Raw genomic sequence first — 71,851 nt, 5'->3', positions numbered from 1 at the left:
AGCTGAGCCTCTAGCGTTTATTGTAATAACTCTATGGATCCTCCAGTCCGTAAACGACCGCAGCGCCGCCGCATACATCCGGGACATTTCCGTGTTAACTCCTGATCCCACACACTAAGCATTGTAACACCCATAATCGTGTAAAAAGGGTGTAAGAAGGGTGTACGTTAGGAAAAAACTCCCTTTTTACACGCTTTTTACACGATTTCTGAATATCGTTGGGTGTAAAAAGGGTGTGTTGACGTTTTACACCCTTTACACGCCCTCTTTACGCCCCACTTGCAACGATGGTGGCCGGAATCGTGTAAAAAGGGTGTATGGGCGAGTTTTACGCCCTTCATCCACACGGTGTGAAAGGGGCGTAACGGTGATGCTGTCAAATACAGCCATGATTTCATAGCTGTTCATATTGAATTGATTTGAATTGGTTTTTATTTAGACACCAGGTCAAGGGTAACAGGACAAAAGGCAGATTATCTCTGCCTGACGTGGTCCTATCACCCGTTTACAATACAAAGCAATATTTATTGCCTTGGTGAAACTGTTGTTGATGTACGGCGGTACAAACATCGAGTATAATTAATCGCCACACGGAGTCGCGTATGATTAGGAAGTGCTAGAGAATAGTTTTTGCAACTCCTATTGAACTCTTCGTTCGACACGAGCCTAAAATTACGTTTCGCGCGTGCATCAGTTTTATCGGTTCAACCTAAAAAAATCATCTCCGTCGCCAAAAAAAAAAAGAAAAAAGAATGAAGACGTGTAAATATACAACCTAGGCAGCACACACTATTGCGCTGTTACGGAATTATGTCGGAAAGATTGTGTCGATATTATTTCGGTCTAGCCAATATCAGAAAAATGGGATGGGTCGCGCCGACGCTGTCCTGACATACTGTACTTGGCGCCGTTTTTGGTTGACTGTCAAGAGTGTCCTGCGTGAATCGGCTATGCCGGCGAGGTATTTCTATTCCTTGACTGTCTAAAATCCGACGTGAAAAAAACAATACAAAGCAAGATTAACCGAAATAGAATCTGCTTACTTTTAACCTGAGAAAGACCTTTTCAGCTGAAGACTTGAACAAACTGTGGCGCCCTCATTTCGGATATTACAAATTCACCTGACTGGGCTTCGCACTCCTTATAGCACCTTCACTGATACTTTATTTTGGAGTGTAGCTCTGAAGAAACAATGTCGCAAGACAATCGAAAGTGCCGGATTAATGACACCCCCAGGGACGCGACTTTTATCTCTGCGTAATTACACCAAAATATCTAGCTTTCCGACGCTTTTTTTTCCGGTTTTTCATTGGTACACGTGAAACCGCGTCTTCGGCGGCGTTAAAAATGTTTTTTTGTATTTATCTTGTGATCTCGCGGTCCGCACCAGATCATGCGCGTCTACAGCAGTGGCAGTTTGAGACGCTCAAGGTTGTGCTACGCAAAGCAAGCCCTGGCGAGTCCGAATTCGCGACCTTCCCTGGGCAGGGCAGGTGGCAATACAAAGCAGCAGAGGGAGATTAGCGGCTTTGTCCAACCCCCTTTGACCTCGTCTTCTGATAAGCCTCGAAACCTTCTTTTATGTCTTCGTGTTGCTGTGAGCGAGTGCGAAGGCCACTTCTAGCAAATCAGAGGGGTGGCGCAAAACGCGTGACCGCTCTCCGTAGGACAAGGACGCTTGGACGAAAATTTGTCACGTGATTCGCTCTGAAGCGCTGATGGGCTACTGGGGCCGTAGTCTTTGCAGTATGCCAAGTTATGGCGAGTTGTAGGGGCCACGTAGGTCCGGTTTACAAAAAGGGGGGCGCCCGTCAGTGTATTCCTGTTTTTCGTGCGTTTGAGTCGCGGCCGTGATTTTTCGTCGTGAACGGCCGGAATACATCCATGCAAAGTTTTCGGAAATGGTCGTTTATTTCGTCGGAGTCCATGGAATTATTGTGCTGCATTTGTTGGACGCGTTTCGACAAAGAGCTGCTCATCGGTGGCCGCGAGACTTCCGTTGAATGTGACCGACCGCCTTCAACCTCGGCACTGTGTTTGCGTTGTTTTGTGCTGCCCGAATCGGATTACGCATCTATCACGACAGAGAGGTGCTCATCGGCGACCGCGAAACTTCCGCTGAATGTGAGCGACCGCCTTCATCTTCGACACTGTGTTTGTGGATTGTTCTGTGCTGCCCGAATCGGATTATGCTTCTATCACGGATTACATGAGATCGCTGTTTTATTTGTAAGTACTCTGCAAGCATGCTTCTGATTGTATTCCAAGGGGGCTATGTTCGACAAATGTTTCATTTCTCCCAAAAAGAAACGGAAGTGACGGAAGTGACGATATCGCGTTTGATTTTTGGAAGGTCAAAGGGCGAAAATAGGTAACTTTCATCATTTGAACCTCTAACCAATTAAACGCGATATCGCCACTTCCGCCACTTCCGTTTATTTTTAGGAGTAAGGAAGCATTTGTGGAACATAGGCTCCCTGCTTCCGTTTCAATAGACCATTTTATGGTTTACAAACATGAACTGCCGCTTACGTCTATAGCAACTCCCGGTCGTACCGTCTTTGCAAGCCTGTCAGTTTTGTCCACGTCACCAGTGCAAGGAAGCATAAACGTCACAAGATAAGTACAGTTGGAGATTTAACTAGGGCCTTCGGTTGTAGAATTTGAAGGTGGTTATAGAACAATATCCGGTTGAAATATTTATGACCTTACACGCACGGACCGCCACTGGTTTAGAAGCGTCTCGGTCGTGGTGGAATTGCAAGGATAAAAGAGAACTATTTCTTTCAGTCTTGCCTTCGCCAAGTTTGATGACGTGCGCGTGAACGTAACTTTGACCTTTGGCACGCTTGTAATTGCACGCACTTGCCCGCATAAGCAGAGACATGGCTGCGGCCAGATGACCTGCTTGCAATCGTCTATAGAGAATTTTGTAGAACCTGTTAGAACCTTGATTAAAAAATAAAAAGTGAACCAGGCATTTGCAGTCATTTTCTCGTGCACTCTTTTAGGTTATTACGCGCAACTTTATGGGTGTTGGTAATCGCGCCTTTTTTATTTTCCTTTCTGGCAGTGATACACACAATTTAGAGGGCGTACTGCGCAGACATAGCGCCCTAATAAAAAGGTGTACAGTGGAAGCACACCCTAATTGAAAGGTGTTCAGAATAACGCCGTCCTTTAAGGGTGTTAGGGATAAACACCCTATTTCAGGGGCGTTAGGAATAACGCCCTTCGTTTAGGGCGTTTTGCTACACCCAAATGGGTGTTAGTTATAGGACAAGCCATTTACACCGACAAGGGTGTTACGATGTTTAGTGTGCACTACTCTTTTCTAGTATGCGCCGCCTTTTCCACCGCTTGGTGGCGGATATGTCGACGGGTCATTTCTTGTTTCCGTACTTTATAAACTGCATTTGTTTCTTTTCTGATCTAAAATACTGAACAAAAACTACTTTTATAAATAATTGAAACGGTTCGCGCCACTTATATTTTGTATTTCGACTAAAAAGAAGATTTGAGTGGCCCTGACCAGTAGTAAGCCAAGGACCAAAAACGTCACGATCTCGTCACATATCGTGCGCTTTCGGTACCGCGGGTCGCCCCCGTCGGTGGAGGAGGTTTCCGCGTCGTCCGGTTAAAATATGGTGCACTGATATTTAGTTACTCTCTCGGTGCCCGCTGGCTTGCCCGAACCCCAAGAGACGTGTAAACCGCAAAAAAGGTAGACGCTTAAATATGATTGCAGGGCCCCTTTAATTAAGATACAGCAATGCAACTTTCTGAAGACACTTTTGTTATATTTTTGTTTTTATTTCAAACAAATGTAATTTATTATGTTAAGGATTATTTTTAAATGTCAGACTGTCTCTCTTTCGCGATACTTGACAGGGTTAGCAGGCTTAAATGTTTTTAATACATTTGATATCATCAGAAGTTTCTTTCAAGTTATTTTGATCGATATAAATTGAATATTGGGCGTTCATTAAATCTTGGGTTTTATGTATTAGTAAAACAAATATTTAAAAAAATCTAGCAAGCTTTGACTCATTTTTTTTTTGCGAAAACCCGCATTTTTTTATAGTTGTGTTATAGCGGAATATTCGGAAATATTAACGAAAACATAATATATTTTTGTATGGGTCTCATTGAAGCTGATATTTTGTCCTTTTGCTGTCTTTTATGGCAATATAATAGGCCACTTGCAAAAATACAAACTTTAAAGTTTGTACCTTTCAATTAATATTCAATACAAATTTTAACTGATTTCTCATAATCAGAAAATAATATTAACCACCAGATAACCTTGTAAGGGTATTCACTTGGGTTAGTTGGTGTCACATTCTGACGATTAAAAGCGCTATAAACACGAGGACAAATAAAAGAAAGCACACACGCACCGAGAGCGCACTTGCAACTGAAGTTTAAACTGAATTGATCAAACAAGGAAAAACATTTATGACTTACCAAAAAAAAAACCCATGTCATGTACACATAGCCCTACTAATCTACGTTTATTGTTACTAGCTTGGCCAATCAAAGGACTGTAAATACGCCACTTCTAAATCATAGAGGGCAATCTACGGGGTACTAACGCAGATATCATGACCGCACTTCATAAAAATATGTTTCTGTAATTTCCCTTGTCACTCTGTTTCAGTTGTCCCAAAGTTTCAGGAAACATTTATCTTGAGCCGGACGATATGCGTTCATGACATTGGTGTTTTGTTGATAAGGCATACATGTTTTTTTATCGCTTGATCAATTCAGATTAAACTCCAGTTGCAAGTGCGTTCGTTGTGTGCGCGTGTATTCGTTTACTGGTCCTCGTCTTTTTAGGGCTTTTAATCGCCACAAACCAAATAACCAGCCGATGAGGCTGTGCTTTTTCAATTATTGTTCCAATATTCAATTTAACTGATTTCTCATAACCAGGGCCTAATACTAACCCCCAAATAACCCGCTAGATGAGGCCTGTGCGTTTTAATTATTATTCAAATTTACTCATTTAACTTATTTTTCATAACCAGGACATTCACCATACTTTCAATATTCTCGCCAAGTTATGCCTTCGCGGCTTTGCTGTTTTAGTTTTACTTTGTTTTGGAGGCCCTCCGAGGGTCCGCCACTACGGTCGGCCGCCGCTCGCCGCCGCGAGTCGGATGAAGTCTCTCCCTCGAAGCGGTTCACGAAAACCCCCGCTCGGGGTGTAAGAAGACACGGTCCGTGTTAACCGAAACGTTCAGGGAATTTCGGAGTGGTTTCCACGTGTTGAGTGGGGTTGGTTTTGGTGCTATTTTGTTCATTATGTACTTGCGTACTTCCTTTTGGTTACTGACTTGTCTTGTACGTGCCTGGACCTGTGTTCATAGCTTCGCATCTGCTTTGTATTGTCTTTAGCCATTCTTCTGAACTTGGTTCCAACTGTGCTTGAGTAAGTCCACATTTCGACTGCTCAAACGCTTCCCCCCACCCGCAAAGAAGTCGGCACCCGGATACCACGGCCTGGCCATCACCCTGCCTCAGGAAACCAACTTGCACGTCTGAGCCCCTTCTGCTGTGGAGCCTTCCGCCCGCTAGCTCGCAAACTTGGGACCCCTTATGGCTGCGGAGGAGCTCGACTGGCTTCCCTTTCTGTGGCCTTTGTTCGCCGAGTTCGGCTGGGGTCGATGCACCCGCCGGGGAGTGTGACGGAGTGTATTCACGACTCATTCGGTGCTGTGCGTGCGGGCACGTGTATGTGTGTGTGTGTATGTGCGTGTGTCCCACCGTGGCGTTCGCGCCAGATTACGTCGAATCCTCGTCTAGCGGCTAGGGGAAAAAAAGAGGAAAAGGAAGAGGGACAGCAAAAAAGGGCGGTTAACCATCGCAAGCGCCTTCGGACGGAGAAAGTCTTAGCAATTGTCTGTGTCGCGAACTCAAGCCGAGTTTAGATAAAATTATATGTGCCGGAACTAATGCTGGGTACTGTCTCTCCTCGACGTCGGGCCCCGACGACGGTATATGTGCAGCTAACCCTGTTGGAAAATTTCGATGATGGAGAGATGATGGAAAAGGCTCATCCAAGCTTAACCGTAATATGGGACATCCTATACAAGCGAAAAGGTGGCTCCAGTAAAGTGGATTAAGGCGGAACGATACAGGTTGTCGGAACCATACAAGCGTGTCGTAATATGGGACATGACACCCTATACCAGCGTAGTGGATTATGGCGGAACCATGTAGGCAGACGGAACCATACATGCTGTAACAACTCCGGGGTCGTCCCTGCTGTCGGGCTCCGCTGGAGCCAGGCGCCGACCAGGACATCAGGCAGAAGGAGCTCGGAAGCAGGGCCGCTTTTGACAACGGGTTTACTTTACATTTGTACAGGGTCGAAAAGCAGCAACAGAAGACAAAAGTCCCGAAGAAGTCCGCCTCTTTTAACGGGACGCTCTTCCCTACATTCCCCACGTAGGGATTTCGGCTAGCTATGTCAGCCCCTCCCTCATACACAGCGACACACCCCCGTCTCCGCCCACACACCCCACCAACACCTTGCAGATTAGCTGTCCCAAAGCCGTGTCTGCTTGTCCCCCGAGGGGTCGGCGGGGTCGGCGCGGCGCGCATCCATGATTGCAGCGGCTTCCTCTTCCGAAGGGGAGGTAATTGGGTGCGGGGCGCCCGACTGGAGGGGTCCACCTGGGAAGTTCGGGAAAGGGTGTATTGACCTCGTGGGCCACTGTGGGATTCCTGGAAGGCCGAGTGGCTGGTCTTCTTCCCACGTCGGCGGGCCTCTTGAAAGGACGCTGTCCAGCACTCTCGTCTCGCCGCCGCCGCTTGTCCTTGGGCTTTCGGGAGCCCAATGGGTTCTTGGAACGTAGAAATGCCTGGACGTTTTCCCACGTCTGCTGGCTTCTTGGAAGGTCGCTTGGACGCCTGTCGGTCTCCCAGACGGCGTTCAATACAGCTCCTCCACGGACGGGAAGATCTCTGAAGGGGAGGAGTTTCCGCTGCTCTCCCGAAGAGATCAGCTTTGAGGTCGTCGAGAGTGGCCAACACCCCAAAGAAACACAGACCGCAACACACAAATCCAGCAAGCGACGCCACCCTCTCTCCAATCACCAGGCCCGAAATCACAAAAAAATAACTTGTCGAAGTACAGTCTATCACCGCCAAGAAATGCCAGACACGGCGCAATCGTTACCGTAAACAAAGCTGTCGTCATGTGTGAACACTATAACTAAACAAAATAACTCGAAAATATCATAAAATGTGCATAATTGCTAAGGCACAATCCAGCAAAAGAATCCTAAAACGACCTACTAAGTCCATCTACGTTAGAGTTTTCCGCTCCCTTCTTGTATTTCACGGTGAAGGTTAGCTGTTGTAGAGCCAAGCTCCACCGCAAAAGTCGAGCGTTCTTTGCCGACATCTGGGTCAACCATGTCAGGGGGCAATGGTCGGTGACGAAGACAAATGGACTCCCGTAGAGGTAGCAGGAGAGTTTTTGGGTGGCCCAAATTAGGCACGCACACTCTTTTTCGGAGGCACTGTAGGCCTCCTCTCGGGTGCTGAGCTTCCTGCTCGCGTACAGCACGGGGTGCTCCTGTCCCTGATCATCCTCCTGACACAAAACAACTCCTAAACCGCGATTACTAGCGTCGCACTGGACAATAAAAGTACGACTATAGTCAGGGGCCCGGAGCACGGGGGAGCTACACAGGGCATCTTTCAACTCCCGAAATGCCTGCTCTTTCGTTTCATCCCAAAGAACCTTGTCGGGTTCTGTTTTTCGGAGCGCGTCTGTAAGGGGACTGGCCTTTTCAGAGTACTGCGGGATATAGCGCTGGTAGTACCCTGTCAGTCCTAAGAAGGCCCGTATCCCAGTTTTTCGTTCGGGTTGGGGAAACTCCTTAACGGCCTCGACTTTGAGTTCGTCGGGCCGTCGCAACCCCTGCCCTACGATATGGCCGAGATACCTGACCTCTCCTCTGGCCAATTGACATTTACTGGGCTTCACCGTCAGCCCCGCTCTCCTCAACCTATCGAAGACGTCACTAAGGTGACTGATGTGATCCGTCCAGGACGACGAAAAAATGGCGATGTCATCCAGATAAGGTAAAGCGTAGTTCTCGGCGCCTCTCAAAATACTGTCCATCATTCTTGAGAAACAGAAGGGAGCGTTTTTTAGGCCAAAACTCAAGACCAACGGGCGGAACGTACCCGCGGGGGTTACAAATGCCGCGTAATGGCTGGCTTTCTCTGTCATCGGCACCAGCCAGTAGCCCCGGACCAGATCTATTGAAGAAACGAATTTCGCCCCATTAACAGTTTCGATCCTTTCTTCGATGTTGGGGATAGGATAAGCCTGGTCCCGGGTAATTGCATTCAGTTTTCGATAGTCTATACATGGTCGGGGGTCCTTCCCAGCTGCCTCAACAATAATCATCGGAGAGGAGTAATCGCTTTCACAGGGAACGATTACTCCCAAGCTCAGCATACGCTCAACCTCCTCTTTCAAGATGGCCTGCTGCCTGGGCGACATGCGGTAGGGACGAGAACGCACCGCGACATCTGACGTGAGTTCAATATCATGCGTGGCCAGGGAGGTTCGGCCTGGGGACACAGAGAACAAAGTCTCGTGTTTTTGCAGGAGCTGTTTTAAATCGGCAAGCTGTGATGCAGAGAGGTCCTCAGAATGAACTGCTTGAGCCATCACTTCCTCCACCCCGACCGGCGTTCCGGCCTCCCATAAGCGCGGAATATCGGTCTGCATTTCCTCCGGTGCGTTTAATGTGAGGTTTACCACCTCGGTTTGGCTCACGTTGCGCTTCATCAAATTGCAGTGGTAGATCTGAATATCCTTTCTCTTGCCTTTTTTCTCGATCGCGTAGTTTGTTTCTGACAGTTTCTGAGCGACCCTGAAGGGCCCTTCCCACTGTACCTGCAACTTGTTTAGGCGCGAGGGGCGAAGCACCAAAACTTGGTCACCCTCGTTGTACTCTCGGAGGCGGGCGTTTCTATCGTAATAACGCTTGGATCTAGTCTGCGCCTCACGCATGTTAAGCTCTGCGATTTCCCTCGAACTCCGGAATCTCTCCAGCAGATTAAGGATATACTCCACCACGCCCGGATCTGAGCCTTGGGTTTCCCACGTCTCGCGGAGCAGCCGCAACGGCGACCGTAGACAACGCCCGTACACTAGTTCGGCAGGACTGAAACCTGTTGCGTCATGCGTAACCGAGCGAAGCGCGAATAACATCGCCGGAAGGCAGGCGTCCCACTCGCTTTTACTCTCATAAGTCAATGCTCTCAAGACCCGCTTCATGACTGAGTGACACCTTTCCACGCTATTGGACTGGGGGTGATAGACCGAACTGTGTATCAGCTTGATCCCGCACTTTTCCAAGAAACCGGTAGTTAAGGCGCTGGTAAAAACGCTCCCTTGGTCACACTGAATTTATTGGGGAAATCCCACCCGGGCGAAAATTGACAGAAGCGCGTTCACCACCTCCACCGAACTCTGTTCCTTCATTGGAACCGCCTCCGGGAACTTGGTAGCGGCGCACATGGCCGTTAATGCATAACGGTAACCGCACTTGGTCACTGGAGGAGGACCCACTACGTCTATGACTATCCGTTTGAAGGGTTCCGATATCAAGGGCACTAGTCTCAAGGGCGCTTTACCTTTTTCGTTGGGCTTTCCCACCCTCTGGCACACGTCACATGCCCGAACCTGAGCCTCTGCCTCTCGAAAACATCCTGGCCAATAAAACTCGGAAAGGAGCCTATCCTTTGTTTTTTTGTTTCCCAAGTGGCCGGCCCAACCCGCTCCGTGACACAGACGCAGCACGTCTGGTCGATACTTCTCTGGAACCACGAGCTGGTCAAACGTTCGACCCGACCTGTCCTTGTAGTGCCGGTACAGCACGCCCTCACGGACAGGAAAGGTGACGTTTTTTCGCGCTACGCCATCCTTGCAAGTTTCCCAAAGCTTGGTCAGACTAGGATCGGCCCTCTGCTCTTCGATGAGCACTTCTTTTGTTACGGAGACGAGTTGTTCGAAGCTTTTTGAGGTAGGTGCTAATAGCAGCCCATCTGTCTGCGTCAGCTGCTCGTCGGGGGATTCCCTGTCTAACGCGGGGGTTTTCTCGCTTTCTATCCCGTTCCTCGTTTCTTTAGGGATACTCTGCTCTAAAGCCCTTACTGGAGAGTCCTTTAAATCTCCCGGGCTAGCATCGTCATAAGCAAGCCGCGTGGACAGCTCGCGAGCTTTAGCTCTTGTAAGTGCTTGAACGAGACCCTCCCCGAGGCTTTTGCCCTGCTCTCTTAGAATCTTTTCCGTTCGGTTAGAAAACAGGTAGGGGTACTGCGGCGGCAGTTTATCCGAAACCGCCGCCTCAGTGTGAACCTCTCCGAACGGGCCAGAAACGAGGACATCCGCCACGGGAAGGCACACGCTCCCCTCGTCTAACACCGACTTGATCCAACTACACTTTCCATTGTAGTGGGCTTCGGTGACATAAGTAGGGTGAACAAGGTCAATGGTGGCTCCACTGTCGCGCAACACGCGGCATGCCTTCCCGTTTACCGTCATGTCGAACAGGTACGGGCTCAGGAGTTCATCATTCTCCACGCACTGACTAGCATAGGCGAAAACCACCCTCGGTTTAGTGCATCTCGCGGCAATGTGCCCCGTCTCATGGCAGTTGAAGCACGTTATAGGCTTCCTTGCCTCGAATGCTTTCTTCTTTTGCCTACCGTCCGCCTCACTGCCCTGGGATGCTTTTGCTTCCTTATCCCCCTGATTTTCCTCAGTGTTACTTCCCGCAGGCTCTCGCCCTTTCCATCCCTTTCCGCGTCGCTCGTCCCATGTTTTTTCGAAGGTTTTCCCCGTTCCTACTTTGTTGTTTCTGCGCGAGCTATACTCGTCCGCGAAATCCGCGGCCTTGTAGACGGAGTCTACATCTGTTTTGTCTTGGATCCAAGTCCCGCATGGACTCAGTGTTTTATAAAACTGTTCCAGTGCGACCACCTCCAGAATCCTTTCTTTGTCGTCATACGACTTGGCTACCTTCATCCATTCGATAAGATACGACCTCAGTTCGTACGCGAACTCCGCGTAGCTAGCCTCTGGCTTTTTGCTCACGCTTCGGAACTTCTGTCGGAACGCTTCCGCCGACAGGCGGTACTTTTTGAGCAAACAGCCCTTCACACACTCGTAATCGTCCGCCTCTTCCGCAGTTAGCCTGGCGATTACCCCGGCTGCCTCGCAGGGCAGTACACCCAGCAACCTTCTCGGCCAAGAGTCCCGGTTAAAACGGGCCCTTTCACATGCCCTCTCGAAGTTTACAAGGTAGAGACCCATGTCCTGTCCTACCTTAAAAGGTTGTATCAGCTTCGACATGTCATAGAGATTTCGGCTGCCTGCTACCTCCATCTCTGGTCCTCCGTTCGTCTTCCTCAGTTCCACCTCTAGACGAAGTTTTTCAAGTTCCAATTCTTTAAATTTTGCCTCGTCTTCGTTTCGGTTTTTGATTCGTTTCCACATTACCTCAATTTCATCGTTGTCAAGACCCTCTTCCTGGATAGCCTTAACGAGCTCCATTTTTTTCATTGATGTGCCCGCCTCAACCCCAAGCTCTTCACACAAGTCGAGCAACTCCGATTTCAGCAAGCGCTGCAGCTCCATGTCCGCGACCTATCTGGGCGGCAAACTCTGCTCCACCACCAAAAGTACCAACTTCAAAACTTCCAAACTTTAAGGTAGTCCCCACGCCCCTGCAAAATCTCAACTCTATTTTACAGGCCTGGCGAAAGGGAAAGGATGCCGTCACTCACCAGACTTGGATCACGGTCCATGAAATCTTTCGGCGCCGCCGCTCACTGGTCGTGGAACTCGATCCCACCGGCTGCCATCCAGTTGTAACAACTCCGGGGTCGTCCTTGCTGTCGGGCTCCGCTGGAGCCAGGCGCCGACCAGGACATCAGGCAGAAGGAGCTCGGAAGCAGGGCCGCTTTTGACAACGGGTTTACTTTACATTTGTACAGGGTCGAAAAGCAGCAACAGAAGACAAAAGTCCCGAAGAAGTCCGCCTCTTTTAACGGGACGCTCTTCCCTACATTCCCCACGTAGGGATTTCGGCTAGCTATGTCAGCCCCTCCCTCATACACAGCGACACACCCCCGTCTCCGCCCACACACCCCACCAACACCTTGCAGATTAGCTGTCCCAAAGCCGTGTCTGCTTGTCCCCCGAGGGGTCGGCGGGGTCGGCGCGGCGCGCATCCATGATTGCAGCGGCTTCCTCTTCCGAAGGGGAGGTAATTGGGTGCGGGGCGCCCGACTGGAGGGGTCCACCTGGGAAGTTCGGGAAAGGGTGTATTGACCTTGTGGGCCACTGTGGGATTCCTGGAAGGCCGAGTGGCTGGTCTTCTTCCCACGTCGGCGGGCCTCTTGAAAGGACGCTGTCCAGCACTCTCGTCTCGCCGCCGCCGCTTGTCCTTGGGCTTTCGGGAGCCCAATGGGTTCTTGGAACGTAGAAATGCCTGGACGTTTTCCCACGTCTGCTGGCTTCTTGGAAGGTCGCTTGGACGCCTGTCGGTCTCCCAGACGGCGTTCGTTACAATGCATAACGTAATATGGGACATCCTACACCAGCGAAAAAGCGATACCAGCATGGTGGATCCATATGGCTCCAACATGCAGGTTTCGCCTTTTCACTGTTGTACAGGGCGATTTAGTTTTAAGCTTTACATATATGTTTAGAAAGGTTGTGAAAGCTAAATGAATGCGGTATGTGCAGGCGAGTTATACGGCTAAGCGTATGTAGTATAAGGACCTAGTCGTAACGATCAGTCAGATTATTAAATACAATTTGTTAATTAACGTTTTAATTAGTAAAAATGAAAATATGGTTTCAATTAGAAACTTGCTGAGTCATTGAAAACCACAAAATTAACTCTTTTTAAAAGGATATAATGCAGGGGTAGCATTTTGCGCGTTCTGTAAAAACGCTTTATTTGGACGAGTTTCTAGGTTTCAGTTTCTTATCAGAGCTCATCTCTGCGCCCACGGTCCTGTTCCCCAGGGGCTTAGACGCGCAACACACGGGCGCCTTGCTTCCCTCCATCCTACGAGGGAGGCGAGGGGCGGCTTCGCACTGCGGCCACCGGGCAGCAGGACCAAAGGTGCAAAGATGCGCTCTGGTAAGAAACCGAAGTCTGGAAACGTGTCCGAATTGACCATCTTTTTAGAACGCCATAAAATGCTGCTCTTGTCTTATATCTTCACAAAGAAAGTTGATTTAGTGTGTTTTGATGATGCTTAGCAAGTTTCTAATTGGAACCATGGGTTCACTGATTAAAAATTTCAGGAACATACTATACTTAGAGGCTGAAGCGGTTTTGTATTTGAGAAAACACTTTTAAATCTTCTTCATTTGACCTCCAGAATCTCAAATATCAAAATTATTTGGTAATTTGATGAATTGAGGCTGCATAAAGTCAATTTTAATGCGTTGTGAAAGCACTTCCCTGGAGAGCGACGTCACAAAAGCACCTTTCGAAATCTTTGTTCACGCATCTTCAGCGCCTATCGAAGCTATGCACGCACATGCTATTTTTTATAAGGGCAGAAAAATGTCACGACTGGTGCCAATGCAGGACAATTAACCTAGAGAACTTGCGATTGCACGCGCGGCCCTTAAGCGACACACGCTTGGCGGCCGAAAGGTCTTTTTACGATGTCACTATTGGTAGGATGTTTTTTTTTGTGTTTTCTCACGTTTAGTTATATCTTTGTGGAAAACGAACAGGATATTCAGATTCGCGGGATAAAACTACGCTAGAATGAACCTCCATCTAGTTTTCTGAAATAAGACTGGCATATCTCTGCAATAAGCCGACTGATCATTACAAATTAGCCTTTTATACTATGCCGCCCTGGCCATATTGTCACGGGTGGTGACCAATAAACAATAAATAAACAGAACGAAATAAACGTTTAATGTGGCGAACTTGTGCCAAAAATAAAAGGGTACAAAAGATAATAACGGAGCGTCGCGGGCGTCGAAGTCGGCGTAGCAGCAGAGTCGAACGCTGGGCGAAAAACTGACTGCAGATCAGCACGCGGAGTCCCTTATGTACACGCTTTGGGTTCTGGAACAATCGGCCTAGATTGTTCGGCAACTGGAACATTCAGAACTCGATCTGACGAGAATGTTCTCGAACTCACGAGAACGCAATGAAAGAACAAATAAAAGAGCATTCCACTGACTGGAATCGAACCCAGACTTTCTGCACGACAGTCAAGCACGGTAACCACTCGGCCACGCGCGCGGTCGCTCGCTGACGAGCGTGGCATTACTCCCCCCTTTAAAAAGGCATCGTCTCGATGCCACGTAAAAGGCAACAAAACAGAGCGAAACAAACAAAAAAAAAATGGGAACATACGGAGGCTCGCGAAACACAATCCTATCAAGCGGTGCACAAGATCACAGTTCGCAGTCTCATCGCGCGTAGTACGGCTTGAGGCGCACGACGTGGACGACTTCCGGTCGTGGAGCGCGGCGTGATGAAGTCCGTGTTCCGTCGGGCATCACCTCGTAGTTCAGATCCCCGAGTCGACGAAGTACTTTATAGGGTCCGAAGTAGCGCTTTAGGAGTTTCTCACTGAGACCACGGCGGCGGATCGGTGTCCACACCCACACCCTGTCTCCGGGCTGGAAGTGGACGTCCCGACGACGAAGGTTGTAGCGGCCAGTGTCGACTAGGGAGCCTTCATGTGCGCTTTGCTAGGGTGATGCCACCCTTTGTAATACCAGTCGCCGACAAACCAGCAGCCATTTTGTTCCTCGGCGATAACCCGTGGGGCTTATAACCCTCCCGGAAACAAGCACCTTATCTCAGAAGTTCGGAGCAGCGTTGTGGAACCCACGGAGGGAGGATTAGCATTTTCCCCCTCGGATGGGATTACCGATGGGCACAAAGGCCACTTTCCGGCGCACGGGGAAACAATGAGAGAAACAAAATGGCGGTGGAAGAGGGTGTGGGAAAGGGAAACAGGCAGTTGGCATCACTCTATGCGAAGCGCACATGAAGGCACTCTAGTGTCGACACGTTGTTGGGCTTGAATACGGTGTCTGGCGAGCTGGCGTACTTCTTCTGCCCGTTGGGCAACCACCTGGGCGTCGTCGCTTCCGTCGAGAGCCGGTTCGTAGGGTAACATCGCGTCCAGCATTGTCGTTACTTTACGACCATGAACCAGTTGGAAGGGTGTCACCCCGGTGGTCTCTTGCACGGCCGTGTTGTAGGCAAATGTGACGTACGGCAACACCTCGTCCCATGTCTTGTGCTCCACGTCGACGTACATGGAGATCATGTCGGCGATGGTCTTGTTGAGTCTCTCCGTCAGCCCGTTGGTCTGGGGGTGGTACGCCGTTGTGCGCCGATGGCTGGTGTGGCTGAGACGAAGATTTCTTGCGTCAGCTGGGCCATGAACGATGATCCACGGTCTGAGATCAAAACTTCGGGAGCGCCGTGCCGGAGGACGATGGATTCGATAAAGAACTTGGCGACTTCCACAGCAGTCCCTACAGGAAGGGCTTTCGTTTCGGCGTACCGTGTGAGATAATCTGTGGCGACAATAATCCATCTGTTTCCTTGCGTCGATGGTGGGAAAGGACCAAGTAGATCCATTCCGATCTGCTGGAACGGTACGGTCGGGGGAGCGATCGGATGCAGGAGACCTGCCGGCTTCGTCGGCGGTTTCTTGCGTCGCTGGCACTCGTGGCAGGACCGTGTGTAGAAGTGAACGGTCTTCGGCAGCTTGGGCCAGTAATACCTTTCACGAATTCGGGCCAGCGTACGGCTGTAACCAAGGTGTCCGGACGTCGGGTCGTCGTGACAGGCTTGGAAGATCTCCGCTCTAAGGTCGGTGGGGATTACCAGCAGCCATGGTGTGCTGTTGTCTCCGAAGTTCTCCTTGTAAAGTACACCTTGTCGGAGGACGAAAGTCGGCAGGGCTCTCGAGAAGACACGGGGGACAGTACCCCCTCGTCCTTCGAGGTGCTCGATTAGCGCGCGCAACTCAGGATCGTCTCTTTGACGTCGTGACCTGTCGTCGGTGTTCACTGCACCTAAGAAGCACTCGTCGTCTTCGTCGTTGCTGCTGCCGGAAGGTGTTTCGACGGGGGCTCTGGACAGGCAGTCGGCGTCGCTGTGCTTGCGGCCTGACTTGTAGACCACAGTCATGTTGAACTCTTGTAGTCGCAGACTCCATCGAGCGAGGCGTCCTGACGGGTCCTTGAGGTTCGCAAGCCAGCAGTGCGAGTGGTGGTCCGTGACTACACGGAATGGGCTCCCGTACAAATTCGGACGAAATTTCGTGATTGCCCAGACGACAGCAAAGCATTCTTTCTCAGTCGTGGAGTAATTTTTCTCCGCCTTGGACAGTGTCCGACTTGCGTAGGCGATAACTCGCTCGGTGCCGTCTTGCACTTGAACCAGTACCGCGCCAAGTCCAGCGTTACTTGCGTCCGTGTGAATTTCGGTTTCCGCATCTTGATCGAAATGTCCTAGAACAGGAGGAGTCTGCAGTCGTCGCTTCAGCTCGTCGAATGCCTGCTGCTGCTTCTCGGCCCATTCGAACTTCTCGGCGTCCTTTGTGAGGTTTGTGAGTGGTGCGGAAATCCTCGCAAAATCCCGAATGAAGCGCCGATAGTAGGCACATAGTCCAAGAAACCTTCGCACGGCCTTCTTGTCTGTCGGTACTGGAAATGCTGCGACGGCGCGAGTCTTCTCTGGGTCGGGGCGAACGCCTTCGTTACTAACCACGTGACCTAGAAACTTCAGTTTGTCATAGGCGAACCGACACTTTGACGGCTTCAGGGTGAGTCCGGCGGTCCGTATGGCTTGGAGAACTGCTCGGAGTCGTCGTAAGTGCTCGTCGAAGTCGCTGGAAAACACTACGACATCATCGAGGTAGACGAAACAGCTCTGCCACTTCAGTCCTGCCAGTACGGTGTCCATGACACGCTGGAAAGTTGCTGGAGCCGTGCACAGTCCGAAGGGCATCACCTTGAACTCGTACAGCCCATCTGGCGTGACGAAAGCTGTCTTCTCTCGGTCCCGTTCGTCGACTTCGATCTGCCAGTAGCCGCTCTTCAGGTCCATGGATGAAAAGTATCGGGAGTGGCGCAGCCGGTCTAACGTGTCGTCGATGCGGGGGAGTGGATAGACGTCTTTCTTCGTCACTGCGTTCAGCTGCCGGTAGTCCACGCAGAACCTAAGCGTTCCGTCCTTCTTCTTAACCAGTACAACTGGAGAGGCCCACGGACTGCTTGAGGGTTGGATTATGTCGTCATTCAGCATCTCTTGCACTTGCTCCTAGATCACCTCCTTTTCTTTAACGGAGACTCTGTACGGTGATCGATGCACAGGGCGCGCGTCGTCCTCGGTAATGATGCGGTGCTTCGCAACGGCTGTTTGGCGTACCTTCGACGACGTCGCAAAGCAGTCACGGTATTCGGCGAGGAGGTTAATCAGCTACCGTCGTTTCTGGTCCGGAAGCTTAGGGTCGATGTCGAGTTGCGCTGGCGACGTACCGTCTTGCTGAGGTGGCGAGGATTCATCAGTAATGTCGGCGATTTCGGCGGAGTTTCGGAGATCCTCGACGTGGCCAACGGCTGCACCTTTTGTGAGGTGTTGCGTTTCATTCCGGAAGTTCGTCACGAGGACCACAGTGCGGCCATCCTGAAGTTCAGCTACTCCTCGTGCGACGCCTATTCCTCTTTCTAGGAGTAATTCAAGGTTGCCTTCAAGAACAACTTCGCCGCAGGTAGCTACATCGGCCACTACGGGTACGACAACACTTGATCGCAGCGGCAGGTTCACATGGTCGGCAGCGACTCGGATAGCGGCTGACGCTGTTTGAGGTTTCTCTGAAGACGGAACGGGCTTGCGCAGCGTCAATCTGTTCTCACCAAGGTCGATGACGGCGCCGTATTCACACAGAAAGTTCATGCCGAGAATAACGTCTCTGGAACAGTCTTGTAGAACGATGAACTTCACAGGGCACGTTTCACCGCGGATCTCGACGCGAGCAGTGCATCTGCCGAGGGGTGTGATGAGGTGCCCTCCGGCGGTTCGTATTTGAGGTCCATCCCACGGCGTCGTGACTTTTTGAAGGCGGCGGGAGAGCCTCCCACTCAAGACTGAGTAGTCTGCTCCGGTGTCCACGAGTGCAGATGCGTCGTGGCCGTCGATGACGACGTTTAGGTTATTGGACACCACTGCAGCGGCGTCGTTTTGGTCCCTGGTAGCGTTCGAGTGGGGGCCCCCCGACGTTCGCGGAGGATCTTGGCGTCGGTCGTCTTCGGCAACTCCACCTCCAGGGGTTGCCGCGCCTAGTTTCCCCGGCGAGGAGCGAGGGGGGACAGGCTTTCACGTCGTGGTCGGTGCATCGGCGAAGCTGGACGTCGCGGTGACGGCGACCGGAACTCTCGGCGGGACGCAGGCTCGGGGGACTGAGGTCGTCGCAGGTACTCGTCGATCTCGATAGGGCGTTCGCCATGACGGGGGCGCGGGTCGTTCGGGTGGAACCCGCGTAGCCCGAGTCGTCGGTATGGGCATCGGCGGTAGGTGTGGTCCGCTTCCCCGCAATGGAAACACAGAGGGCGTCGGTCGGGCGTTCGCCACACGTCGGTCTTGCGGGGTGCGCGAGGCTCCGGGCAGGCGTACTGGAACTGGTCGTCGTGGCGTCGGTCGTGCTGCGGCGCAGGAGACTGACGTCGGGGCGGCGTGACATAGGTGCGACGAGGAGGCGGCGGCCGTCGGGCCACTGCGGCGTAACTCAACGTCGGTGGTTCCGGAGTGGTGCTGACGAGAACCTCGGGCTGCAGCGCTTGCTGGACTTCTTCCCTGACAATCTCGGCGATTGAGGGCGAAGCTGGGCTTGCGGCGGCAGGTAGAAGTTTCTTGATCTCTTCCCGGACGACGTCTCGGATCATCTCGCGGATGTCCGTGGTGTTGCAGCCGGAAGGCGAAATGGAACCGACGCCGGGAACTCGGTGATAGTGGGTGGCTCGTGCTTGAAGGGCACGTTCGATGTTGGTGGCCTCCGTCATGAAGCCTTCGACGGTGGTAGGCGGGCTCCGCACAAGACCACCGAAAATGTTTTCCTTGACGCCACGCATCAAGACTCTGAGCTTCTTTGCTTCGGATGCTTCGGGATCGGCGCGGTTGCTCAGTCGCAGGACATCTTCCACGAAGCTAACGACGCTCTCGTTAGGGCCTTGAATCCTCGCTTGAAGAAGCTCTTCCGCGCGTTCTCTTCGTTGTTGGTTCGTGAACGTTCTTCGCAACTCAGCCTTGAGTTGCTCCCAGGAAGTGATCGAAGCTTCGTGGTTCTCGAACCAGTTCCGGGCGGTGGCTTCCAAGGCGAAATAAGCGTTTTGCAGACACTGTTCCGGTGTCCACCCGTTATGACGGGCCACTCGTTCGTACTGTTGGACCCAGTCGTCAATGTCTTCGTGGCTCTCGCCGTGGAAGGGAGCCGGTGTCGGAGGAGCGACGGGTAGGTAGACGACGGCAGGAGCGCCGGGGGCCTGCGACTGGTTGTCCATCGTCGTCTTCTTCGGCTTGGGTTTGTCCAGGAGCAAACCGTACTCCGGATCCTCTCCCTTGGTGCGGCGGCTGGTGCGAGTTTCAGGTTCCGCGCTGAGTGGTCTTCTCAGCGAGCTTGGTGTCGGGCTTGCACTGCGGGTCCTGGGAGGGGAACGCTGCACGGGCATGCGGTACCCGCACCTCCACCAAAATGTCAGGGGTGATGACCAATAAACAATAAATAAACAGAAAGAAATAAACGTTTATTGTGGCGAACTTGTGCCAAAAATAAAAGGGTACAAAAGATAATAACGGAGCGTCGCGGGCGTCGAAGTCGGCGTAGCAGCAGAGTCGAACGCTGGGCGAAAAACTGACTGCAGATCAGCACGCGGAGTCCCTTATGTACACGCTTTGGGTTCTGGAACAATCGGCCTAGATTGTTCGGCAACTGGAACATTCAGAACTCGATCTGACGAGAATGTTCTCGAACTCACGAGAACGCAATGAAAGAACAAATAAAAAAGCATTCCACTGACTGGAATCGAACCCAGACTTTCTGCACGACAGTCAAGCACGGTAACCACTCGGCCACGCGCGCGGTCGCTCGCTGACGAGCGTGGAAATATAACTCACGTGCACAGACCGCGTAAATGTAGCTTTTACGGCTTTTTTAAAAAAATCTGTAAAACATACAAAAAAAAAAACAATCTGCAGAATGTCCCCGAATACGATACGATTGTATGGTTCCTTTCCCGCTTGCATTGTTCAAGAAAGACTTGTGGAGATCCAGCGTTTCATTGGAATGCTGGATGTCAGCGAGTCTACATCAGTGAGTGGTTTCAAACAAGCATGATGTTTGCACGCCAGTAACCTCTTATCCGAGGCTCACCAGGAGCACTAAGAGCAGAGGCAAAATGTCGTGACCTGGTAAATTTTGTTGCAGGCATTTATTATTAGAATAACTGCATGCAGCAAAGCTTAACTTTGCTCAAAAGAAGATAATTAAAAATTCAATACTGAACAATGGTGTCTTTTGAGCTGTCAGACCAAACTCCCACTCTTGCCACACAGGAGTTCCTAACTTGTGCGTAGAGATCAGCACAACCCAGATTTGTGCTGCAAGCGCACCTGCAATATAAAAGTTGAATAAATATGAGATGAAATATGAGACGTTTACAATTCTCTGTAATGTGAAATTAGAGCACAGATCTTGAAGAGGAGGACGGGAGGGTATGCCCCTCCTCCCTCTCCCCTCCTCCTCTTCTGCTCCCTCCCATTTAGCGGGAAATTTCCCTGAATTTAGCGGGAAAATTTCCCCACTAAATTTAGCGGGTTAAGTTTCCCACTAAATTTAGCGCGGAAATTGATGTCACATGACCTCAACAGAAATGCAGTTTTCCCGCTAAAAGTAGCGGGGAAAATGGCGTCACATGACCGTGTCACGTTATCCATAAAAAAATTCAGTTTCTCAGCTAGACTTAGCGGAAATATTAACGTCACATGACCGCAACATTAATTCAATTTCCTGCCAAGTTCAGTTGGGTGGTTACGCCGACAGCGACGCCGCGAAACGCGGAAACGGGTGCTAAGAGCTGCGCTAAAAACTAAATGCACCAGGTGAAATAAAGTGAACATTAGAGATACTGTAAGAAAAAAAGAATCTAAGATACCATTCTCAGATCCTTCCTTTTGTCCGTTGTCAAATGTTTTGATTTCAAGAAATGTTTATCTCTTTATTCATACCCAGAGAACCCCTCCCAGTTTCAGCATGAATGCAATAAATCAATGCAGACTAGACCTTGTAAACTATAATGCACATGAAAATGAATGTTTGCCACATAGTCATGTATGAGTCAGTGGCTCGGATCTCTAAATACATTTGTATTGAGGAACATTCTGAAATAAAACTTCTGGGCTTCGAATTCGACAGTTTGTATTTCCATAAAAACACTGTATGGCACTGATTTTTTTTTTGTGACACATCAGAAACAGCACAGCACTGTCATCCTTGCATACCTAACAAGAATTTGTATTTTTTTCTTTTTTAGCATGGCATGTGCTATTCTAATGCCCATACAGCCTCCTTTAACAAAATTTCTTTTGTAGAGCTGTTTATTGGTTCTTATTTAACTCGCACGACAGATTCGGTACCTTGAATTCTCACTCGGCATCAACAGTTTTATATATTAATGTAATAGCGAAAGACAAGATGTATGGACTTGAGTACGGCTCAAGAAGCACAGATGTTGAGAAAAGTACTGAAGAAAACTGAAATGTCAAAATGAAAATAAGCTGGAATGTGGATACAATTATGGACATGGTCATGAATACAGTTAGCAGATTCAATATGAAGAATATGTGTTAGACGCACACTCAAAGAAACCTGTTGCATATATATTCATGCAAATTACTTCGCAGAACCCAGTGCTGCAGTCTCGGGTGCGAGTTCGCTGAATGAGTCCACTAAAAATGAGTGTAGACAGAAAAAGCAGTTTGATCTGCGACAATAAGCATTACATAGGCAAGTGACATGTCATTATTACTGTTACAGTGCCGAATGTTTCAAACTGCCAGTCGCATAATTCTGTGAGCTTCATCCGTATATTACATTGTTTGGCTTTCTCGAATGCTTTGCGAGAAAAATGATAAACTGGAAATGTCTAGCGTAGTTCTAGAAAAACTACTTCCAGAATCCTATCTCAGCATCGTAAAGAATATAAAACGTTTCTAGAGATAAGGTATAGTTCAGGAGTTGAATAAACTAAATACTTAGTTTTGCGAAACCATCTTGCCGTAGTAAACGTATAAAGTTCCCTTAGGTAGAGCTAGTCATTACGGATGATTGTGCCCATTGCGTACCTTACAAATTTAATTTGCGACCTACAATATTTACAGACTCAACCAACTCTGAATAAGTGGAACACTTGGCACTAAAGACTGGTCTCACCATGACTGTCTGCAAGCACCCACATAATAATTTCCATAAATCTATGTATTTCAAGAAAATATTTGGAGCGAGCTGTTTAAAACGCCATAACACTTTTTAACACAAATAGAAAGCCTGTAGTGGGCCACAACTTAAGCAGTTTTTACTTCATTATGAAGGGCAATAACACATATGTGAACCCTAAAACTAGGCCTGCACTGAATTGCTTTCTCAAGTTGAACGTGCTATGCTCGGCTCAATATATTATCTTTGCAGAGCTGACAATGTGCAAGTTCCCATTTTTTTTATATTTCACATCTCCCGACTGCTGGGTGGGGTAGGTACATAAGATTGATGACACCAACGTAACACAATGATTATTTTAAGAATTTGTTTGGGTATAGCACTAGCGAAGCCATCTGCAGGAAATTATTTCTGTGACTCCGTCGAACCTACATCCGCTGGCTTTAAGTTCACATGTGAATCATGTCTGCAGACTCCTTTTTGTAGTTGGAACTCCATCCAACCCAAGATTTGAATATGTTTTTTGCATTTTAGACGTAGTAGTGCTTTTTGCTGTTTCACTTAAAGAATAGGTAAGAATGCTTATTTCGAGTAGCATACCTAACACCTGGTGGCACGAGGACTCCCTTGTCGTGATGCTAATCGAAAGTCACAGGCAGGGAGATACTGTGATGCTCTTGTTGCTGGGATTACCTCCCCCATGGTCCTGGCCGCACCACAGAAGAAGATTGAGTCCAAGCTTGTGGCCACTAGGATCTCCATATCTTGAGGCACCCAAGTAGCTGGAAATAAAAACAAACCACAATCAAGTATTTGGCAGAGCTACATTAGAATGGCTAGCATATTCTTTCGTGATCAGCATATAGATCCTTTTGTTTTTATATTTTGTACTTGTACCTATTAAAAAACTGCTCCTTCACAGCCAGTCATAGCCACACCCCAGGACAAGGCCACACAGGCCTTGAAATTATGGGTACCGAATTAAGGCGAGTGATCAAATGCATTAATTTAACCCTCTTTCATCCCAACCTGAGAGATTTCTGTCAAATATTCCCATTTAACTCTAAAGACTATAAAAAAAAACTACTACTGCAATGCAGAGCCGTTAGTGGGAGAGTTTAGCCAGTGGGTGGTGGTGACGAAGGTACCGGAGAGGAGGAAAGGGAGGAGAGCGCCGAAGGAGGGAGAGAGAAGGCAGCAAAGAGGAGACGACCGCTATTTTGATCCAACGCTGTTGGCGCGGAGCACTGTTGAGGCTACGCGTCGTCTGCTACTGGCTTATTTCATTTTTGCAAGAATAAAAGTTTGTGTTTAAACATGGAGAAACTTCTTCCTTTAGGGTTGTTAAGCCACCGAGGAATAACACTATATCATTTTATTGCCAGAGCCTGCCAAATAAAAGGAAAGGGCAGGTGTCTGGATAGAAAGAGTTTAGTTGGCGCACCAAGAGGCTAACCAATAAAAATGGGTACTACTCTGCACAAAATGCCTAAAAAGCGTGGATCTCGACTTGACACTAACAGCGGCACACAGTATCTATTTTACTGACTAAAGGGTACGAGATCATTATTTTGAGCTAACTAGTCAAACTAAATATTTTTCCCGACTTGCTGTTTAGGAAAATTTTTAAATTTACAAGAACTATTAAGACAACGGCTAAGAAAAAAGCAATGGCAAAACAAACAGTCGAATTCGCCTGCTCTCCAGTAGCACGAGATCTATAGAAGGCAGATCTGTAGAATGAGCAAGCAGTCTAAAAAACAGAGTATGTCCTACTTATAATTTGTTTTCATGCTGCAAAGCAAGTGCTGGAAAGAGGTTTCACGACATCAACAAAATTTTTTGCAATCAGTTGAGAACAAGTTAGAGCAGTGAACTTGTCCTTGCCCCTGGCATAACGTTTTAGTGTTGCCCATGGAAACTCAAATAAATTTGTAAATAAAAAAAAAATACTAACCTTCATAAAAAAATCTAACTTTCGCAAAGAAAAGTTATCTTGAACAACATATGTGGGATACAGTTGTACAGTTTGTGTGCTGAACCAATTTTGAGGCAAATCTGCGACAATCAAAAGAAAACGCCCGAGTACAATTAAGGGAAAGACAGGAAGGATGCATACCTACAACAAAAAAATTTAGAACGACCACGGGCAGAAACCCTGGTGAGGCTCTCGGAGTGACTCCCTGCAATGGGCCTGCGCAGACCAGAGAACAAGATCGGTCAGAGCTTGCAGCCATAAGGTGCTTCATACCATGAAGTTCCAGAAGTAGCAGCAATTGGAAGCAAAGTGCATTTCATTTCTTTGCAGAATGGAGAGTTTAATAGCTAGTACGCATTCATAAGGTGATACAGTCACGAATGCAGATTTTTGAATGCAGCACTATATCACCAAATTGTTAACCGTGTCGGGCAACACTAAAAACCGAGAGCATTATTCCAAACTATCTCAGTTTAAAGTTAACCACGGCGGAAGCTGCAAGCCATGTGACCTTCTAGTTGGATGCCTCGGTACGTCGAGCTTATAATCATGTCTCACACTGTTTTTGCTGCAATGGCTTGTAGTGTCAAAAGTGGTCCAGCTTAAAGAGATGCAAAATATAGACGTTTGTGAGTGGGGCCCTGACCTAGTCTTCAGCTACATTGCGAGGTAGGACGTTCCAACCGGGATGTTTGCTGCCTGTAACCACACGACCAGCTTGTGCAGAGCGATTGTTCGAGCCGAGTACATGTCCTCGACAGTGCCGTTATTTGACAAGCAGTTTTATGAATGTTAAACATGACTGACTTACAGAGAGACTGCATCTCAACGACTAATGACTTGGGATACCTAACTGAATACTGATATATTATCTAAATGCAAAACAATGACCTGGCAGGCATTAAATTTTTCAACAGGGTGGTTCGGCTCCGCATTAAGTTGAAGGAGTCGATGCGTCAGGCACGTAGCCAGGATTTTGTTTCAGGGGGGGCCCACTCATGACAAAATGCTGTACGAGGGGGAGGGGGGAGAGGAGGACCCATGCAAAATGCAAGATTTCGGGGGGGGGGGGGGGCGGGCCTCATGGGCCTCCCCCTGGCTACGTGCCTGCGATGCGTAATAGGACAATACAAACAAAAATATGCCTTACAATTACTTATGCACCCCAAAAATGATGTGCTTTTAAAGGTAAGATACACATTGTTCTTGATTCAGAAAGTGCCTCAGCTGTACAAATGCATATGCAGTAAGGGCACTCGCCAAGCCTATTCTCCTCAGCTTTGTGCAGGTTAAGCTAAGTTAGAGTATAGAAGTACACGCTCACTGACAGCATGAGAAAGGCAGGGAGAAGTCTCCGTTGTTCCACCACCAGCCCGTCTGCTACCTTCGATGACGTTTCAGCGCCTCATGAGCCTGGAGCGAGCACATCTGTCCAAAGTGGGGTGAAAAGCACAAGCACGTGCTGGAGGACGCCCAGCCATTCTCTTTTTGTCATCGGCTATTCTACATATTTTAGCATGACATATTTTTAAGTGAGAAAAAGTATTGCAAATATGCAGTCCAACTTTGACCATAATACAGAATTCTGATAAAGATAACAGTTGCCATTCACCATTTTCCAAATAAGTGCTCCCACTTATAGGAACATCGACACATGTGGTGCGTGAGTGGGTTAAGGACTGAGAGGCTAGAAAATGAAGCGCTCACAAGGCATTTCTGGCCCTTCCAACCACGCGGGTACATTCGTCGCAAATCCCCGATTTTTAGACAAAATGATTTAGAATGAGCAAATCTTGTCTACGCCCGAGGTAGAACATTGAATTGTGATTCCCCCATATTGTGCCAACCATCCTTCAACCTGCGGTACCACCTGCAAATGAACTATGTTGTGCTGCGGCACGCGTCCATGCTGCCTGCTTCAGAGGAAAACCACTGCTCGTGTTGAAGCCGACATCCCACAATGTACAGGCAACAATGTTTAACGAACTAAAACAAAATTGATATCATTCAATAGACACAGATAGGCTCACAAAGTGTCGACACCATGATTGTTGTTGTTGGTTTTACTCTTGCATACAAACAAAAATGACTTCCTCTTTCCTCCGATGTACAGTAAAGCCCCCTGATCTTCGTGGCCCCTATTTTTTCTCGAATCGGTCACAGAGGACATAATCGCAGCCACTGAATTCCGCAAAATTAAAGGCCGCGAAAATTAAAGGTTCGCCAACATTAAGGGGTTTACTGTACTTCCGTGTATCAGATGATGTTAACATTTCAAGGAGGCTGAAGGTATTCGTTTAAGAAAAAATTGACCTATGAAAAAAATGCTCTTCTCCAGGTTAGGCACGCAAGGTTCTACCTATAAGGCGGCAAGTTTGTTTCGGCAGAGCTTTTAGTAAAACGGAGTCACAAAAGTAGCTATACTTCGCGTCAACTATTTTGTGCTGCAATATAAAGCTAGAGTAAATCCCACAGTGCTTCGGCACAGCACTGTTTGTTGCGAGAGCATATAGTGTTGCATCCCATTTGCATGATCTAGAGAAACTAGCGCTGACAGAGTTGGAGCACTCCACGTAATAACAGCCGACTGTAGAAGCATTGAGAGATGCACACATGCGAACTGTGCATTTCTTAAAAGTGGATTTGAGCAAACGTAAAAACAATATGTATACTTACGGCGGCCATACTTGCCTTTCCCAAGAACGACGACTTTTCCCTCGGTAGCACCATCCAGTAAGAAGCACCAGCAACACGCCCATGAGACGCCGCCGACTCCTGGATTGAATGACGACCCGCCTGAGGTCTTGGAAGGAGATCCGGAACACTGCTTCAGGCCAGATGTTGTATCTGGTGGGGCAGGGACTAAAAGTAAAAATTAACAAATTTATCTGAAGCGCTACATTCCTGTAGCATAAACTCTAGAATAGCAGTATTTTTTTAGGCCAGTGATGCGTTTTAATTAAACACAAATGGTTGGTTTATATGATGAACCAGCAGCCCCTATTTTGCTTAGGTGTAACGCAGTGTCTAACGTTACGTCCGACGGAACCCGAAATAAAAATTAAAGTTACCGTATTTACTCGAAAATAGGTCAAAGCTTATTTATTGGACCCACCGAGAATAAAAAAAAAAAATAATTCAAATATAGGTCGACCTTTTTTTTTATTTTTAACACAGGGGAAATTTTGGGCAATAGAAAGAAACAAACCTTTATTTACATCTCTTAGCTAAATCACGGGGCGATGCCAAAAACTTAATCACCGTCAGAACTTCTGGGCATGTCATCGTCGTCCGAAGCTTCGTCAGCTTGGTAGACATCCTCGCAAATTCGCAACAATACTTCACTGACACCGTTGTAAAATGACAAGAAGAAACGAAAGAATGTGCGAAGCGACGAAAGACAAACTACAAAGACGCAAGCAAAGCCGCCGTGTCGCCATGAGCACGCGAGCCGAGCCGCCTGAAGCAACTAACAAAAGTAACATTTTTCTTTCTTCTTTTTTTGTGCGCGTTTGCGAGGATGGAGGGCAAAGTGCACGGCGCATCGCGTTCCTCTCCTTCCCCGTTGCCGAGCAAGGGGAACGCTAGAGGCGCGATGGCGAAATCCGACGCCCGAGGGGTGCGCGCGATAGCGGCACCGGCCACCGCGGGCGGAGGGCCATTTCGGTTGTTTACCAAAGGAGAGAGAGAGATAAATACTTTATTTTAAAACAACTCTTAGTCCGAGTCGTCGCTACCTAAGGAGCCTGGCTGGACCCCTGGCTGTGGTGCTGGGTCCGCTTGACAGGATCCCCTTATGTGTTTGATGTGGGCCACCAGCAATGGCCACAGGGTCGGGCGGAGTTCCTGGGGTGGAACGGTCCAGCTCTCCCAGGAATAGGGGATGGAAGGTGGGATGTGAGATCGGGTAAGAATGTAAGGGGAAGAGAGGGCTCTAGGACATTCCCAGTAGGTGTGAAAGGCGTTGGGGTAACCGCCGCATACCTGAGACGCCGGTTTGCCAGACCTGTTTTCAATGTGGTGCTGTATGGCGTCGTTGGGTAGCGTAAGTGTCTGTGCCTGACGGATTAGGGCTGCGTCTCTCTAATGTGTGTGTGGGATGGTGAAGGAAGAAGAAGCCTGTTAACTTTGGCTTCTTTGAGCCGAGCGCGGCGTTGTTTCCGGTGGTCGGCTCTGGCCTCTCTGGGACAGTATGTCTCTGGCCATCTAGTGGGGTTGCTCGGTGTTAAGTGGTCGCGAGCTGGGGCATGAGCTCGTTCATAGCCCTCTATTCCCTGGTGACCCGGGATCCACTCGAGGAGGACCTGAAGCGTAGGATGTTTGCGCATGTATTTAGTGAGTGTTGTGCGAGTATGATCTGGAAGTCTATTTTGTGTGAAAGCTCGTAGCGCTCCCTGACAATCTGTGCGTATTGTAATGGTGTCAGTGTTGTGTGTATGTGGGCAAACGGCTTCTGTAATGTCCTGTATCTCGGCGGCGATAGGAGAAGGTACTGCTGCGTGACTGCGGATAGTCTCGTTCCTTGGTCCCACCACGGCTGTGGTGGTCTTCTCTGGAGTATGTGCGGCGTCCACATAGTAGGTTTCGTTGTCAGGTGTGGTTAGATGGTTAGCACGTGCTTGTCGTCTGCCTGGGTGACTGTCCGCATTCATATTCTTGGGAACAGGTAAAACCTTTATGTTAGGGATAGAATCCCAGGGCGGGGGTGCTGGCGGGATGTCTGGTAGGAGCTTAATGTCATATCCCAGATCTTGTAGAATGGCCCGGCCTTGAGTAGACGTTGTTAATCGATGGTGTTGAGCTTCGTTATGGGTGTTAGTCTTTTCGTCTAGCGTGTTGTGCATCGGGGCTGCTTGTGTATCTGCGTTTTTGGCATACGGTGGGACTCCGAGCTGCACTCGCTGGCATCTACGCACCGTGGCTTCGAGTTTCTTCTGCTGCGATTTGTTGAGGCGAATGTAGGGGTATGCGTACATGATTCTCGAGTAAAAAGTTGCCTCCATGATTTTGCCGATTTCGTGTTCTTTAAGGCCCGACTTGCGCTTAGTGACTCTGTTTATCATGTGTACGATCTGGTGTACCTGCTGCGTAGTGCGCTTCTTTCATTCTGTACTGCCTCCATCTTGTTGCCAATAAAAACCTAGAATTTTTATGACACGTCTCCGTGGGATGTGAAGTCCGTCAAGATGTAGCTTGATGAGGTTTCTGGTGGATTCAGCCTTCTTGTGGTAGGAGTTGAGGACTACAACGCATTCGGATTTCTCCGGGGAGCAATGTAGGCCAATACTTCGTGCATGTGCTGAAATGATGTCGAGGCCCTCTTGCACGGTCGATTCGTGCTCTCCGGCGTTTCCTTTGGTACACCAGAGAGTGATGTCGTCCGCGTAGATGGCATGGCGAAGGTTTGAGACCTGATTGAGCTTGTGAGGAAGGTTCTTCATTGCGAGATTAAAGAACGTCGGCGAGAGTACCGCACCCTGGGGTGTCCCGCGATGTACTGGAAACGCATCGGATGGTTGGTTGTCCGGCCCCAGAATGCGGATAGTTCTGTCAGTGAGAAAATTCTCGATGAAATGAAGCATTCGTGATCCGGGGTTAGTCTCTGCCAAATTTTGTATGATGGCGTTGTGAAGAACGTTGTCGAAGGCCTTTTTGATATCTACCCCTACTATGGTCCGTAGTTGTACTGCGCTGGGTGTAGCATAGACTTCTTCGTGTATCATCAGGGCCACGTCCTGGGTACTGACGTGTTTCCGAAAGCCTATGAGAGTATGAGCCAGTTGATCCGTGTTCTCGAGATGCCATTATAGTCTTGTGAGGGCCATTTTTTCCATGAGTTTGCCTACGCATGACGTCATGGAGATGGGGCGTGAGTTCCCTGGGTTGTTGAGCGTTTTTCCCGGCTTGGGCAGCATGGTTACATGCGCTTCCTTCCATGCAAGCGGTATTTGGCCAGTCTCCCATACTCGGTTGATGATCTTTAGAAGTTCTGTTTGGTGGTTGTTCGGTAGATTTCGTAGGATGCCATATGTGATTTTGTCAGGTCCCGGGGCAGTGTTGCGCCGTAGCAGCTGTAGGGCCATTTGAAGTTCCGCATGGGTAAATGAAGAGTTTATTCGTGTCCTCTGAAGTATTTGCAGCCGGAATGTCGATGGGCTGTGGGTCAAAAGCTGGATAGGAAGTTTCCCGGATCTCCTTGATAAAATCTTTCATCGTACAGCCTGTTTGTAGCTGGTAGCGTTGCAGGGCGTGTCGTGGCTTCGGTTGGCCAAGCAATGCTCGAAACATGTGCCACACCCTGGCGGTGTGCAGTTGCCCGTTCATTTCGTCACATAATTGGTTCCAATATTGCATTGCTAAGTGCTCTGCGTATTGTTGACTTTCTTGTGTAATCTCGTATATTCTTTGTATGCTTGTTCTTTTTCCAACGTTGGATTAAGCATCGTCGTTTAGTCCAAAGGGCTAGAAGATAGTTGTCGACATGGGGGTGGTCTTCAGTTTTGCATATCGTCTTCGTATGCTTCTGGATAGTAGTGTGGATGAGTCGCGTCCATTCCTCCGGGTCGTCGACTGGATCATTGCAGTCCTCAAGTTCCCTGCGGGCTTTGGGCCAGTTCACGATTTTTGCCCGGTTGCAGTTGGCAATCGGTGCTCCGCGTTTCTTACGCAGTTGGATTTGGATCTCCAGGATATAATGGTCACTTCCCAGAGAATCTTGGGTGTTTTCCCATGTCGCCGGGAGATGGCTCCTGATCCATGTGAGATCGGGTATTGTATCTTGTTCTTGTGCCGTGCCGATTCTTGTAGCTTGGGTAGTATCGTTCAGTAGCGTGAAGTGCTGATTGCTTTTGAGGTTGTCTAATTTGCGGCCTAGTGAAGTTGTTTGAGTATATCCCCATGCGGCGTGGTGGCTGTTAAAGTCCCCCAACAGAAGTGTGGAACGCTGCCTGCTGGGCCTGGCTTGTATAGATCTGAGTTGTGCCACGGTGAAGTCCTGTTGATTTGGAATCCAGTAACAGTTGACAATATCGAGCGTGTGTTGACCGATGTCTGACCGTGTAGCAACGTGCTCCACGGTGTGGGTATTCATGTGTGCCGTCTCTATTTGGATGGTTGGAATGGATTTTCTCACGTATGTGGTTGTCATGGTTGGGATGTTGGGTACGATTGTGCCTCTTTGCTTTTGGCGGATACTTGGTTCCGCAAAGTGGTTGTAGCCACGTATTGGGAAAATTCCCCTAGTTTCCTGGAATACGATGATATTGGGCTCAGTCGCCGTGAGAATCATGTGTTGCAGCAAGTGCTCCTTCTTTCGACGCAAGCCTCTGCAGTTACATTGCCAGATTATAAGTGTCTGTGGTACTGTTGTGTGCTGACGTGGTGTCACTTGTGTAGGGTTAGTTGTCATTCTGGTGTTCTACGGGCTGTATCGCGGGGCGTTTGTGTGGTTGCGCCTTCTCTTTTAGGGCCTGTATACGACTTTATAGAGCCTCAAATTGTTGTGTGTAAGGGGCAAGTGTTGTGCTTATGACGTGTGTAAGTTGCTCCCTGATTATGCGTTCAAGAGTGTGCTCTACTGTTTGCTGGATTATCTGTTTGAGCTGGGCAGTGAAAGCTTCAGAGTAGAGAAGAGATGGAGGTGGGTGGGAGGGAGTGGGTATTGGGTTGTGAGGTGGGAGAGCTGGACCACTCAAAGGATCTGTCGCTGTTGACTGCGACGAATGGGGTTCGATGACCGGCAGGGGTGGCCATTCCTTCCGCAAAGTTTCAAATATTGTGGTCTCCGTTGCTGATTCTTGAGAGTTGTTGCGGGTACGCCGGAATGGTGCCGACGCCACCCGGGCGGCTGGTTTGTCCCATGATCGATTCATGGCTTCGGCGAACGTAACTTTAGGTTTTAAAATTGGTGGTATCTTTTTCTTAGGGGTGTGCTTGTCTTGCATGCCGCTGGTCCTGCTCTGGCTGCGATTGCGACTGAAGCTCTGACTCCTGCTTCTGCTTCGATGGTGAGATGCCAGCAGTGCGTAGCGATTGTTTGTGGGCAGGTCCGGCCAGTCTGTCGATGAGTCACGCTGGGGGCTGACCGGAGTGGCTGTAGTCGCCGTGTTTCAGCTCTTCGCCCCGCATTATTGTTAATTTCTGTTCTGCGAGGGCAATGAGGGTCTGTGGCAGCGTGTTCGCCCTGACAGTTTATGCACTTGGTGTAACACTCGTGGGGGGTCTCGGACGGGATCTGGGAGGGCGGAAACTTTTGGCCGCAGTTGGCGCAGCACACATATTCAGTTCGGTTTGGGCACACATCTGAGCGATGTTGCAGGCTAAAGCAGTAAAGACATAGCTTGTTCAGTGGTTTTGGTGGGTAAAGCTTGTAGACGCCGGAAGAAAAGATGGCGTACCGCGGGATGGTAGGGCCTTCTACCGTGAGGAGAAGAGTGTACGTCGTGCCAAGCCGCCGGAAGTTGATCATCCGTTTGCCCTGGATGTAGAGTGCCTCTTTGATGGTAGCATCGGTGACGTCCAGAGGAATGCCGTGAATGACTACCCGAGCGTTGTTGGGGTCGTTAGCTATGTATGTTGATAGCGGATGAAGTTTATCTTTTAATTGCAATGTGCTGGAGAGCCATGATCTTTTCCGCAGCGGTGGGGCGGTAGGTGTCGATGGCTATCAAGTTTTGCGGGGCCCGAAGCTTTATGTAAGTGTCCAGCCGTTCTTGTTTGGTGAGTTGGGCAGTCGTACATATCTGGTTACTAATCACAATGAGCGGGAGAGTAGAAAGGTTAAAATTGTCGGTGGCTTTCATTATGACAGTCATTGCGGTGGTTTGTCGAGGCGCCAGTGCAACTGCTTTCTGCGAAGTCGTGCCTTCGGAGGTTTCCATGCTTTGAGGTGACGAGGCGATGGCAGCTGGATCGGTGACTGACATAGCGGTGGCGATAACGGCGCTGATGGTATGCGGTGCGGTGCGAGCTTTTATCGCAGCTGTAAGTGAGTCGTTGGCGCTGGCTGCCGTATTCCTCGCGAGGCTTAGGGCGGTGGCACCGGCTGCAAGGGGCTTACGGTAGCTTTTAAGGTTTTTCCGAGGTCCGGAGCCTTGAAGAAGTGGATTCCTGGGTTGCCGAAGACGGTGTTTGACCCTGTTATCTATTTGGAGTCAATCCTGGGATCAGGACCGGGAATTCACGAAGTCTTTCCGGGGGCATAAGATTCAGCGTTCTACAGCTGGGGCACTTCGTCTTCTTTTTCTTACCAAAAGCTTTTTGAAACAAAAAGCGGCGCGGCTCTACGGCAACGCCGGCTCGGTGACTCGATAGCTTCATGCCTCCGGTAGGGTCGCAAAATTTGGTCGCGAATGTAGGTCGAAATTCTTTAATCACGATTTCCAAAAAAAAAAAAAGGTCGACTTATATTTGAATAAACACGGTAGTCAGCCGCGCGACGAGACACACATTATGAAAGCGATTGGCGCGAGCAACGAAGGCGATGAGCGACGTTTTCTAGAAGCCCAAGAACCGAGCGGCGCAAGCAGCGAGAGTGAGAAATCTTCATCGCTCAGCGCCGGCACTCGTAGCTTCTCGCCGTCGCTCGTCTCGTTGATCGCTATATTGCTTACATGCCGTTCAGAAAGGCGCTTTAAGTGCTTACCATTGCATTGGGACCAGCCTCGCATCCAACCGTAATCAGTCTTGACTTTTTTTGAAGGCGCCCAGGTAGAAGTTAACATCGTACATACATCATTTTCAAGCATGCCTCCTCGTTCATTGCTCGATTTACATTTTCGGTAAATGACAAACCGCAATGAAGCACAATTATTCTAGTTCAAAAGTGTCACGAACACTTGGCACGCATGGTTCCACTGTAGCGAACCTCACGTAATTTAAAACTAGAACGAAAACGGGACGAGATTCGCCTACCGCTTTATGGAGACAGAGGCCTTCGGATCCTAGGCCTCACGGCCGAACTTGGAAGTCGCCTGTGGTCCGGCGATCGGACGAGTCGAGCCGGCCGCGTTGTGCTGACCCCGGCTGACCACGCCTGGTTGAACTATGAGAGGCGCCGTCGAGTTGAGAGCCAGGGACGCAGTAGAAATGGACCGTAAAACATCTGTCCCGTAAAACGTAGAACGAGCCAGCGACGCCAAAACCGCTACGTCGCCATCTCCGCGACGACCGGAAGCGTGGAAGCCGGGAAGTTAGAAAGGCCGCGGCAGCGGAAGCCACCGGGCGGAAGCTTTACGTTTCGGTTTCGCTTTTCTCCGACGCCGGTATCGGTTGAGGAATCGTGGAGAAATCGTGGGGTTTCAGCTGGTTGCGACGAGAGGAACCACGAAAAGACGCCGAGTTGGCCGAGTACGAGTCACGGCCCACGATACGAGCAACGGGCCGTTTGCCGCTGTCAACCGGCGATGCGGTATCCGCGGCTTGGTGTCACGATCAGTTTGTTGCCGTGCACGTTGACTCAAAGCTCGAAGTTATGCAGTTCCGTTCCGGCACCAGCCGCACCACGTTTTCCGGTGCATCGCACGTGGAGGCCTTTCGACGCATTCAGTGAAGGTAAAGATCGTGCCCGCTGTCTTCGGTGCTGTGGAAGAAGTTGCGGGACGGAAGAAGCATGAAAACCAAGGCGTTTAGGACTCCAGGCGGGGCCGCCGGTTCACTCTGAACGAGAGGCGACGTGTGTGCGCACGCTTTGAGGAAGCCTCCGCGTTTCGCCGCGCCAGACGTCGCTGATCGCGACCGGACCAACCGGACCCCGAGTCCGAGACGCTCTTGCACAGCCAGAAATGGCACCGAGTTAGGAGCTGCTCGTTCTGCGCTACCATGCAGTGCTCTACAGTGCTCGGAGCTCTCGGTGTCGTTCGTGCTTGCACCGAAGCCTTTGTGACCCCTTCGGACGCGCAAGTCGTACTTCGCAAAGGTTTGGACGGGCCGCCCTCACCGAGCAGCTCCGCTATATTCGGCTTACTTATGATCGCAATAAAAGCTTGCGTTTGTTTTCGGGAAAAAAATTGTGGGACCGCTCACCGCGCCGCCGACGAGGTTGGCCGCAGCCATGTTCTCAGCTGTTCTCTCGCTCCCGCAGCGAGCGCCTTCCGATAATCCTCCCCGTTCCAAAATGCAATGCGTCCTCCGTTTACATGGGCTGAATGAATGCGCACTCGCCATCTCGATCCACCTCTGTCTAGCGACTTTAATGCGATGCGCTTTCTTTGCGCGTTATGCCGTTTACATGACCGTATATTGAATGCGGCAACTGGATTCAATGCGACTAACTCGCATTCATGTAAACGCGGCTTATGTTCTATTCGACATGTATGGTGTACGTAACGATACCGGTGGTAAACAATGGACGTTTTTGTTGGAAGAGGTTGGTCGTCTTTCTGCATGTATGATTTTATTATACCGGTGGTCCTGCGGTATAAGCGTTTTTGTTGGAAAGATGTCGGTCGCCTACGTCATCGGACGCAAAATCATACCAGCCACAACAAATCATATCGGCAAGCAAACTGGCTGCCAGTATAGACAGACCCGGAGCCATAGCGGTGCCGGTATCTCCAGTTATGCAGCACGCCAAACCAAACTAGCTGCATCCATAATAACAAGAAATTATGGTGGTGTCATACCAGAACTGTACAAGCACCAGGTTTGTTTCTTGTATGTTTTTCCATTATGGTGAAGTTTCAGCAGGGTGCCTACCTACAGAGTGCTCCATACTCTCTCACTCCGTCAATGTGGATGGACTTCCCATCGCTAGAAGTTTGCGAAAGCAGTCTTGGCCGATTCTTGTTTGAGTCAAGGAAAGCGGTGGACAGACCCCTTCTCTTGCTGCTCTCTACGAAGGAGACTCCAAACCTGACGATGTGAATATCTTCATGAAAAGTTCGTAGAAGAGATGGGAACATTGATGACCCAGGGCATCCGTCTGAGCAGCAAGGTGTATGCAGTAAGGCTTCGTTCCTTCGTCTGCGATGCCCCAGCCAGGTCATACATCAAGAGCATAAATTACACATGGCATACTTCGGATGTGAAAAATGCGCTCAAAAAGGGAAGCATGATGGCGAGAGAATCATGTTCCCAGATGTCGATGCCCCACTGCGCACCGACGAAGAGTTTAGAGATCGGGTGAATCTTGACCTACGTTGTGGCACTTCACCACTTTTGACACTGGGTGTTGGTCTGATCAGAATGTTTCTACTTGACTATATGCACCTAGTCTGTCTAGGTGTCATGTAGAAACTGCTCGTTCAGTACTGGACATCCTCAACACCATCCGTTTCTAAGCTTCCCATCAGATCCCAGCTTGAGATCTCGGAACGACTGCTACCATTCCAGGCACAGAGTTCCTGCGAGTTCAACTGCAAGCCATGCTCGCTGAATGAGCGAGAGCACTGGAAAGCGGCCGGGTTCCGCAGTTTTATGCTGTACTTTGGACCAGCGCTGCTCCGGAAACATATGGAGAAGCAGTTCTACACGTACTTCATGAAGCTCAGCATTGCCATGTCTATACTAGCCAGCCCCAAGTTTGCACTTACACATATCTTGCATCTTGAAGAGTCTCTGTTGAGACGGTTTGTCTCTGAGGCTGGCACCCTGTACGGGAATGAAATTTATGTATACAAAATTCACTCCTTGATTCACCTGGCACAGGATGTCTGGCAGTTTGGCCCCGTGGACACATTTTCAGCGTTTCCTTTTGAAAACTTCCTTGGGAAGCTGGAGAAGTTGGTGAGGGGCCTGCCTTGGCTCTGCAACAAGTGGTTGAAGCGGAAGTCAGAGCTCGTCTCCGCCTCCACGCCGAGTTCTGCAGAACAAAGCCCAGCTAAGCTAAAGCAACACCTTGATGGACCAGCGCCTCTAAACTTCCTGGGAAGCCAGTACTTTGAACACACTTTGGAGGGCACACGGCTTTCTGTCATGCCGTCCGACAACCATGTCCAGCTGAAGGATGGAAATGTGGTCCTCATCAGGAACTTTTTACAAGAAAATGGGGAGCACCGGATCTGTGGCCAGTTTTTCAGAGCACTTGATAACCTGTACATCCGTGTGGTGCCCTCCTGTGAGCTTGGAATCTTCAAGGCGTCAAGTCTTTCAGCAGAGTACTCGTTGTGGAGCGTGAAAGACATCAAAAGCAAATGTGTCTGCTTGTCACATGGACAGGGCTCCTATGCTTTTGTTTCTCTCACTTACTTGCATGAGTAACAGTATCCCTCTGGTGTATGTCTTCTGAGCGGCCAATTTTTTTCAGAAATAGCTTAGAAAGTAAATAGTATACTTCTTTCCAGATAATGTATCATGTTGTTAATTTCAAGGAGGATTATGATGCTTTGTCAGTAATCCCATCAAATTGGCGTAAATGTGACCACACAGCTTGACCACCCTATTGAGGAAACAGGCTGAGAAAGGCTGTCAAAGATTGCGAAGAGCCCTCTGCTGGCTGGGCTTTCCACCCATGCAGAGTCATAGGATCATCGTGTAAGTCCAATAATTGACATCAAATATTATTTCTGCACTTTGCAATTTCTACGCTAATCCCACAAACAGTCATTCGCTTGTGAGGCTTTACCTTAAGTATGGTGACACGTCTTATATTGGAGCTTTTATGTATCATATTCTATGTATTTCAGGTGTTTCTACCTTTCACATTGCATCCGAAAAAAGACTGATAAATGCAAGTAGTGCCTATGTTAATCTTCATCCATTTCATGCATTTCCTTTTTACACTATTGAACATTCCCTCTTCTATTTCTGGCCAAGGCTTTTGTTTTAGGCATATGAATGTGTAATGCAGTGGAGGTAGTTTTATCTCTGGAAGTTTCTTATTATGCACTCACAATTCAGAGAATAATATACAACCAAAAAATCTACTTATCTACAGTTTTGAGTTTTTAGGCCACAAGATCCACATTTTGTTTGAATTTATATCGAAAAGTCATTATGCTTCTGTGCCACTTACGGAGAAAAATCAACTGCTGGTCCACATAGCTGCTTATTGGCTTTGTTATATTATTAAGTGTCTGTTATATAAATAAGTAATGAAAATACTGCCAGATAAACATTCTTACAAGTTTTACCTGTTCCCTTCTCTTAAAGACCAACACTCGACCTTGGTCTTCTGCAGTGGAGCTAATCGTCTTAGCGACCTCCTCTCCTAATCTGTGAAGGGGAGCCGGTTGTTGAAGGGAGAGATGTGGGGATGATATAGAAGAGAGGGAAGTACGAAAAAGTGGAAAGCCCGTAAAGTATTTTGGCCTCTAAAGGGACACTAAAGAGGTTTTTCAAGATGCTTGATATTGTTATATTATATATTGTTGAAGACGAAACCGATTATTAGCCCTGTGACGATAGGAATACATGCAAACTACAGTTTTCACCTCGCCTTCCTCAGGAAGAGTGATGTGCCTGCTCGTCTATCCCCTAGCGCGTGTGCTAGTAATACTTGCGGGAGACATTTTCTTGCTCGCTTCCATGCTATATCTAACTTCAACGATGAGAGATTAAGTAGCTAGCCCAAAAAGTCTTAGAGGCAGTCCGCACCATGATCAATCCATGCGCGCGCTGGTTACTCACTCAAATCAATCGACGGGGGATGCCGTCGCTCGCAATTGGCTGACAAGCGCCCTTGTCACCCTACTGGTGCTGCTGCTGGAATCTGCACCACCCATCTCAGGAGGATTTTTCCGCTCAAAAAGGAGTATGTCGCGGTCTTTGATCTCGTTTTGATAGGAAAATACTAAATAGGCAATGCATAATATTAATTGTTGAATTTTTAGGAAGCTCATGGCCCGTAGAATGAGTTATCACAACAGATAGACAATCTCAGAAATCACTTTAAGCTTCTGAGGTCATCTATTATTGTAATAACTCACACTATGGGCCGTAAGCATTCTAAAAATCCCCAAATGTCAATTGTGTACAGCCTCTATTCCTACTAAAATGTGATCTAAGATTGTTGAAGTTAAAGGAAAACCTAAATGTAGATTCTAATCTTTACAGGAATTACTGGGAATAGATTAAGCTCACACAATTGCCTGTACAAATAGGCAAGGCATGTTGCCACATTAAGCAATGTTTACCATCACTTTTGTTTATAGGTAATTAGCACGCAACTTTTCAAACTGTCGGGCAGTTTCGAGATGCAGCTGCCAAATGGCAAATTGGCCAGGTTGCTGTTTTTGATACTTTCTTGATTCACTGCGTGCCGTTACAAATGTGTGGACGTGGTACCTACATTCATTGAACCTGCTGACTGATTATGTTCCAAACTCTGAAGCCTGATTAATATCTGAATAAACTGTTCGCAGCACCTTGCGAGGCTCCCCATTTTCATATTTTTCTAACCACACACCTTGGTGGAAAAAGGATATGCCACCTGTATTGATAAATGCCTCCTCGATTCAGAATTATCCAGTACATTTTTCTTATAATCTGTAACTCTGCTCGCTGGGACGAGCCCTTAAGAGACAATTCAGGCTGAAAATACGCCTTTTTGAGAAAGGGTACTTTCTGGGACCTATGTTGTGGGCTTCTCATTTAAAAATACTGCAAATCTGTTTAAAGAACAGCCTGTCTTTGAGGTGTGGCAGCACTGGTTCATGCTTTAGGTGAGAAACTTCCGGTCCACTATTATTGCTAGTCTGATATATTTAATATGCGTCACACATTGGTCATTATGGGATATGAATGTGTGCTGGTACTGTGCTCATTCAGATTGAAATAAGCAGAAGTAGGCGTTTTTTTCTATTACTTTAGTCATTACACTGCATGCAAAAATAACAATGGGCTAAAAGAGGATGAATGTATTTTGTGTTCGCGTATTGACACTAATGTAGCCCATATTTGTGAGTACATAATGACATTAATGGCCAATATATTTCTACCTGATGCTGCGAGCGTATGTGTTCAACATAAAATTATCTGAGCTTTTTGTGTAAACTATTGGTGAGAATAATACCTTTATTAACTATGAAGTGTTCACAGGCTCACATGATCTAGACGTAACTTTGCCATAAACTACTCTATTGAGTTTTCTTCCTTCAGTGACACATGAAGATGCCAAAGAACAAAGAAAAGAAAGTAGAGGGGACAACCGACCTTGCGACAGAAGAAGAAGGGTCGCAGAAAAGAAAGAGAAAACCACCTCGGCACATTTTGTCATCATCCGAGGATGAGCAAGAAAGTCAACCAGTTGCAAAACACAGACATGGCAAGCCACAAACGTCATTTTCTACATTCGTTCCCCCTCCTGTGCCTCCAAACCACTCCAAAACACTAGACACACGCCAAAAACAGGCAATAGCAAAAGCAAATACTACACGGATGAGAGAAGCGAACCTGGGTCCCGCCAGTGATGGGGGCGAAGCGGCCTCTTGCGTGGTCGGCAGATGCAAGGAAATCCGTGTGGCTCGGATGGCATATCCCTACCGAAAAATCCGGTATAACTTTTTGCTATCCGGATTATGGAACCGGAAATTTATCTGGAATCTATCTGGAATCTATCTGGAATTTAGGTTTTCACAAATTATCCCTTTGTCTGCAATCTGGATTTCGGGACTCCAGTAACAAATTTCCGGTTCCATAATCCGGATAGTGAAAAGTTATACCGGATTTTTCGGTAGGGATTGGCAATACTCTTCGGCACCAACGTCATTCACGAGTCCACACATGCTCGAAGACACGAAGCGAGGCCTCAGTTGAGACGTCCGACCTCTACCATCCCTGAACGGACTGCCTCTCGTTGTGTCCCCACAATCCGCTTCGCTTGCACCGTCGTTCAAGTAATCTCCAAACAACGCGCACATAGCCATTCCTTCGAAAATCTGCCCAAGCTGGCCAAACGTGCCTCAAATTTTCCGTTCCTACCCCTCTCTCTCTCTTTTCCCGCACACAAAGGCAGCTCGCAGCGCGCCTGAAGCGCCCGGTCGTCTACCAAAAAAAGAGGACAAAGAACAGGACGTGGCCTCTATCGAGCCTAAGCCGACCTTGGCACACGCACGCTCCCAACAATGCCAGTTCGACCATCTCTAGCCGAGCTTGGCGTGCACGCTCCCAGCAAGACCAGCTTGAGCACTACGATTATGAGTTCAACCAGCTTTACCAGCTTGTCTCCCAGCTTGACCACATTGGCTCCATGGAAAACCAGACTGACCAGTTAGGACCAGACTGGCTTCCAGCTGCACCAGATTAAATCTAAAACCAGATTGTAGTTAGACCATGCTGGTTTTTACTTGAACCAGACTGACCAGCTGAAATTTTAGCTTGCCCAGCTTAAACCAGCATGCTTTCCAGTTAAACCAGTTTCACTACCACATTGACCAGTCTGCCCAGCTTAGCTACCAACTTGACCAGTTTGATTTTCATGCTGGTTTTTCCAATAGGGTGGCATCCAATTTATTAGTTTCGTACTTGCGGCCTGCTCACATGAGCTCAGATGCTACATATCCTCGGCGCTAACACAGTGCTAACCGACGCACAGACAGTGGTTCTCGGCGCGAAACAAAGAATGTTATTAAAACCAGATTCGTTATCTCTCAACACGAAAAATACTAGACACACGGCAAAAACAGGCAATAGCAAAAGAAAATACTACACGAATGAGAGAAACGAACCTGGGTCCCGCCAGTGATGAGGGCGAAGCGGCCTCTTGCGTGGTCGGCAGAGGCAAGGAAATCCGTTTGGCTTGGATGGCAGTGGTGATACACTTCGGCACCACCGTCATTCACGGGCACACACTCGATCGAAGACACGAAGCGACGCCTCAGTCGGAACGTCCGACCTCTTCGCGCACTGAACGGACTTCCGATCGCTGTCTCCTCAAAAGCCGCTTCGCTTGCACCGTCGTTCAAGTAGTCTCTGAACAAAGCGCACTGTCACAAAAACCGGCCTGGTCCCGCCGGGCCTTGCGTATTGTAAAGGGCGCCCCGTCGGCTGCCTGTGGGGCCATGTGGTCGCCGCGGGTGGTGTGACACTCCCTGGTTGGCGCTAGTTAGCACCTCGCCGGTCCCGACTGGGACCCTTACTTGACTTGTTTATGGCCTCTTCGACTCCCGTTCGGGGGACGCTTTTGCCCGATGCTTGGGCGCGGTACCACTTTGTGGAATTCGGTAATGAGTTTGCCAGATGCCCCAGTTGAGCGTTTTTGGTGTTGACTTTGGAGCTTGGGGCAACGAATGTCTTCGCCGCTGTGGCGGTCATTTTTTTTTGTGTGTGTGAGTGTATTGCGATTGTAGGGGAGCGGGTGTGTTCTGTTTACTTTACTAAGAAAGAGCGCCGTTCGGTTGAAACTGGGAAACGGCGCGGCAGTCGACTTGGGAGTTTCGAGAGCGCAACCCGCTTTCCCTGTCGGCTCCGGGCGTAGCCTCGGGCACCGCGGTAAAGGGGAAGACCCGTCTGGACACCGAACGTCAGCTACTTCTGTGCTCCAACCCTGTGCGGTCTTCCTCTGCCGGGCTGTCCCAGTGCGTCGACCGTCCGTGATGCGACAGCGTCTAAAGCCAACAACCCCTGCCTCTGGCGCACCGCGGCCACGTCGAGAGGGAATCAACCGCAAGCGACCGACTTCAGGTGCTCCCACGCCTCTGCGAGCCTCGTCGTGCCGGACTGCGCCCAGTGCGGTATCGTCCCATTCCTCTTGTTGTGTATTCTCTGTCCTACCCATAGCTACTCAGTTTCTCTTGTATGCTTCTGCCTGATTGAGACTGTGTGTGTATTATCCTTTCACTTTTGTCACCATCTTACTATAGCCTTTATTAAATGTTTCTACTGCTCTGTTATTCACGTGCCTTGTCTTTGTCCCCCCGTCCCTGGAGTCCACGTACTGTGGGATAGCGGGCGTCCGAACCCCCGTTGCGGTCTACGGCGAGTGCGCTTCCCCTCTCGCTCCGCACCGGACCGTGACATTTTCTGGCGTCCGCGACAGGACGCCCGTTTTTCGGAGGACCGCGGGACAGAGACGGGTCTTACGAAAAGCTTTTACTCTTTCAAGTCGTGCACGCATTGTTGCCGGAGTGACGGTTGATGTAACGCGGTTCGCGTAATAGTTCCGGCACTGCTTGTAGCGCAAAGATGGAATGGGAAAGGTTGTTGTCAGTGGGGACTCAGCTGGGGTTGGCTGGGGCCGACTTAAAAATGTGGATTGATGACACCGCCCAGAGGGGAGCTGCGAAAGAGGCTGCCGATAGAGACGCTGCGCTGGATGCAGCAGAGAGAGAACGGGTTTTTGCTAAAGAAGCCGCAGAGCGAGAAATTGAAATCTTAAAGCTTAAGATTCAATTGGAAAAGGAAGAAAGAGTCAGCGTGGCCAGTAACGTGTCCGAAGAAAGGCGCGGACGAGAAGGGCAGAGCGCCCTAAAATTGAGTCCCAGTAAACTCCTGGTCGCCTTCGATGAAAAGAAAGATGACTTGGACGCGTACATCCGTAGGTTCGAGGGTATTGCACTTAGTCAGAAATGGCCCGAGGGCCAATGGGCTACCGCGCTCAGTACCTGCCTGACCGGAGAGGCTCTCAGCGTGTATGGACGCCTAACGCCGGAGGAGGCCGCGAATTACGGAAAGGTGAAGGCGTCTTTGCTGAAGAGGTTTCGGTTCACGGTCGACGGATTTCGGGAAAAGTTCCGAGAGGGGAAACCGCTCGACGGTGAAACCGCTACTCAGTATGCCGCCCGGCTCGGACACTACTTTGACCGCTGGGTTGAACTGTCGAGCACCGCGAGGGATTTCGAAAGCCTCCGTGAGTTGGTCCTACAGGTACAGTTTCTGAGGGGATGCCACCCAAGTCTGGCCCTGTATCTGAGGGAGAGGAAGGTTCCGAATCTCGAAGGGTTGCTGGAGCTGGCTGACCAGTATTTGGAGGCGCAGTCGCATGGGAACTTGGCGAAGGCCCGAAGAAGCGATGCAGAGGCCGCAGAGCCTAACGTGCGAGAGAACGTGGTGAAACAGGTGCCGAGGCCGGAGGTGAGGTGCTACCTTTGCAACAAAATCGGCCATCTGGCGGCCCAGTGCCGTAGCGGTATCAACGCTGGGAACGTGCCGACGTGTCGGAAGTGTGGCCGCAAGGGGCATAGAACCGAGCTGTGCCGAAGCTCCGACGGAGGGAGGCCTCAGGCTTCGTGCGTGTGTGCTCCGAAAGAGGGGCCGATGTATGCAGCAGAGGAGAACCGTTTCGTAGAGCTGAAGAATATGAAGAAGATTCTTGTCGTGAATGCCGTTGTGACCTCGCGGCCGAAATTCCCTGTTGAGGGAATGCCTGTCGTAGAGGGCAACGTAGGGGCGAAGAAGGTATCCGTCTTGCGCGACACGGGCAGCAATACGGTAGTCATCAAGAAAAACCTCGTTGACGACGACCAGATGACCGGAATCAGGAGGCCTGTATACCTGGTGGATGGGACCGCGAAGACGATCCCCGAGGCGAGAGTTCGGGTATCGACCCCCTACTTTCGGGGTGTGGTGACGGCCCTCTGCATGGAAGATCCATTGTACGATCTGATTCTCGGGAACGTCACCGGAGTCAGAGACACCGACAACGCCGGGGTGGACTCCGAGAAGGAGGACGACCCACCCGACTTCGACGTCGGGGCCAGTGGAGTAAAGCCGAGCGCGCAGGGTGAAAGGGTCCTGACCCCAGACGAGGTTCCAAGGCCTACGAGTAAAAAGACTCAAGCGAAGAACACTAAACCTAAAAAGGGTCATGATTCAGCGGGGGCGGTCGAGACGTGGAATAGGAAGAAAAGGAAGAAGCCCAAACACCAGGGTCTGAAAACTCCCCGAATGGAGAGAGTACCTCTTAACACTCCAGAGTTCAGATCATCAGCCGCTTCACTATATCAACAGGGGAAAGCACCTGAACGGCGGGGTGCTGCGATGGAGCCTCCAGCTTCGGGAGTACCAGTTCCGCGTGGAATACAGAAAGGGGGGAGAAAACGTCGACGCCGACTATCTGAGTCGCGCTGAGTAACCGCTGATCGCGGCGCCGGCGCTACTGTCATGTGACGCTTTGTCTCGTAATGTAAATTAGAAGCTCCTGAATTGTATTTTTTTTGTGTGTGTACGTTTCTTGTACGTCTGCTGTAAGGCGCAACAAGGTGCGCGGCTAGGTTAGTATATTTAGTGGAAGTATACGTATCTGCGACTGCGCCAGGAGAGCGTCAGTTTTTCCGTGAACTTAGTTGCTCCAGTGTCGTGTTTTCTTTTGTGATTGTACTGTTGGTAACTCTGTTACCTACAAGCAGTAAAGAGCCTTCCGATCTTATTTTTATCTTCTGTTGAATGTTTTGCTAATATGCTCCTTCATGTGTCAGTGCCAGCTGTGTCTATGTCAGAGAGTTTGAGTTGACCTTTTCTGCTACGGTCCAGAGTACATTGAGATATATGCCAGTGGTAATTCTTGTTTTTGTGACGTGGAAAATATTAACGCGTTAATATTCTTAAGAAGGGGGTAGTGTCACAAAAACCGGCCTGGTCCCGCCGGGCCTTGCGTATTGTAAAGGGCGCCCCGTCGGCTGCCTGCGGGGCCATGTGGTCGCCGCGGGTGGTGTGACACTCCCTGGTTGGCGCTAGTTAGCACCTCGCCGATCCCGACTGGGACCCTTACTTGACTTGTTTATGGCCTCTTCGACTCCCGTTCGGGGGACGCTTTTGCCCGATGCTTGGGCGCGGTACCACTTTGTGGAATTCGGTAATGAGTTTGCCAGATGCCCCAGTTGAGCGTTTTTGGTGTTGACTTTGGAGCTTGGGGCAACGAATGTCTTCGCCGCTGTGGCGGTCATTTTTTTTGTGTGTGTGTGAGTGTATTGCGATTGTAGGGGAGCGGGTGTGTTTTGTTTACTTTACTAAGAAAGAGCGCCGTTCGGTTGAAACGGGGAAACGGCGCGGCAGTCGACTTGGGAGTTTCGAGAGCGCAACCCGCTTTCCCTGTCCGCTCCGGGCGTAGCCTCGGGCACCGCGGTAAAGGGGAAGACCCGTCTGGACACCGAACGTCAGCTACTTCTGTGCTCCAACCCTGTGCGGTCTTCCTCTGCCGGACTGCCCCAGTGCGTCGACCGTCCGTGATGCGACAGCGTCTAAAGCCAAAACCCCTGCCTCTGGCGCACCGCGGCCACGTCGAGAGGGAATCAACCGCAAGCGACCGACTTCAGGTGCTCCCACGCCTCTGCGAGCCTCGTCGTGCCGGACTGCGCCCAGTGCGGTATCGTCCCATTCCTCTTGTTGTGTATTCTCTGTCCTACCCATAGCTACTCAGTTTCTCTTGCATGCTTCTGCCTGATTGAGACTGTGTGTGTATTATCCTTTCCCTTTTGTCACCATCTTACTATAGCCTTTATTAAATGTTTCTACTGCTCTGTTATTCACGTGCCTTGTCTTTGTCCCCCCGTCCCTGGAGCCCACGTACCGTGGGATAGCGGGCGTCCGAACCCCCGTTGCGGTCTACGGCGAGTGCGCTTCCCCTCTCGCTCCGCACCGGACCGTGACACGCACACAGCCGTCCCTTCGAAAATGTGCCCAAGCTACCAAAACCTGTCTCGAAGCCTCCGTTCCTAGCACTCTCTCTCTCTTTCTTTTCTCTCACATAAAGGCAGCTCGCACCGCGCCTGAAGCGCCCGGTCGTCTGCCAAATACGAGAGGACAAAGAACAGGACATGGTCTCGTCCCAGCCGAAGCCGCCCTCGGCACGCGCGCTCCCAGCAATGCCAGTTCGACCATCTCTAGCCGACCTTGGCGTGCGCGCTCGCACCAAGACCAGCTTGACAAGCACGATCATGAGTTCGACCAGTTTCACCAGCTGTCTTCCAGCTTGACCAGCTTGTCTCCCAGCTTGAACAGCTTGACTCCCAGCTTGACCACATTGGCTCTATGGAAAGCCAGTTTGACCAGTTAGGACCAGACTGGCTCCGAGTTACACCAGATTGAATCTTGTGGGAGCCGAGGGTGAAAGACGAGGCAGAGGGCACGTGACAGGCGGTCGGCGGAGAAGACACGAGCTGGAGCAAGAGATCGCGTGCTGAGCGTGGCTGAAACTGGACAGCAACGACGGAGCCGGGCTGCCTGGCCTGGCCCATGGCGAACCCCGGAGCGGTCCACCAGCGAGGTCTGGAGCAGGACCGGTAAAAACGGCGAGCCCTGGCCATATGACCTGGGCTATGACGATCCCGGGGTGGTTCCGCAGTGAGACTGGGGCATTGATAGCCCGGGAGAGCCACCCTAGGCAGCGCTGGCATGAAAAAGGCGATCCGCAGGCCTGGACACGGACTCCGACTGTGAGCTCTGATCGACGGGCGACAACAAGGGTCGGCGGTCCTGGACTGCCGGCTCTCGCCGACGGGCAACTGGGAGGTACAGTAAACCCATTCGCTGTCGTCTCGTTATGTTATGTCACTCCCTGGGTTACGAGCGGAGCGCATACCGATCGGGCGGCGATTATTAGTAGAGGGACCACCATAAAAAATCCCACAATATAAAACCAGATTCTAGTTAGACCATGCTGGTTTTTACTTAAACCAGACCGACCACATCAAATCGTAGCTTGCCCAGCTTAAACCACCTTGATTGTAGGTTAAACTACAGGTTTTCCCGCTCATTTTAATCCAAGCGACGACCAATTTAATCCCGGGGTCACACAATTTAATCCAAGTGCCATGCAATTTAATCGAAGCGCCACACAATTTAATCCCGGGGTCAGTCAATTTGATCCACAATATATATATGGACTTATTGTGTTCAGTGGTCGTGTTTTGCTTACACATTTGGTAACTTAGAATAATTGTTTATACAATTTAAATTTTTGGGGGGCAATTGAGAATTTTATTACTAATGTGATTACTTTGAGTTACTAGTCCCACTATTGACGAGGCTTAATTGATATGTTGGTTACTCTTTTTACAGCGCAGCTTTTAGGCACCCGTTTCCGGCTTAAGCGGCGTCGGAGTAGCCACGCGGTGCATGATGGGCAAATTCCCCCGCTAAATTTAGCGGAAAATTTTCCGCTAAATCTAGCGGAAAATTTTTACTGCTAAATCTAGCGCAACATTTTCCCCGCTAAATTTAGCAGAAAATTTTCCCCGCTCTGTCTAGCGGAAAATATTCCCCGCTATATTTAGTGGAATATTTCCCCCGCTAAATCTAGCAGAAAATTTTCCCAGCTAGATTTATCGGAAAATTTGCGCCGCAAAGTCTAGCGGAAAAGCTTCCCCGCTAAATCTAGTGGAAAATTTTTAAGCTAAATCTAGCGGAATGTTTTTCCTGCTAAATCTAGCAGAACCTTGTCCCGCTAAATTTAGCGGGCAATTTTCTCCGCTAAATCTAGCGGAAAATTTTTCCCGCTATATTTAGCGGAAACTTTTCCCCGCTAAATCTAGCGGAAAATTTTCCCAGCTAGATTTATTGGAAAATTTCCCCGCAAAGTCGAGCGGAAAAGCTTCCCCGCTAAATCTAGTGGAAAAATTTTCCCGCTAAATCTAGCGGAAAATTTTTACTGCTAAATCTAGCGGAACATTTTCCCCGCTAAATTTAGCGGAAAATTTTCCCCGCTCTATCTAGCGGAAAATATTCCCCGCTATATTTAGTGGAATATTTCCCCCGCTAAATCTAGCGGAAAAATTTCCCAGCTAGATTTATCGGAAAATTTGCGCCGCAAAGTCCAGCGGAAAAGCTTCCCCGCTAAATCTAGCGGAAAATTTTTAAGCTAAATCTAGCGGAATGTTTTTCCTGCTAAATCTAACAGAACATTGTCCCGCTAAATTTAGCGGACGATTTTTTCCGCTAAATCTAGCGGAAAAATTTTTCCCGCTATATTTAGCGGAAAATTTCCCCCGCTAAATATAGGGGAAAATTTTCCCAGGTAGATTTATTGGAAAATTTGCCCCGCAAAGTCGAGCGGAAAAGCTTCCCCGCTAAATCTAGCGGAAAAACTTTCCCGCTAAATCTAGCGGAAAAACTTTCCCGCTAAATCTACCGGAAAATTTTTACTGCTAAATCTAGCGGAACATTTTCCCCGCTAAATCTAGCGGAAAGTTTTCCCATCTATTTATCAGAAAATTTGCGCCGCAAAGTCCAGCGGAAAAGCTTCCCCGCTAAATCTAGCGGAAAATTTTTAAGCTAAATCTAGCGGAATGTTTTTCCTGCTAAATCTAGCAGAACATTGTCCCGCTAAATTTAGCGGTCAATTTTCTCCGCTAAATCTAGCGGAAAATTTTTCCCGCTATATTTAGCGGAAAATCTTCCCAGCTAGATTTAGCGGAAAATTTGCCTCGCTAAGCCTAGAGGAAATTTTTCCCCGCTATATCTAGCGTAAAATGTTTTCCGCTAAATTTAGCGGAAGAATGTCCCGCTAAATTTAGCGGAAAATTTGCCTCGCTAAGCCTAGAGGAAATTTTTCCCCGCTATATCTAGCGTAAAATGTTTTCCGCTAAATTTAGCGGAAGAATGTCCCGCTAAATTTAGCGGAATATTTTTCCTGCTAAATTTAGCCGGAAATTTTCCTCGCTGTTTAGCGGAAAAATTTCCCCGCTAAAATTTGCGGAAAATTTTCCTCGCTAAATCTAGCGGAAAAGTTTCCCCGCTAACTTTAGCAGAAAATGTTCCCCGCTAAATCTAGCGGAAAAATTTTCCCCGCTGAATTAAGCGAAAAATTTTCCCCGCTATATCTAGTGGGGACATTTTCCGCTAGATTTAGCGGAGAAAACTTTACGCTAATTTAGCGGGAAAAAATTTTCCGCTAAATTTAGTGGGAAAAATTTTACACTAGATTTAGCGGGGAAAATTTTCCGCTAGACTTAGCGGGAAAATTTTCCACTAGATTAAGCGGGGAAACTTTTCCGCTAGACTTGGCTGGGAAAATTTTCCGCTAAATCTAAAATTTTCCGCTAGATTTAGCGGGGAAAACTGTACGCTAGATTTAGCGGGAAAAATATTCCGCTAAATTTGGTGGTAAAAATTTTACACTAGATTTAGCGGGGAAAATTTTCCGCAAGACTTAGCGGGGAAAATTTTCCGCTAAATCTAGCTGGTAAATTGTTCCGCTAGATTTAGCGGGGAAAAATTTCCGCTAGATTTAGCGGGAAAACTTTTCCACTAGATTAAGCGGGGAGACTTTTCCGCTAGACTTGGCGGGGCGAATTTTCCGCTAAACCTTGCTGGGAAATTTTTCCGCTGGATTTAGCGAGGAAAATTTTCCGCCAGATTTAGCGGGAAAAATTTTCCATTAGATTTAGCGGGGAAGCTTTTCCGCTGGACTTTGCGGGGCAAATTTTTCGCTTAATCTAGCTGGGAAAATTTCCCGCTAGATTTAGCCGGAAACTTTTCCCGCTAATTGTAGTGGAAACATTTTACACTAGATTTAGCGGGGCAAATTTTTCGCTAGGCTTAGCGGGAAAAAATTGTCCGCTAAATCTTGCTGGGAAATTTTTCCGCTAGATTTAGCGGGGAAAATTTTCCGCTAGGTTTAGCGGGAAAATTTTTCTACTAGATTTAGCTAGAAAACTTTTCCGCTAGACTTTGCTGGGCAAATATTTCGCTAAACCTAGCTGGGAAAATTTTCCGCTAGATTTAGCGAGGAAAACTTCCGCTAGAATTAGTGGGAAAAAATTTTCCGCTAAATTTAGTGGAAAAATTTTACACTACATTTAGCTGGGAAAATTTTCCGCAAGACTTAGCGGGGAAACTTTTCCGCTAAATCTAGCTGGTAAATTGTTCCGCTAGATTTAGCGGGAAGAATTTTCCGCTAGATTTAGCGGGAAAAATTTTCCACTAGATTTAGCGGGGAAACGTTTCCGCCAGGCTTTGCGGGGCAAATTTTTCGCTATATCTAGCTGGGAAAATTTTCCGCTTGATTTAGCGAGGAAAACATTCCGCTACGTTTAGCGGGAAAAAAGTTTCCGCTAAATTTAGCGGGAAAAATTTTACACTAGATTTAGCGGGGAAACTTTTCTGCTAGACTTAGCGGGGAAAATTTTCCACTAGAATCTGCGGGGCAAATTTTTCGTTAAATCTAGCTGGGAAGATTTTTCGATAGATTTAGCAGGAAAAGTTTTCCGCTAGATTTAGTGGGGAAATTTTTCCGCTAAATTTAGCGGGGGAATTTACCCATCATTCACCGCGTGGTTACGCCGACGGCGACGGCGACGCCGACGCCGCTTAAGTCGGAAACGGGTGCCTAAGAGCTGCGCTCTAAAAAGAGTAACCAACATATCAGTTAAGCCTCGTCAATAATGGGACTAGTAACTCAAAGTAATCACATTAGTGATCAAATTCTCAATTGCCCCCCGAAAATTCTAATTGTATAAACCATTGTTCTGAGTTACCAAATGTGTAAGCGAAACACGACCACTGAACACAATAAGTCCATATATATATTGTGGATTAAATTGACTGACCACGGGATTAAATTGTGTGGCGCTTGGATTAAATTGTATGGCGCTTGGATTAAATTGAGTGACCCCGGGATTAAATTGGTCGTCGCTTGAATTAAAATGAGCGGGAAAACCTGTAGTTTGACTACAACATTGACCAGTTTGACCAGTTTAGTTACCCGCTTGACGAGTTAGATTTTTATGCTGGTTTTTCCAATAGGGGCGCGGAAGCCTTTCTTCGGGGGAAGAAGAGGGGGAGGAGAACAAGCGGCGATGTGCGCAGCAGCGCGAACGGTTCCGCAATCGCCGCGAGGCCGCTATCGCCTAAAGATCAACTTCGTCGTGCGCTTCAGTTTCCCTTGCGAAAGCAGAGCAGATCACTCGCCTGGAAAGCCACCGCCGAGAACAGAAGCTACTGCTACAATGCTCTTCCTTCTTCACTATAATAAAAAGGCTGAAAGCTTTTAATCTAAATGTGATCTTTTGTGTGTGACTGTGTAATCTATGTGCGATATGAGTGATCAAAAGGTTTTCCTGTCTTTTTTGTGTAGTGGAGTCAATATGGTGGTTAGTCTTCCTGATGCTATGGCATATTTTTTCGCATATGGAGGCCAATAGGTTTTGGGGGCAGCCAGCATCCTGAAGTCCGGTACTTGTGTTTCGACGCTTCGTGTGATTTGATGTTCACATGGCGTTTTCAAGCTGGATGACAGGGCTGTGGTGGCTACTCTCTGGTTTACGATTTTGGAATGCTCAGAGCTAAAGGGGAGGAAGCCTTTACCCGATCAGGCTTGGTACCACCAGCATACATGCGTATCACCGAATTCTAATGCCAATCAAGATAATGGTTTTCCTAATGGGAATCTCATATGTGAAGGTAAGACCCATGCAACCATTATTGGAAACTTCTCAGCATGGTATTGAGGCACTCGCCATTTTGTGTGTCAACTACCGTAGTACACAAAATTAGAAAATCGTTCGCATACCGGAATATTGCCGCAATTCTCAAATCTTTGATGTTTTGTTGAATGGCAAGCCCACACGTACCGAGAAACACTTCACTGAGATAAGGACCCTCTTGGGAACAAAAGAACGGAGTTTGCATGGGTCCCCAAGTGGCTCTTTATCGCAGTGAAGTGTTTCTCCATGCTGTCTTCCCTTGTTAAGTCACCAAAAAAAGATAGGCGAACTCCAGATTGCCGTAGCACGGGCGCCAGCTATGCCAACAAATATCCCTGGCAGAGAGGCTGAGCAAACATAAGCCTGTTTCACATGCAGCGATTTGTGTCCAAAATCGGTGCGGTGCCTGTCAATCTGCTACTAAAATCAAAGTTGCACAGTCACAGCAGCCCTGTGACTGGGTTTTATTAAAGACCCTTGACAGTTCTTTTAGAGGTAACGACAACCAATAAAAATGACAAAGCGCATTTCGCTGGAAACAAATGGCGGCATTGAGTTCAAACCTCTGCTGTACGCCGCCATTAAGTTCCTATAACGTTCACCGTCACGCAGTCGGCGCTTCAAAGAATGTCTCTACCTGTAGGAATCTCTTATCTAGGGACTTTAGGTTCCATAAGGTTCGACTGCATTCGCAGCGTCGGTGCGATCGCTGGAAATGTTACGGGCTGCATTCAACAAGATCGCAAAGCGTCAGCTGTTATCGGATGTTTTTCTGAACGATTATCTCCAAACCACAAGCAAGTTGCTGTGTCGCCTACCGCACAGACGTTTTTTCGCACAGTCACTGCATGTCAAAACAGCCCTTTCTCCGCCACTCACTCAAAGCCCCAATATAATCGAGCAAAGGTATCGAGAAAAAATGACCATCCAAAAATTTCATAAACTACTGAAGGCACATTTTCATGGCTCGATCGCTAACGTGAACAAAAAGAAAGAATGAAGAAAACAAGAAAAAGATGCAGACGATAAAAATAACCTATCAAAACACTCCCTCGGCGACCACAATCGTTGCCGCAAAACGATATAAAAAGAACAAGATGAACAGTCGGCAATCATTTCTTTTCCCTATGGCAGGTCACCACTGTGAAGGTGGCGGTGAGGGGGGGGGGAGAGGGGTGAAAGGGGATAGGTAAGAGTATTGTCGCGTCGCGTGTCCAGCCGTCTACCCCAGCCGTGCGGTCCGTTATCTTGCGCGTTCTCCCCCACCACGTTCATCGTGGAGGAATCACGTGGTGGTCGGTGTCACCAGCTGTAAGTCCGCCCGTTGGCTGAAACCAGGCAGCACCAGCTCTGGTGGTTAGAAATGTTTCACCTTAACCAGCTCGTTTGCCTTATTGCGCTATTTTCTTGTGGTTAGTTTCCTCGTTTTTTTTGTTCATCCTTAGGGGTTTTTGTCCTTTTTTGTTTTGGGTTTTATGAGGTTTTTCGTGGAATTAAAATGGGGTCTCCATGTTTCACCGAGCCGCAGCGGCTTCCTGCACTGAGATGGGTTAGGTCGACGCCGTCGCGGAAAGCGAGATACGACGTCCACTTTATTTTTCCTACGGGATAGAAATACTTCACCTCACAATTTTCCTTCACCCCCGAGTGCGGAGCGAGATGGCGGCCCGCCGGCGACCGAAGCTGCCCGAGATGCGCGGCGGCCTTGGCGGACGACGCGCACTTCCTACTTGAATGCGCGGACTTCAAGGACGAACGTGAGTGTTTGTTTCGTCGCTATATCATTCTTGGATGGAGCCCAAACACCCTTGAGAACCTAATAATACCGCAAGGTAAGGCGGAACAAAATGTCCAACAGCGCTTGCGGGTTTCCTCGTCGCGACAGGACTGGCCGGCAAAATTTCAGCCGCAACGGACGCGCGCAGACAAAGAATGTGCTAGCAGACGAGTTGAGGCGGGGAAAGGCCACCCCACTAGGAAGCCCTAGAGCACTGCACGGGCCGGAATTTCTAGGCCCGGCCCGATCCGGCCCAGTAGAGATACGGCCCGGGCCCGCCCCGGACCCAACAGAATTTTAAATTTTTATGCCCGGCCCGACCCGGCCCGGTAGAGACACGGCCCGGGCCCGGCCCGAGCCCGATAAAATTTTAAAATATGAGCCCGAGGCCGGCCCGGGCTGAAAAACTGGGACCGACATTTTTTTTACACGATAAATATGCCGACCTCGAGGATGTATTTTCGAGAATATGGGCGAATTATTCACATCAATTGCGACAATCTTTGAACTCAAGGCACACCGAGAATTCGTGAGACAAAAGGAAATGTTTTATCTATGAATTTCTTGAACAGATATTGCACTTTTCGTAGTTCTATTCAATTCGTTTTACAGAGAACTTTCCTTCCTAGATGTTTTTGAGGAGAAACAATGAATTGTTCATTGACTCTTTCTTCGGGCAGGTCCGCCTTGATTGCATGAAGTAGCCCGCCGCGCTAAGGTTCCGTTCACTACTAGCACTCAGGGATGCACAGGATGCGTTTGGATAGAAGTGAGAGTTTCGAGAATTCCCTTTCGTTCGCCCTTCAGAAACCGCAAAGCTCAAACACTCCTGAGCACGAGTAGTCCTTTTTGCCGTGCTGATACTCCTCCAATTCAACGGTGGCTACTTTGTCATCCTCCGCGTCACACCAGTCTTGAAACAAACCCAGGCACCTTCTTTTCGAGGCGGGATCTCGAACGTCATCATCCGTTTCATCCTTATCTTGGGTCATTGCTTCAGAGACATGGGCAAGGAGCTCTCTGACGTGCGCGTAGACTTCAAGGCGCTCGCTCTCGGGCAACATGCGGAGTTGGCGGAACTGAGGCCAGAGAAATGTGGCGGTCTTGTGGAGGAGAGAAATTTTCAGCTTCGTGTCTAGGAAATGACGAGCACGGGCCTTGATCTTCTCGATTTCCACTGCCTCTACTGCAGAAACCTCCTTGAGCGCGTCGCTAGCATCTTTGAAGGGTTGCAGAAACTCGATCAACTCGTCGAGTGTTGTCTTGTTCTCGCTTTCCATCACTGGATTATTCCTTGACTCCAGTAAAGCTTTTATCTCCTCGAACTGAGGTCAGACGGACTTTAGCATTGATACCTTTCGCGCACGCGGTTGCCACTTTCTCCTTTACGTCCACAGGCACGGGAGGTTGAGGGCATTAAGGTGATAAAAAAGAATAAATACTTGCGCTGTTCGATGAAACCTTGCACTTGTGACGACCGAGATGAGACATCCCAGTCTTTGAACGAACGACACTGAAGATGTCCTTCGGGCACCGACGTTCTGGAGTTCACGGCTGTGAGAAATTTTTCCCATACAGAGATCTTAAAGTTGGTCTCTTCCACAGGTTTGTAGAGCGCAAGTGATGCCAGGCCCGCCGATTGTCAATATTGGCGTACCAACTTTCATTGCTGCCACATGGACAGAAAATGGCGGCATAGAAAATAAATGATAATACAATAAAGGTTTCTCTGGAATGATGGACGGTTGGTAACACGGGCAGGACAGAGGTCGATTCTATTGGTCATTTAAAAGCCGGATAGATTCCAGGCGAAAAGAAGAGACAATCACAACGTCGCTAGTGTACCTTCTATAAGGCTGCGCCTTATAGAAGGCCGCACCAGCTATAAGGCTGCGCCTCTGGTGAAGAAGGGAGTCCAGCGAAGCTGGATTTTGGTGGGAATGAAGTCCAGCGAAGCTGGACTATGGTGGGAATGAAGTAATGGCCGGCTGCAATTCGGCAAGCCAGAGTGGAAAGGCTCAAAAAGTTGCCGCCATCTATAAGCGACGGTGGCAACCAGAACACCGGCAAGCTGGTTGTCTGGTCGCCACCGTCGCTCATAGATGGCAGTAGCTGTTCAGAGTTCTGCGTCATCATTTGTTTGCTGACGGAGACAATCTATAAAAAAAATTATCCAGGGTACGTTAGCTGGTCTTTGGTGGCATAGTAAGGCCCCCGCAGGAAGTACAAAGTCGAGGTCACCTTTTTTCTTCTTTTTAGTTCGAAGAGCGGAGGAAAAATACAATCATCTTGTACCCAGCGACCGGAGTGGCCTCGTTTCCTTGCCCGCACTGTCCCACTATGCAGGTGGAGTCCATACGTTTTCTTTTATCCGTTTGAAGGCTTTCTAACTGCAAGACGCATTTTTGTTATTGTGAACGGCGCTGTAGTGACTCCACACACTTCGCCTTTTTTTTTGGTTTCAATGAACCTAAAAGATGAATGCATGAGCAAGCTTTTTGTTCTAAAAAATTTAGAACTTAAGGCACACGACTGCCCGGGCAGGGGCCGGGCCGGCCCGGGCCGGCGCGGCCCGAAAACTTTCTTGTTCAAGCCCGAGCTGGCCCGGGCCCGAGAAAATACGTGCTACCCGGCCCGAGCCCGGCCCGAGCCCGGCCCGAGCCCGGCCCGCAGGCCGGGCCGGGCTCGGGCTTTCGGGCTGGCCCGGGCCCGTGCAGTGCTTTAGGAAGCCCTAGCCTGGCGCTCCGGCCCGCGCGCCGAAAACCTTCCTCCTTTCCCTCTTTCGGGTAAACACGGTTTCTCCTCATGTTCTCCTCCTACCCCCCGCCGGTCACGTGAGAGAGACGGGCGCGACCCCCCGCCGGTCACGTGAGAGAGACGGGCGCGACCGCTCCGCTGGTGCTACCGGCGTGCGCTTATCTCTCCTCCGTTCGACTGCAATGTGCGACCCTCTCCCTTCTCTTTGCGCGCCGTTGCCCAACACCTCCTAGAAGAGAAGTCCGTAGCGCTCTTCTCGTGACGTCGCGGGGGAAGGCCATCGGGAGCGCGCGTCGAAGCGAATGCAAAGCGCGTGGATCGACCGTCGTAACGCGCTTTTAGTCACATTAGCTAAAATGAAAGCTGCACATTGCAACGGGTCTAAGAAACACTTTATTACAAGGGCAAAATATTACTCCGCTAAATAATCGGTATGAAATGGTACGTGGTAGGCGAATAAGAGAAAACATTGAGTCACGCATTTATTGCTGTAGGAACGCAAATTTTACGCAGAAATACTTCGACAAAATGGCGAGACACGCAGTGATTGGACACAGCAAAACAGATCACAGGTAAAAACCAGGTAGACGTAGTAACGCGGACACCAGAGATAAGTTTCGCTTTTACGATCACGTGAGCGATGTTATCGCGCGCAGTCACTGAATTCTTGCATCATACCCCGGCAACATGGCAAAAGTAATGTACTTTAGATCGAATGACCTTATGGGGTAGACAAATCAGCTTGCGACGCTCGTATAATCACTCAAGACCGCGAGCTAAGTCCCATATCATATAATGAAAATATATTAACTTTCCCGTGTGGCAGGGGTACCAAACTTACTATTTACAGTCAACTAATTTACTTCTCCCTATGGGCTCGAGCTGCCTTAGAACAAAACATCTTATTTTGTATACAATAATACTATCACCTTAATACAGTTAAGATTCTAGTATAAAAGCGGTAAAGGCAATAAAATAACATCAGTATAAATAAACACATAGGCACGAACAACGCACTTCGTATAATCACACAAACTTGTTATTCACCTTCCAGTGAAAACTACAATATTACCCCGCATATTTACAAATGACGACGCAATTGCACACGGATACCGACGGACAAGATTCCATTCTATCACAAAAAAAAACCCGACTGCTGCACTTTACTCGCGTCCCAAATGACGAAGAAAGCTCGGAAATAAATTGTTTCTCACCTGTCAATCGTATCCATACGTCCCACAATATCCGTGGCGAAAACATTTGAACACGAACTTTAAGTGCGTCTCTCTCTGTCGAAAGAGAGGTCTATCGATTATCGACCAGTCTCATCGTTGGCTATATGCGATACACGTCACTCAAACCGTAGCAGGACTCGTTCCGCGAATCCACGTAAATGCCGTAGCATTAAGCGAACACGAAAAAACTACCCGAGACTACGGTTACGACCAAGAAACGACGGGAAGGATCAAAAGTACCACACACACGAAAGCGGCGGCAGCAGTGTGGGAGGCTTAACGTCGTTGACCCATATCTTGCTCGCGTGCGCTTCCTGCGGCGATGACTGGATTTTTTTTCGGTTCCCTAGCCTTCTGAAAGTCTCAGCGTTCCTTTTTAAACAGTCAACAGCTCACACACAACTTAAATTTACTAGAATCGGAGCCCTTACGAGGGAAGAAAACGTCGAAGCGGACCGGTTCATTCGAAAAGTGTGGGGATCTGCGGGATTGCACGTGGTCCCGCGGTTACGGGGATACTCATAAATATAAAATTGGTACTTCAACCTTGGTAGCGCGTTGTATATTATGTTTATATTATATATATATAATAAATTGTACAATACTGCGCTTTTAAAACATATATTCATGTCGAATATACGCTCACGAACATCCCGCGCCGCTTGACAAGAAACTTTTTTTTTCACGTCGATGGAAAATGTTTCTCACGTAGTTGCGCTATGGACTTCCTTCTCCGACATTGTGACGTAACCACTCAAAGCGCCACGGCCATCTCTTCTAGGAGGTGTTGCGTTGCCCCAAGCTACCGAGGCGTCTGGTTCTCCCGCTCGCTTCGGTTGCCCTTCGTTGCCGACGCGGCCTAGCGCTCTCCTCCCCCGGACAGGTGTTATTTACTCCTTGCGCCGCGCTCTGACTCATAATTTCATCGGCGCTGCATTAATCTCGTGCAGCGTGCTTGCCGCGGTGCCTTCGAGGCACATCCAGGATTACCAGACGCCCACCGCGGACAAAATAGCTACCCAACCACCAAGGTATTCTCCCTCCTATTTACGTTTCTAAATATAATATGATAAGTCTTTTAATTTTTTGTTTCGGAGAATAGCCTTATTCACGACCTTAATCCAACGATACATGAAACACATTGCTCGACATTCTATGAGGGTTTGTTATCCTGAAAGAGGTAAAGCTTCACTTCTGATTAGAATAACTGCAAACAGATCTCTCAGTTGCGATGCCACCGAATTATATCAGTTCCAGCAACTATTTGCGAGGCGAAACCACGCTCGTCACGCATCTTGGCTTGTTGCATTTAATTGAAATTTAAGTTCAATTCAACGGGCTTTATTTTTACATCGTTGCCAAAAATGGTAACCGTGCTGGACACATTTTTGCTGTGCACAGTGAGAGTGTGCGTGGGATGCGCGGTGACCCAGCGCAGTTCGCATATTTCGAGGAAAATGTCCTTCGTGTCTGTCTCATGCTGTGATGTTTTTCTGGTGCGATAAGAACATTACACTCCCTGTTTGTGTCCGACCATTGCAAGTACCGCGTGCTGAACAACTCTCGGAGGAAATGTATTGGCGGCCATGGTCTAAACTAGTTATGACTCGTTCTGAACCGGTTCGTGCTTGTTGGAATCGTTAACCGAACCGGAACAATATACAAAGTGATTAAACCCGAACACGAAGAGAACCGGATTAATAACACGTTTGGCATCCTGCACATTTCATTACTCGGAGAATCATGCCCGACCTTCTTAATAATTCAAGCGCGCATGTGCTTGAATTTTGTTGTTATTGCGTCGTCCGCCTAAAATCGCCTTTTTAAGAACTTCTCGTAGTTGTAAACAACTTATATCTCAGGCACATGCGCCGAAAAGTCCGAGAAAAAGAACAAACAGTTCCCGTCGAAAAAACTTAATAAAATTCCTTATGCAGTTACTTGTATATAGTATGCTATATATAATACCCATCGCCGCACCTGCCATCTAGGACGCGTATGGAAGCCGTCCTGCACTTGCGCAGAACAATTCTGACTATTCCCTCTACATTCCACGAAGTGCGCACTTGCATTTTTTTTAACCTCCTCCTGGCGAAGTTATAAAGGGATGCCAACGGAAATGTATCTACAACGATATGCAAACACAAAAAAAGTTAAAACTCTATTTCCCGGGGGTGGTTACCATTTGAGCCCGTTCTCGTTTCGACCTTCTCCTTTGGCCCTTCTCAAAACAACCATTCTCAAAAAGATCTTCTCGCTTTGACCCGTCGTATTCGGCCCTTTCCCGTTTCGTCTTTCGCATTCCAACCCTCCTCATTTGTGCCCGTTCTCGTTTCGCCCTTTTCACCTGGCCCTTTTCGAAACAGCCATTCTCAAAAATATCTCGCTTTGACCCGTCGCACTTGACTCTTTCTATACCAAACTCGTTTTTTTAGGGTAATATTAATGCATTGATATGCATTGTGCGTGTGTGTGTGTGTGTGTGTGTGTGTGTGTGTGTGTGTGTGTGTGTGTGTGTGTGTGTGCCATACTACAGGCACACTCTCTCTGCTAAGGATCTTAGCAGTGCGCCGAGGTCGTCGTGAAAAGCTACTAGCTGACAATAAAACAGACCAACTATTTATCGCAGCCAGATCATATTCCGAAATGTCACGTTGTTTGAGGTCTCTCGATTTGGGACAAGGCCACCACTTCTATGATGCAGTGGTTCTCAAAAGGGGGTCTGCGAAGACATCCTAGGGGTCCGCAAAGCCCTGTCTCATCAGTCAGGCACGGCAATATTAGTTGTCTTTCTTCACGTTGAGAAGAAACGTTCCAATTTTCGGGAGAGTCCTCTCGTGTGTATGTCAATGAGATAAGTCTACTTTACACTAGCAATTAGTTATATCCATTTATTGAATCATTATCATGATAACTTATACACTGTAAAAAATTTCCGTAATTTTACAAACACTTTTGTCGTAATTCTGACGGACTCTGTGTCCGTTTCTTAGTTAACGGACATAAAACCCGTTTTTTGCTACATCGAACCAGCAACTTTTTCCGTAAAATGGGGCGAAAATTGTTTGCAGTGATAGGTAGAATAAAATTGCATACAGTTGTGTGTCAATGCATACTATAGTAGAAGATAAAAGCGTTAAATGTGCTTTTAACGTTTAATCCTGCTAAAAGCAATTCCTTATAGTAAAGAGGCTAAGGGCTACCAAGAATCCTACCGTACCCTGCAAAAGGAACAGATAAAAGGGGCGATGGAAAAAACCGAATAGAAATTAAGTAAAAGTTCATAATTCCCAGTAAAGCACATAGGCACTGCTTTACTTCACTGAGGGTGAAGCTGACGAGTTGCATGTCTACAGAAGTTTTCGGCCTTGTGATGATTGTTAGGGGGGTTCTGCATGAGTGCAAAAAGAGAGATTGCCAGAACAGTGAAGACCACACCAAGAAGGAATGCTGTTGCTCCATGGTAGGAAACAGTTGAAAGGCACCGGCACAATTCTTGCGAAAAACTCCCTTCAGTGTTGTCTCGTGACCTTGCAGTTCGACAACATTGTCTGAGGCAGAATAAGACGACCCACTAAAGGGCCACACTTGAGGTCACCTCTGGCCCACCAGTGAAGGGCCAGAATTCCAGCCAATGTCAGAGCAGTGAGTGATCCGTAGAGAGCTTGGCTGCCGAAGAATAGCGTAGGCTGCCCCCTTTTGCTGAACACTTTCACCTGATCTTACAAGATCAACCTCATAGGAGTCTCATATAGAGCTGCAATACTTTAGGTGTGGCAGGACCAGGGCTGTGGAACACACCTAAGTGTGCTATGGCCGGTTCCACTGGATACGCTTGCTGCTGCGCCAGAAAACTCCAAATTCATTCATTCATCGACTGGATACGCGAAGTAAAAGACCCAGTGTTCCGCATGTTTTGGACAAAACTACTTAAAATGCTATGTGAAGAAGCATAAGTGGTTGTTTATAGTAGACCTTGTCGATGTTGTTCTGCAAACCCTTGTGGTTTCTGGTCATCCGTAGCAGCAGGGGAGTCGATATCAGGCAGGCATTATCACGATTAATAAACATGTTGAGAACAATTGCACTGAGCACACTGTCCCGTTGAACTGTCGAGCGTATGGGCCACTGGAAATGGTTCCATGGTATACACTGCACTCTGAGCGACTCAACTGGAAGACTTCTAGTATGCACACATTTAATTAATTTGTGTTAATCAGCACCAGTGGCACGCTGGGCAAATCGTAGGACTCAGCTTTCACGGAAGCCGGGCATCACGCACAGCATAGCAACACCTTGCCATGCTTGTGGGAGGTTCCAGCTTCAGGTTACGGCGTCACCAAAAGGGTAATGGTAAAGGTACCACGACTAGCACACCTCCACAGTTCTTAGCACAATCTTTTCTGTAAGCAGTGTGCTCCACTGTAGCAATCGACAATGTGACTGTCATAAACCGAATCCTGCATCCACGCTTTACATACCGCTAAAACTGTTGAGGGATGCGTCTCGTGGAGTGAGTGAAGGTGCAGCAGCTTATTTGGGACCAAGTGCCCTGTTTGAGAACCACACTGCGAGTTGAAGCAAGGCAAACCAGGGTGTGCAGGGATGAGATTCGTCCGGGTGGGCCAGGGTGGTGGAACACGTGGGGCAGCGTCACTGGTTGCCTGGGCAGGCCAGCGTACGGTGCCTGTACTTGAGACAGTCGTTGCAATGATGGGCTCGAGGTTTGAGGGGACGGCAGCGAAATTCGAGGCGACGGTAGTACACTGTGTAAGGGACATGGGTTCCGATGAAGGTGATGATGGCTGAACCTGTTGTGTCCATTTTCCTTGCGTGAAGGAGCTGTGCGGGAAGCTGTGCGGCTTTGCAAGAACGCCGGCAAAATGCCAAGAGGCTGCACAGCTGCGCCAGTAGGGAGGATTGGGAGATGCACTATAGCTGCGTGAAGTTCGGGGTTGGGGTGGGCCGAAAGACGAGATTCGCGGGGCTTTCGAGGGGTGATCCATTTCCCACCTAGCTCATCTCCCTCTAGGGGGATTTCCACGTCCTGGCTCAGGATGGATGCAGAGATATTGGTGAGCTGCGATGCGGCGGTGTCGGCTGAAGCCATATTCGAAGCGGAAACGGGCGCGCCGCTCACAGAACGAGACTCGAGCAAGCCAATCTCTCGCTGGACGTGCTGCGGCGGGCCGACAGTGCGAGGCGATATTTATACCAGTATCACGTACAGTTCTTAGGGTTTGCGGAGCCCGGAAAAGACGTCCGTTCTCGTCGGAAAATCGCAGCAGTCTCCGGACGCTGAAGGTAAGAGCGTTCACATCGAAGAGCTCACCATTGAAGGGGGGCTACTGAGGTTTTAAGAGCCACTGATCGTAGTAATGGCATTCCAAAGACACCGCGTTGTCGTAAATTGTTTTTCAACGGCTACGTCATATACGGCTGAGGCCAGGGCTTGGGGATCCATCGCCGGAAACGTGGAGGCACCAAGCAACGACGTGAGGCTTGCCGAGTCGGTTCGTCGGTGCCGACGACGTCCGAGCAACCCTAGTGGGGGCCTTGCTTCCAGGAAGACTGGATATTCTTTCCGGCGAGCAGCATGCTTGTTGCTGATGCGGATCGCAGGAGGTGGATAACAAGACAACCGATGCACAGCAAATAGGTCGAGCACGCTACATGGGACAGTGGTGGTCGCCGCCATGATAAACTGAAACGAAACCGAGTTGGCCAAGCCTGGCCAAGCTTCAGTTTAGTACACAATGCACTACAACATGGTTTATTACAAATAATTATATAAACGTTAAAACAACTTTCTGTATTTGAAAATTTGAAATTCAGTTGACTAAAACAAGCACATTTATGTTGCGTCAAATGAGCTTGGCCAGAACCACGGTGGCCGGAACCAACGAGCATCGCCGCGTCGTTATCACCATCGTAACAAAACACAAAAACAAAGCGAGTTTCAAACTTTCGGGCGTAATGTTGGGCACTTTTAATCTTTCGGAAAAGAACATCGAAGAACGTTCTTGGAAAAAGAAAGTGTATTAGGTGCCGGCGGGCCCGTGGAACCAGCTGTGGAGTTAAGTCTAATTGGTGAGTGCTCCCCGATTCGTTTTACTTCTTCAATCCTTTCTGTTCGGAGCGTTTATGTCGTGTTCTTGTGTGTGCAGGCGGCGTGAAAGCGACCGTGAGCGGTTCCTTGTCACACACGTGCGTTCCGCATTGGATGGCCCTCGAGCTTTTGCCAAGGAAGTCCCTGAACCGATCTGTCACTGAGCGAGCAGTCAGATTGCGGGAAGGCACCCAGAGGCAAAGGTTCCACCGGAGGCAGCTGGGGCGGCCGAGCGAGGCACTTGGTGATTATATCGGAGCTTCATCTCGTAGATCGGTAAACAAGGCTTGACTGCTGCAAATCGCGTGGTGTCTTGGTATCGCCTAGCTAGGCGGTGTGTTTTGCAGAACCCATGACTGGTAAAAGTACCCGTTAGCGTGCTGGCGCGCGTATTAGCTTCCACTGTGGGGGGTTGGATTCTAGTTCGTTTTTTGTTTTCGGAAACTGCTCGAAACAATGCGTGACGTGCGCCTTTAGAGGTAGGGTACGTATTGATGATGTTGTTTGCGGAGAGTATAAAGAGTTCTTATTCGACTGGGGCACTGACTTTCTATACAAAATCCTGTATATGTTGCGCTTATTTACTAACCCTCTGGCAGTACTTAATTGAGAAGGTTGGAAGAAAAAACAAAAACGCGCATTGAGTAGTGACAACAGAAACAGAAAAAAGGTGTTTTAAACAACTTCCTCTAAAGACCATGAACTGATTTTCAAACCACCACCTCCTCACTTCATAAGCAAGCGAGAAATCATGTGGTGGTATTTCACTGGAACCCAAAGTTTTCCCACCAGTCTGACAGTCGGCAAGGGCAAAGCCCTCGATAAAATTCAAGCTTCACATTTTCGCAAGTGCCGACAACCATAAAGTATAAACCGCAGGCTTGTAGCCAGGATTTTGTTTCGGAAGGGGGGGGGGCGGGGGGGGAGGAGGGGGGGGGGGGGGGCTCGCCCATTGCAAAATGCTGTATGAGGGGTAGGGGGGAGAGGAGGCCACAGCAAAATGGAAGATTTTTTTGGGGGGGAGGGGGGGGGGCCCATGCCTTCCCCCCCCCCCCCCCTGGCTACGTGCCTGATAAACCGCATGTAAGCAATTTAGCGAGCAACGAGACAAATGATGCCAACCCTTTTCGCAATCGCTCGATCAGCCGCACGACGAGGCGAATCACACGAAAACGACGGGAACAAGCGACCAAGGCGACGAGCAACGTTTTCTAGAAATCGAAAAACCGAGCTACAGTGAGAAATCTTCGTCGCTTGCTAAATCGCGTACATGCGGTTCAGCCTTAATTGTGTAAGCTCGAGAGACGGTGCCACCCACTTCCAAGTGCCTTTCATTTCAGAGCTAAACTGCCATACCCTGCAGCGACCGTCCAGCGTTTCAAAGCGCCCAATCAGTGGAAACAACCCACCAGCGCCACTCCAAGGAGCGCTGTTGCCGGCTCTCTGGTATCGCGCAGGAGATCGCGATTCAGGAAAACCGATAGAACTACCATTTCTAAAATTTCCAGCCTCACCCGGCGGCGGAAACGAACCTTCAACTAAGTGTTGTAGACGATAAAATCGAGTCAGTCACCACTGCAAATTATCAATATTAAGATATATTCAGTTACAAAATTTTACTAGCTGAAACAGCAGTTATCACCAGAAAACTCGCACGCACCTTGCGAGCGTACCCCATGTTCATTGGCGATACAGCGTTCGGTGCGCGCTCCATTCACGAAAAATGTTCCGAGCACAGTCGAGAGGTTGGCGTTGAGGAAACGCCTTTTCGGTTCACGGACGCAATCCACTGCCGCCTGAAACCGGGGTCATGTGGAAAGCATGGAGCTTAAACGCCGTTCACACTCTTGCGACCGTGTACGACCGAGAGAGACCAGACTGGTTTTTAAGCCTTTTGCGACTTCTTAGGACCGGGTGGGCTGCAGCGCCGAGGTGGTCCTAAGAGATCGCAAGAAGCTTAAAAAGCGGTCTGGTCTCTCTCGGTCTTACTCGGTCGCAAGAGTGTGACCGGGCCTTTAAAGACCATTGCAGCCGCTCTCGCCTTGCCGGATTCCTTGCAAGCTACATAGGTCTTCCGACAGTATTCAGCGCTTTCTGTTTTTATTCGAGCACCCTATGACCGAGCAATGGTGTCCCGATGACTGGGGGACTGTTGCCATCGAAGCCCGTAGCTGTAATTAAGTGTGCGAGTTTAAAACAGAAAAGAAGGTGCGAACGAAGTTGGGGCACTGCAGACACCCAACACCGGCCAAGCCTCTCATCCGGGAGTTTCACTCTTTCTACACAACCAGAAAGGGGGAAAGCGCCGGTAGCTTTCCCCTTTTCTCTCTCGCCCTCTTTCAGTAAAACGGTCTATACAGCCGTCCGTGAACCGTTTAGGATGAGTGTAGCTCATCCGCGCAGCATACCTTACCCCTTGTTTCTTTTTGGGCGTCCCAGGTTTGTTCTGAGCATACCTCTCGTTGTAGCTTTCGAAGCTGCTTAGAGATGGCAGCACGCATTTTTTTACTGTGCAGGTTTTTAAGAATGGTGACTGATTGTGGAAACATGTGCGGCCTGGGCCGTACGTGCAATAAAAATAAAATAAAATAAAAAGCTAGAGGAAAGAAAAAAGTTGAGTGGTTACGGTGAACAATGTGCAACATTATTATGCATTTTCCTCGTTCCTTTGAGAATATCTAACTGGATACAAGACACACTTTCATGATGTGCAGGCAACGTCAACAGAAATGTTGAGTGCAGACTTTGCAGTCTACTTATGACCGATTCACACGACGAGCTTATCTGCAGATGGATTGATCACTTGCAAGACGTCCACGGAACGTCAGTCCCCCAAGTGCGTCCACACGGAGGAGACGAGCTAATGACAGCGAGGACAGACTGAACCTTTTCGCGGCCCTGCAATTCCACAAAAGGCCAACATCGCACTGTGGCACCGTTTTCCAAGGTCAGAAGTGATGTTTGCGACTATGATCACGGTGCTATCATGAAAAAGAATCGTTGTGTGCCGCTTTTACATACCGAGCGAGACAAAGCATTGTGACAGGCTTAGCGTGAAGCACCACTAGCTCTACTAACCACATGACACAAGTACAGTCCTGCTCCAGAAGGCTTCAGCATTAAAGGGGTAGTGAAACGAAATTTGAGCGCCGATCTTGTTGCATAAATATGGGCTAGGGACAGGCACCACCTCGGAAATATAAATATTGCGCTGTAAAACACAGGAGAACTAATTTTAAACATAATTAAACGATTTCAAATTCTCATCTGGTGGATGGGGGGAAGCTCTCGTGACATCACTTGTGCCAAAATAGCAGCGCCGTTCTGCGGCAATACGGCGTGCCGGCAGAATTCGCCTAGGCCTGAACGCGTTTGCAAAGCCTTGGCGGAGAAAGCCAAAGCGTAGTTGGCCACAGTGAGCTCGTTCTCGTTGCGGCTCTTTGCACGACACGGCCCGAGCATGCTTCTGGCACGGCCGGTATTAGTTGCTGCCAGTCGCGAGCTGCAAGCCGACGTTAAAAAGGATATGTTTGAACTACGAGGGTGTCAGCAAGAGCCACGCAAATGCCAAATACCTGTTCACACTCGGAGCGGACACGCGCGTTTGATCGAAGTGCTGGATTCGCTCTGTTAGACCGCGTTTCGGTAAGCGCTTCTGGACCGATCTTTTACGATTGCAACTCGATACTGACATGACACTCCGCAAAGAAAGGTTAGACCGACATCGCGTAGCTCCCACGAACTGCTATAGCTCGACACTGACGTAGCGTCGAGTCAGAATAAAAATGGCATACTAATAACAGAGTGTACAATACCGAGTTGCCAAGGTAATCCGTATGGCGTTTATTTGAGCTCTATATCACACAAAACAAGAAGATAGAATCAATGAGAGTCCCTTTTCGACGACAGCGTTCGTCACCGCTGTCTCGGAAAACAAGGAGATCGAGATGACAAGGGGAAAATATTGACCTCTGAAATTTAGTTCAGGGATCAAACTACTCATCCGGTAAGGGTCCACAAGGGTCGCGCGGGCATATTCCATTCAGCAGGCCAGCCGGTCATGGACAGACGGTCTTGGCCAAGGACCGCCGGAGCAACGGTGCGCCGAGTCGATGTTGCTGCTAGGCCTACTATATTCTGCCGAGCTCGCTCGGTCGGCAGAATCGTGGCTGTTGTAGCTCTTCTCGTGTGTTTGTGGATCCTGCGTTCTTGATAGTCGAGGTCTGTTTTAAGTACTCCTTCCTTTTTTCTTGCTCGTTGAAGTCGGGACGCACGAGACGAGCACGAAGAAAAATAAATGTCCGTTGGTGGCCGATACCAAGTAACTGAGCGACGCTGTCGGCCTTGTTGATTTGATCGTAAAAAGTGCGTAAGACAGCTTCGGAGCTGTCGTAGGATTCTGTCGTAACCTGCGCAAAGGTTACGACAATTTCGTTTCGAGAGCACGGGTTTTCTCTCAAATTTGTCGTACGCACTTTTTTCGTCGTGAATTCGCTTTGAGAATCCGGCCCCAGAGCTGGTTTTGTCAGTGCTGCCGTGGTTGCCGACTTGCCGTGGTCCCGTGGTGCAGCGTGCGTGCAGCCCTTGCACATCTCAAACGGCCACGTTGTCACAGGTCGTAAATTGTCGACGCGCCACCAAGTGGCAACGCTCGTAACCACAACATTCACGCCGTAGCCTTTCCCGACCGGCACAAGTGACGTCACGAATGCGCCCAATATCCCAAGACGCATCGCGCTCTCCGATGGCCGATTTTTGAGCGCGCGCCCAATCGGGCCCATCAGGGTGAAAAATATAGCCATCCGTTCAAAATACAAACGCGCGATTATGATTTATGAATATCATTGATCATATTGAACCTATTTCTGACCATAATAGGTGTATTTCAAGTTTCGCTTCAGTATCCCTTTAAAGCGATTAAGTCTTGGGGTCGCGGAGAGGCAATTGGAAATGCCTTTACGCATTGCTTCCTTGTGCACCACTCTTCAGCACACTACAGCCGTAAGAAAGGTCTTGCTGGGTGGAAAACTGGGTGGACGTGCAGGAAAGATTGCAGCGTGCTAGGCAGGTTTTCACAGAAGCTTCTTGACACCGACCTGGAGGAGTACCAGAACCTGCGGCGCATCAACTGGGCAAAGTTCTTGCAGCTTCTTTCACGAGTGGAAAATAAGAGTGGCTCGACAAAATGAAACAGCGAATGACAAAACACAGTGGTGCACTATCTTTGTTTGGCTTATTCGAAAACAAAAATATTGCTGTGCTGTTGGTACTCTACTGTACATAAACGCTTTTTCTGTTACTCACCCGCCAGAAATCTGCGCGTGAAAAGGCACTCTGCCCTCACAGTCTGGGCGTCCGCTGACGAGGTGCAAATCGTAGGAATAGCCGACATGATGGTAATGTGACAAACGGTCCACGGATGAAAATTGCGATTCGATCCATCATGTGAATCTACCATTATTTGTCAATTATCCTAATATGATCATTTGATCTTAAGAAAGAGCAATTGTTCTTTAAAACAGTGTAATGAAAGTAAGTTTTTATTAACAGTGCCTGCTCCTTTCTTTGACAATGGAATGGTACGAGTCTTGGTAAAACAGAAACTTCCTGTAGATCAGACATTGCAGATTGCAGACGTCTGCTCATTCCATGCTCAAACATGAGCTTGTATTGGCAATGCCAACCACCTGTGTATGATCTGAAAATTCCTTAAAGGGATACTGAATCAGAATTTCGAGCTCACAAAACTAGACTGGACGGATAGGCGGGACGCTGCAAAACCCAAAAACATCACTCATACAGCAATATCTCTAACGGATTGCCGTATTTTTAGAAAAGAAATTCGCGATTGAACACGGCTGACAAGGCCGACGAGACAAGGCACGTCACGATTCCCATTCCCTCTTCACCTCGCTACATCTCGTGTCGAGTTGGTGAATTGAAGCAAGAAGCAGAGAAGTGAGGCCGCTTCCCCTCATTCTCAAATTTTCTCGTAGGACAATTACGTCAAAGACCTCACTTGATCGCGCCCTTCATTTCCAAAAGTACGGCCATCCGTTTGAGATATCAATGTTTGAGTGATGTTCTGCAGTCCGTAGCGTCCCGTTCAACGCTTCTACAGCCTTATTTAGCGAAATCCAAATTTCGGTTCAGTAGCCCTTTAATGACTGTGATCAAGGGAGAGTAGTTTCTGCTGTGAAGAACAGGATGGAGTAAAAGGAAAAGTGTCTCGACGAACAATGAATGCTCCGGGTTACCCATTCGGCCAAATTTCTGCAACATGAACCGGGCTTTAACTGAAAGACGTAGGATAAGCACTTTGAAATCTTTAGGATTTGCCAAGGGATGGAATAAATTAAATGCACAGAAAAGCAGGGGAAGGAGAATGGCAAGAAAATTTTGGGGCTTGTGTTTTTACATTTTTTTAAATTGTTTGTGCAGGAAGCATTACTGAAACAGCACTTCAGTCCTGGGGCTACAATTCATTGCTAGTCAAAGCCTGTTTCCAGAGATGCGAAATCAGGTGAGCAGCTTTTTTTTAAAGAACATTAAGTGCTTTTTAAAATTACCCTCCAATCCTAAAATGTTGTCCATCCATCCGTGAATTTGCCGCTAAATTTAGCGGGGACATTGCTGCTACGTGACCTCTACACAAGCTCAGTTTCCCCTCTAAATTTAGCAGAAAAATTTATGTCACGAGACCTACAGACAATTTAAAGCTCTTCGATAAATTTAGCGGAAAAATAGACGTCATGTGACCTATGCAACCATTCAATTTCCCCCCTCTAAATTTAGCGGAAATATTCATGTCATCTGACCTATGCACTAATTCAGTTCCCCTGCTAGATTTAGAGGGACAATTGATTTCATGTGCCCTGACGTCATGTGACCTACAGACAAATTCCGGTTCCCCGCTAAATTTAGCGGGTAAATTGATGTCACATGACCTACACACCGATTCAATTTACCCACTAAATTTGGCAGAAAAATTTGTCATGTAATCTGACGTCATGTGACCTACAAGGTAAGGTTCCTGCTAAATGTAGCGGAAAAATGGATGTCACGTGACCTATGTACCAATTCAGCTTCCCCACTAAATTTGGCAGAAAAATTGATGTCGCTTGATCTGACGTCATGTGGCCTATACACACATTCAGTTTAAAATAAAAAAACCAACCTCTTAAATACTGCATTTCATGTGTTATAGCTAGGGGTGTGCAAATA

General features: G+C 48.7%; 1 protein-coding gene and 1 long non-coding RNA gene across 2 annotated transcripts; one reads left to right on the top strand and one right to left on the bottom strand.

The window, feature by feature from the left end:
• Window positions 1-30,842: 30,842 nt before the first annotated feature.
• On the bottom strand, window positions 30,843-31,661 carry LOC120838627. Its single transcript, XM_040208624.1, has one exon. It carries the CDS (start codon window positions 31,659-31,661, stop codon window positions 30,843-30,845), a length of 819 nt encoding a protein of 272 aa, XP_040064558.1.
• A 33,012-nt stretch (window positions 31,662-64,673) lies between these two features.
• LOC121836201 lies at window positions 64,674-71,109 on the top strand. Its single transcript, XR_006077836.1, has 3 exons — window positions 64,674-64,903; window positions 67,418-67,574; window positions 71,069-71,109. It is a non-coding gene; the product is annotated as an uncharacterized LOC121836201 (long non-coding RNA).
• The last annotated feature ends 742 nt before the right edge of the window (window positions 71,110-71,851 follow it).

Source organism: Ixodes scapularis, unplaced genomic scaffold, assembly GCF_016920785.2.
Source record: "Ixodes scapularis isolate PalLabHiFi unplaced genomic scaffold, ASM1692078v2 PGA_scaffold1__304_contigs__length_218370807, whole genome shotgun sequence".
Taxonomy (NCBI): Eukaryota; Metazoa; Arthropoda; class Arachnida; order Ixodida; family Ixodidae; genus Ixodes; species Ixodes scapularis.
This window is presented reverse-complemented; position numbering and strand designations above follow the sequence as displayed.

What these genes read in the sequence shown, in the direction of transcription:
- LOC120838627 (XM_040208624.1), bottom strand. Translation starts at nt 31,661, where the DNA reads ATGACAACCACATACGTGAGAAAATCCATTCCAACCATCCAAATAGAG.